The sequence below is a fragment of the Gymnoscopelus microlampas genome (genome assembly GCF_963454915.1).
Source record: "Gymnoscopelus microlampas genome assembly, chromosome: 17".
Lineage (NCBI taxonomy): Eukaryota > Metazoa > Chordata > Actinopteri > Myctophiformes > Myctophidae > Gymnoscopelus > Gymnoscopelus microlampas.
The window spans coordinates 23,335,119-23,407,207 of record NC_139954.1 but is presented as its reverse complement, the minus strand read 5'-3'; the positions used below and the strand labels follow the sequence as shown (position 1 = coordinate 23,407,207).

General features: G+C 42.6%; 4 protein-coding genes across 15 annotated transcripts in view; 3 read left to right on the top strand and 1 right to left on the bottom strand.

Moving 5' to 3' along the window:
- Positions 1 to 15,622: 15,622 nt before the first annotated feature.
- On the top strand, positions 15,623 to 17,620 carry LOC311064364 (G-protein coupled receptor 183; the record flags this gene model as incomplete). The annotated part of the gene is made up of 3 exons (XM_084084195.1): positions 15,623 to 15,980; positions 16,711 to 17,225; positions 17,456 to 17,620. 3 exons carry the CDS (start codon positions 15,623 to 15,625, stop codon positions 17,618 to 17,620), a joined length of 1,038 nt encoding a protein of 345 aa, XP_083940321.1.
- A 20,012-nt stretch (positions 17,621 to 37,632) lies between these two features.
- gpr183a (G protein-coupled receptor 183a) lies at positions 37,633 to 43,448 on the top strand. 2 transcript variants are annotated; one of them, XM_084083839.1, is made up of 2 exons: positions 37,633 to 37,788; positions 41,718 to 43,448. In XM_084083839.1, the coding sequence occupies exon 2, from the start codon at positions 41,742 to 41,744 to the stop codon at positions 42,852 to 42,854; it is 1,113 nt and encodes a 370-aa protein (XP_083939965.1). In that variant the 5' UTR covers positions 37,633 to 37,788; positions 41,718 to 41,741; the 3' UTR covers positions 42,855 to 43,448. The 2 variants fall into 2 exon arrangements, with proteins under 2 accessions (XP_083939965.1, XP_083939966.1); XM_084083840.1 differs by lacking the exon at positions 37,633 to 37,788 and adding an exon at positions 38,583 to 38,682.
- A 3,236-nt stretch (positions 43,449 to 46,684) lies between these two features.
- gpr18 (G protein-coupled receptor 18) lies at positions 46,685 to 51,535 on the top strand. Its single transcript, XM_084084407.1, has 3 exons — positions 46,685 to 46,896; positions 48,517 to 48,558; positions 48,866 to 51,535. Exon 3 carries the CDS (start codon positions 48,873 to 48,875, stop codon positions 49,890 to 49,892), a length of 1,020 nt encoding a protein of 339 aa, XP_083940533.1. The 5' UTR covers positions 46,685 to 46,896; positions 48,517 to 48,558; positions 48,866 to 48,872; the 3' UTR covers positions 49,893 to 51,535.
- Positions 51,536 to 67,921: 16,386 nt separating this feature from the next.
- dachd (dachshund d) overlaps positions 67,922 to 72,089 on the bottom strand; it is a 116,374-nt gene continuing 112,206 nt past the window's right edge. For 2 of the 11 annotated variants that reach the window (XM_084083993.1, XM_084083992.1), the window contains exon 11: positions 67,922 to 69,145. In XM_084083993.1, coding sequence (XP_083940119.1) covers positions 69,108 to 69,145 — 38 coding nt within the window. In that variant the 3' untranslated portion in view covers positions 67,922 to 69,107. Of the gene's footprint in view, positions 69,146 to 69,865; positions 70,869 to 72,089 lie in introns of those variants that run through there. The other 9 variants (XM_084083983.1, XM_084083986.1, XM_084083984.1 and 6 more) reach the window with 7 other exon arrangements.

Below are 72,089 nucleotides of genomic sequence, written 5' to 3'. Positions count from 1 at the left end.
TGATAAATTAATTGCTCATGTATAGGCATACAATCCAATTCACCCCTTTTGAAAGACAGTTCTATGGTTGGGGGGTGAGAGGGGGGTTGCCCAAAAAATGTCGAGATAGACTTCACAGCCCGGGTGAGGTGGACATCAAGGCAGTGTGCCAGTGTTGGCCACATTAACCCATGGCTAAATCCCATCACACAAATGTCAGTGGATCCGTTATGAAACCGTGACATTTAGATCCAAGGTCTCCATTGTGGTTTTTAGAGGGAGTTGATGTTTGTCCATTCTTTGCATCCATCTAACCTACACAGTTCACACAGGCCCTCACATCCAACTGCACTCTAAATATAGAAACATTAAAGATCAAAAGACAGAAGTCGGAATCTGTCAAGATTTGTGGTGTAAATTAATTCATGTTCTAGTGTATAGCAATTTTTATACCACAGCTATTTTCTGAATGTGATGACTGTATGCAAGATGATATGCAAAGATGCCCTGTAGTCTCTAAATACACTAGGATACTTTGAGTTTCATTATATTTTATAGAATGAAAGGTCATAGCCATATACTGTACTTTTCAATTTTATTTTTTATCTTAGGTAATATAATATGTAAACAATTATTCAACAAATTAAATGTAAATGGACCCGGGTCCATTTTTACACATTCAAATAAGTCAAATTGGCACTTTTGATTTCATTTTGTATGAACATAAACTATAATACTTTTACAAATAACAACATGTGCAACAAATGTAAAAAAAAAAAAAAAAGAAAGAAAGAAAGAAAGAAAAAAGGAAAGGAAAGGAAAGGGGGAAAAAAAGAAAGGAAAAAACCTAGTGACTTGCTCAATCTGACGTGGAGCCTAAGTCGGCTGCTGGGACAACCCCGCCCAGAGACTAACCTAATATTCGACATCACCTCCATTACTATGGTTCAACAGGACAGGCACATCATGACTGCCCGTGAGTCGTATTTAGCAGGAAAAAAACAGGACGGCACGTCACAAAAATATTATATTAAGGCTGCAACACCTACAGTATAAGCCCCATGGCCGAGAAGCATGAGATGTTTAATTATTGCCTCCTTACATTAGTTCGGATTTCCCCCTTCAGGGGTCAGTTATGGGGTTGGGGTGTTAGGGTGGGGGTGGCTGAGACTGGTGGCGATGCGGTGGTGAAGAGGAACTCCTCATTACCCGTTCTCTCTATATATTTATCTTGCGCTCTCACTCCCTCCCAATGGCGCCCTCCTTTTTCCCTTCCCCTACCACCGGCAGTCCAGATCAGGAATTACAAATGATATCATGACAATTTTTCACGCTCTTCAAACCACTGATGTTTTACCGACTCATTTACTATGATACCTTGTTACGGATCCAGCTGTGAATCAGGGACGTGTCATGGGGCTAGAAGCCCGCCTCCCGCTGAGGCTGGCCAATGACCCGGAAGGCAATAGGGGATGCCAGTGCCTACAGCATGTGCTGCACTGACAGAGCAGCAGGGCACCGTCAAAAACCCTCCCATACAAACTTTCCAGATCAGTCCGCTTTTAACAGATGAGTAAGCACTGGTGCTGGCTTTTTTTTGTTAACCCCTTTCATTTAGCCACTTTCAACGTGGTGTCCCTATTTGTGCACGTCATTATACTGTAGGTGAAGATTTTCAAGATTTCAGACATTTTCAAAAAGAATAAACATTTTTCAAAATATTCAAAACTTCACGTTGTGACACATTGTGAGCTTGTAGATCGGCTATTTTCGCTATTTGTCATATATAGTAGGGCTTAATTGGTTAACACAACATTTGTGGGATTCCCTTCATGATTCTGCATGCCGGGTTGATGCCCGGAGAATCATTTGCCCCAAAGGGGAACAGTGCTTTGGTGGATATGGGGTAGAGGATGATAGTGTGTGGCAGGGTCACTGCGCAGGTTAAGCAACAATTCAGATGGGTGCTCATAATGGAAGAGTTGCGTGATTCAGATGGCCAGCACGCCAGTTAAGAGAGGCCAAAGAATACAACTTAACCACATGGAACTCCCTAGGCATGTCATAACAGGCGAACATTCAGTGAAAACAGGTGACTATTCTGCAACAATAGGATATCTTCGAGCTCTACAAACACCTCTAAACGCAACGTGTTGTGAGCTTGTAGATTTGCTGTTTTCGGCAAAGAGATCTGATATAAAGGGAAAACAGGGGCCAATTACAGACCCCTGGGGGACTCTGGTCATCGAAGTATACATACCCTATATACTTTGTTGACCAGAGCACGTGTTTTTATTAATGTATGTTCTTAATCATAACATGTATTCATAGTATTGGTGATGTTGACTGACTCCCTACCAATATCGCCTATAATGCATTATGCGCCACATACAAAAGGATAACAGAGCAACAATTTAATCCAGTAATTCGTTTTTCTTCTGTTTTCCAGATGAAAACCCTCACACGATCCATGGGCCTGATGGCTCATGCATTACTGAAATGATGCAGCCAGGTCTGATGAAGCCGAGGGTGTCAGGAGGCATTAAGCCCCCACCGCCCAAAGAAACCAGACTGACCCAGCCCGCCACCAGCTCACTGACCCAGCAATGGAGAGAGCAAAAGAAAGAGAGAGGGAAAGAAAGATAGAGAAGCCAAAGAGAGAGAGAGAGAGAGATTTTTTTTGAAACCATGCACCTTATGTACATATCTGTTATTAATTGCTCATTCCATTGCTATTTTTTAATCACGCACCTTATGTATATATCATGCACCGTAATGTGTATATGTAGAGATATAGAGAGACAGAGAGAGAGACACACAGAGAGAGAGAGAGGTAAAGCTAAATAGGAGATACAGTTGCACTGACAGAACTGACGTGAAAGTAGGCTTGCAAGATAGATATGCAAGAACGGACAGAAAAAGAGATAAGGAGAGAGTGAAAAACACAATGACTTGGCTTCTGGCTTCTCTGTGCATTAGCCAAATCACAGGAAATGGTTCTAAGGGCTTTTTTCCTGTTCGGTTCACTCAGATTCCCCCCTTCTCACTTCATTTAACTGAATTAATGAGCAGGTCCAGCCAGACCTAAAAGAAAAGAATCACCATCTTGGGCACCAGTCATTTACTGGCGGCTGGGGGTTGTGTTGCATGAAGGGTTATGGGCATAATTTGATTTTTAATAAATACACTCAAATCTGGTTACCTTTTAAAGCAAATGTAATCAACGTGGATTTCAAAGACCTCATTGGACACAGAAAAATGAGTGATCTCTGAAAAAGGTTCACAATCAAAATGCTTTTAAAATCATAGAGTATATCAGTGTATTCAAGATTCAGTTCTACTCTACAGTATCCTAGTCTGAGCAGTGATTGCTCACTGTGAGTTTATGAATGACTATGCATGCATTGCTTCTCAATAGTACTAACTCCAGAGTCATGTGGGCCTGCGGTACTCCACACAGTGTGCCGATGTGGAACAAACGCAGTGGGTCGGTAGCCTCGCAACATGACACTGGCGGACTGACAGGAACCTACAACATCACAGAGGACCTAAAGCTGTGTACACATGGTTCACTTCAGGATAGACCTGCACGCAGCACAATGTCAGTGTGGGACTCCCTCTGTGTGCACTGTAGAATACACCTCTGTGATGGTACAGTACACAGTGCTCAGTGTTCCCATAGCATGCTGCAGGCTAGCATAATACAACCAAAGCAGCAACCGTATAAAAATTGCTCCTTTTATTTGATAGGCAAGTCTAGAGGCAAGAATATGCTTGATTGTTGCCATATGTTGTACATCCCTTCCGATTTATGAAATGATATGAGTTCATTCATTATTCATATTACTGGGGATGTTATTACCATTTTTCCTGTCAGGCATGCCACTGACACCGTAAACATTATGAAATCACACTTCGCCCAAGGCATTGCTGCTGCTGTGCAAAGTGGTCACAATTGACTAGTTAGCCAGGGCAGGCAGCACACTGGAGACAAGAACTAAATGCCATACAATTGACCCGTGAATTTTTAATACAAGCAAAACGGTGGCAATAAGACAAGTGACAAGGAAGAAAAATGACTGGGGAACTGAATATTACCGAGGCATAATCTACTTATAGCTCATGCACCTCCTACATTTCAGTAGAATGAAGCCTCAGCCCTAATATAAGTCATAAACTCTACCTACAGTAACAGTATGACACATGCAGTCCAGGCCCAGAGAGCCCTGTAGACTCACCATGGGCTAATGTGAACGAAGCAGCTGTAACGATTAGGCTTTGTGTGTGTGTGTGTGTGTGTGTGTGTGTGTGTGTGTGTGTGTGTGTGTGTGTGTGTGTGTGTGTGTGTGTGTGTGTGTGTGTGTGTGTGTGTGTGTGTGTGTGTGAACATTGTACGATAAGCTATTTGGACCCAGAAGTCTTGTTAGTTCACAGCAAATAATTACCCCCACACCGCAGCAGAATTAGTTGTGAGCTAATTTGTCCCTGGCTTATCAAGGCCTATTCATCACATTCATATACTGTAGTAATTACCAGAAAGAGCCAAAGGATACCCCCCCAACCCTCATCAAAACCCATCCCGCCCCCACTTCCCCTCCTCCTCTCTACCCCAGCAATGGTCAGCCTGTAAAAGCAAGATGTGTTGGCACCTTTATGATATAAATACTCGCACACCCTGGGCATAAGAAAGCTGTCAGCAGAACATTTGTTTTCCATTTTTCACCACGCAAAGCAGTTCAGACTGGGGGAGGGGGGGGACAAGGCGTTAAAAATGTTCTCCAACACTTACTATTTTGCCCTTTGGTGAATTTTGTCAGCTTAACAGATGGGGTTTGAATTGGTTCTCTTTTATTTAGTGTAAGTCGATTGGTCCAGCATTCCGTGCAACAGGCTCTCACCTGCACACATGCTTGGTTGCGGTTGGGTACATGCATCTTTAAAGCGTAAACACATGGGCATACAGAGTACATTCACATATGCCTGTACTCATGTAGGAATGCATTCATTACAACTGCATTTGCTTGTTCATAAAGCATGTAAGCATGTAGGTAGGCTTATTCGTCACACGGTGGGGAACTTTTCTCAGACTCAACTGGTAATGTGGCATCGCGGTTGTATGCCTCCACCAACCAGTTGCAGTCTGTCTGAGGCGTGCACATTATACCAAAATATGGGCATTATTACTTTTTTGTAGATATTTGTGGGGCTTTTCTGTCTTTATTCAGATTCACATTAGGGTGTGAAAGGAAACAGGGAGAGAGCGAGACATGGAGTGACACGCAGCTAAGGCCGCCGGGCTCGGGAATCTAACCCTGCATTTGAGCCTGTGTGGTATGTGCCTTAACCACTAGGCCATCGGTGCCCCCATTTCGGCATTGTTAGGCAACGTATGCAGATCCCTGACGTCAGCGCAACTCAATTATGCCCAAATATGGACATGTTTTTAGGCAGCAGTCAACATCAATGCAAATCACTATGGTTAGGTAACTACGCTCAATCAGAGAGGGGGAGAGGGAGAGGGAGAGGGAGGCATAGGTAAGGAGAAGGAGAAAGGGAGTGAGGTTGTGTGTGATGCCAGACCATGAGCTCGCTCAGCGGGAGAGACAGAGAGCTGAAAAAGCGTCACAGACGCTGTAACGCGCAATAACCCCGGGAAGCTTATAGCGCGGCTAGTCAGTCTATATTATTATATCTTTAAATTCCCCAAATCTCTGTGTATTTTTGCACCAAACATGGAGATGACTGCCATAATATTGAGGATGTTATAGTACTGCAGGAAAACCTGCTGATGTTGCAGCATCAAATACTATGATATCAAATACTATGATGTCTTGCCCAAATACTGTATGGAGTTCCACATGGCTCTAAACTGAGTACAGATAGCAGGTACTGCACTATTATAGTATATATAGTATGTAGTGATGGTCATAGTGACCTTGACCTTTGACCACCAAAATGTAATCAGTTCATCCTTGAGTCTACGTGGACGTTTATGCCAAATTTGAAGAAATCCACTTGTTTATGAGGTTGGGATGGATGGACGACGGATGTACATAATGGAAGGACAACCCAAAAACATAATGCCCCCGGCCACAGCCTTCGCCGGCATAAAAAACACTCACAAGTGCATGTCAAGTGAAGTGAATGACAAGGGATGTCAGAGGTGCGTGATCTGACCCACTCATGGCAGTAAGCTGTTACGACCCCCTTGTCCATCCTACCGCAAATAGATCAAAGCACATCTGTTTCTGCGACTGGCAGCCACACATCTATAATTGCGAGCTGGTCTTAATGGCTCAGAGCGACCTATCGGACACTAAGCAGTTTGGACGTGGGAGATGCTAAAGCATATGAGCGGAGCACTTCCATTAGTAATCACCGGACAGGGAATTCTCTGGAGCCACAGTGGCGGCTGTCTAGTCTGCAGGCCGACTGAAATAGATATCACAACTCAAGCCCAGGGTCTTAGTACCCGAAGGGTCAGAGCTGACCACACAGCTGGGGTTGAGGAGCAGGGATAGACCAGGAGTGGTGGACAGGGATAGTGTTGGGTCTAAGGGAGAAGAGTGGGAATAGAGCGTGGTCTATGAGAGATTTGGGGATGCTGGGGGATTTGTTAGGATTTGCTGTCGATGTTATGGCAGGAGATAATAATGGAGGATATATGAAATTGGTTTAGGATGGGTTTAGGCTAGAGGCTGGTACACTATGTTGTGAATGAGAAACAGGGGCGCGAACAAGAATAATATGCGCAAGAGATGCAGCGGTGGTTAGATCTCAAGCATGTGTTCCATGCTTGTGTTCCATGCTCGTCAGGGAGGGCTGGTCTTGGCTGATTGGAGTGGCTACTGGACGGACTAGAGAAGCCTAAAGTTGGCCAGTTGTCACAGTATGATGCTGATTCGGCCTAATGAGCGTAGGGCTGTCACCACACATCTGCACCACGTACACTTGTAGAATCTGGCAGCCTCATAACCTGCTGGAGTCACTGCTAGACACTGGAACTTAATACACTGCCACCTCCCTGCATAAACGCTGCTTACCAGTCAACGGAGGAACCCAACAAACAAACTTTGACTGTGAACATGGCCAAATCAGTGTAAAGTCAACTCAAATGGAATACCCTTCTTAGTCATGTTTCCTCCTCCCATCTCGAACTGCCATTCTGCCATATAATATCAAACATCTTGACTAGACTACATACTAATGTTGTTACGCCTACTGTGTTGTTGTTATGCCTACTGTGCAGCACTTTGGTCAACTCTGTCGTTTTGAAATGTGCTCTATAAAAGAAGTTGGATTGGATTGGACTAATAACATGATTTTATTCATTTATTATAACTTTCAAAGGAACCACATAATCACCACCAATATCAAACTCATTCATATCAGTCGAGTTATAACTGTACAGTAATGACACAAAAAGTATCACAAAAATCCTAGGGCACTATATGACCTCCTCATAAATGTTTACCACAGTACATAAAGTACTAGTACTACTCCACATAATTCGCGTCTTGTACAGGTAGGAGGAAGGAGTGCGTGTGTTAGATACAGTATGCACGTTTGTGCAGACAACTATAGGGTTCATGTGAAGAGACAAGGAGAGAGACGGCATGTACTTAAAGATGATGATGATGATGATTACATTGTGGTGTCTCTGACCTGCGGAAGGACAGACAGGACAGCCGTCCTCCCATCTGTCCCGACTCCAAAGGCGTCTCTGCACACAGACCAGCTTGAGCTTCGAAAAATTCCTCGTGGGCATCCTCCTGGAAAATGGCACAAAGGTTTACTAAACATCATTGTGGCTGTGGCACCAATTATTGTTAATATACATCAAATAGCCTCAGCCTAGTCCCAAGAAGCGGACTGATCACTCCAATGATGGCAACTGTCACTCCCCGATGGAGAGGGCTGTTGCAATAATTAGTCCATGCCCTGTGAATGAAACAATAATACAACAGAGGAGAGGACATGCGAAATATGCCCATCACCTCACATGACCTGAAAACCACATTTGCAAATGCCACCTGACATTGGGCACAGATGAATATAGGCTTTGTTTTGGCATTATATGTCCATATTGGGTTAACATCATGGCTGAGGAACAGCGACCCCACAATATAGCAATTGTTGGGAAAGCTTTTGTTGGCGTGTTTTTTTGTTTGTTCCCATGAGGACAAGTTTTGATCTTTTACAGTTGTTCTTGTTATGTCGTTTGTGAAGTGGTCATGGTCCGGTGTACATCTCTATTAATCATGACAATGCTATTGTATATTTAACCATTTAAACCCTATATAGGCCTACATCAGTTGACCGGTGTCCCCCACTGTACTTGGTCCCCTCCTTTCTTTCCATCTGCATAAAATTAATTCCTACAAGCATACAAGTAGTGAAATAATGTTTAGAAACAGCAGATATGGATGACTAAATTTCACCTTTCAAGTTTAAGCTAAGAAACAAGAGAAACTTTTGAATCTATTTTCTGCACATAACACAATCTGAGCACACAGCAAACACATGATTGTTGTACATTTTACAATATAGATTTTTCATTTAAAGGCATATTTTTTGTGCCTTTGTTCTGTGAATCAACAGCAGCAATAAAAACATTTAAAAACATTAAAAACTCATATTAAATGCTATTTACCATGAGTGCTGGTAATCATGAAGGAATTCTTTATTTTCAACCTGCCCCCCATAGAAACCGTGTATGTCACACCATTGAATCTAATGGTTGTCTGCATTCGAAATGATGGTCCAGAACTGTCTGTGGATACGACTCATTTCTTATACTAACATGATGGTTTGCTTAGCAATGCAGCGTCTAAATGTACCATGGAACATTACTCCATTCTCAACAGTAGAGGGGAAAGGTGAGAACCACAGTCTACTCATGGGTGTGAAGTCATGAGCAGTTCAAAGGAAAGCTCCGCAATAGTGAAACACTGTGTGTTTCACAACCAGTTAAAGCAGTGTCAACACTCTGACATGTTGAATCACCATTTGAATCACCATAGTACAGTGTGATACATTAAGATGTTGTACATACATACAGGCACATGTCCAAACCATCTCAACCTCGACTCTTGTCTTATCACCAAACCTTCTTACCAGAGGATCAGCCCAGGTTAGAAGGTTTGGGGATAAGACAAGAGAGGAGAGGTTGAGATGGTTTGGACATGTGTATAGGAGGGATGAGGGGTACATTGGGAGAAGGATGCTGAAGATGGAGCTGCCAGGCAAGAGGAGAAGAGGAAGGCCAAAGAGGAGGTTTATGGATTCAGTTTGAGAGGATAGTGCAGGTGGCTGGAGTGACCAAGGAAGATGCACACAACAGAAACAGATGGAAACAGATTATCCGCTGTGGCGACCCCGATGGGAATCAGACGAAAGAAGAAGACATACAGTACATACAGACACCTGTTAAAAAATGCACTCACGCACACTCACACAAGCCTCCAATCTTGAGCTTAGCGCTCTCTTATTGCTTGCCGTTTACACAACCATCACCCCCTCGAGCCTTGTGGTACGGTGTACATTGTGTGTGTGTGTGTGTGTGTGTGTGTGTGTGTGTGTGTGTGTGTGTCAGAAAGCGAAAGCTCGGAGGCATGATATCCTTTTCACACTTTTGCAGCCTCTTTTCCAACGTTAAGGCCTATCGGCTATAGCAATATGTATTTCTTGGAGCTGAAAGGGCTGCCTGTTGTAAAGCGGTTTCAGTAAGGACCAAAAAAAGCTTACAGCGGCGCTAAATGTGACAAGTGTGTCGCAAAGTGTGAACGGAGAGCCTTCACGCCAACATAGTGGACCAGGGGACAGGGGGCTCGAGCCGGGCAGACACCGGCTGATCCTTGCGGGGGGATGGTGATGATGAGAACAGACACAAGCCACATGAGGCCCCCTGACAGGGCAGGAGACCCCCGCGGTCCATGCATGAGACTTAACATGCAGCCACATGTGCACATACACACACATAATGCTGACACATTCATACACACTTATACTTCATCACACAACAGTCTCACTTGAGTGTTAGTGACACCGTCTTGCAGCAAAGTATAAGTTGAAGGTTCACAGAAACTTTATTTGTCTTCGACATACTGGCTGCCACATAAAATACATACAATAGTGCAGGGACAGACAAAGTGTATGACGAAAAAACGAATATCATCAGGCATAGGTAAGTGCATTCAAGTAGCCTAATTTCAAATACATGTAACACAGGCCCTCATTTTACCCCATTCTTGTTTAACCAAGGAAATGACAGAGAATTATGTCTTTACATCTCCCAAGATGTTTACCTTTTTCAATGCATTGTTCTCTTCTAAAATGGTAGAGCCAACTTGAGTGTGAGTGACACCGTCTTGCAGCAAAGTATAAGTTGAAGGTTCACAGAAACTTTATTTGTCTTCGACATACTGGCTGCATAAAATACATACAATAGTGCAGGGACAGACAAAGTGTATGACGAAAAAACGAATATCATCAGGCATAGGTAAGTGCATTCAAGTAGCCTAATTTCAAATACATGTAACACAGGCCCTCATTTTACTCCATTCTTGTTTAGGAAGTCCATTTATAGGCTTCACCATAGACTTGCACTCCCTGAGTTACAGTAGGCATAGATATTGTCCATATTTCCGCACGCACGCACGCACGCACACACACACACACACACACACACACACACACACACACACACACACACACACACACACACACACACACACACACACACACACACACACACACACACACACACACACACACACACACACACACACACACACACACACATGCATGCATATTCATGCATGCACGCACACACACACACACACACACACACACACACACACACACACACACACACACACACACACACACACACACACACACACACACACACACACACACACACACACACACACACACACACACACACACACGCGTGCGTGCACACGCTCGCGAAAGTGTTTACTCACACTTAGTTTAGCACTAGTTAACACATGCCAACACATATATAAGAACAGTATATAACATTATAAATTCTGAATAAATTCAATATCTCATCTTCCATTTTAGGTCATTTTAAAGAGCTAACCAAGGAAATGACAGAGAATTATGTCTTTACATCTCCCAAGATGTTTACCTTTTTCAATGCATTGTTCTCTTCTAAAATGGTAGAGCCAACATATTTTTGTTGCTCAAAAACATTTTTGGTCTTGTACCATTAATGGAACTGCATCAGGCATTTTCTTTATCTGAAACTTAATGATTGTACACCCTCTAGTGGCCTTATGTTTTATAACAGTTGTTCACTGTACACCTGCATGACAAGTGTAAATAGCAAATATTTCTGAAAAGAAAACAAAAAGAATACAAAAATAAACAAGAACTAATTCCAAAATGTTATTATTAATGTAGTAGTAATATAGTACTGTATTAATCCAGTGATGCTATAATACCACAAAAAACAGTGTTCCTAATCTATACAAGAATTTCCTCAACACATTTGTTAACTAAAAAATAGCACAGCAAAAATGATTTGATACATCATGCCTAACATGAAACTGTGTGGGATGTTTTATGTATAAAATTAATCTTGGCAATAAAAAACATCCCAAATTTGTTTTGGCACATTTTGTGGTACCATGCTGGTGATTCCAGGCATGTTGTGGACACCAGAAGTCATCCCCACTTAGCCTCACAAACACACCACTGGTCCCCTTGTACCACAAGGGTGCCTTTAAAACGATATGCCTTCTGGGGTGTTCTTCTATGGACTGCAGTTGCGCCCATTGACTATTGTGTAATTCCCTTCGAATCAGTTTGACCTCCCCCTCCCTGCCTTCTCCCCTTCCCTCCCTCCCTGAATCACCAACCAGAAAAAGGTCACATTTCTGAGAAGTGACTTCCATGCAAGTACCACGCTGGGTCGTCACTTTCAATTTCCTAAGACCTTTCATGTCACACACCCATCAACTCACAGAACTGTGAGCGCTATGCCTCGCGCACCCTTATGCATTTTCACGGTTGACGTGTCAAATTCAACCAATATAATCTAATACAGGCTATTCTCGGCTCTCACCTGTTTACATTAGTTACTGTACTTGCACTAATACAGGCTACATACATAAGTGTACTTAATATGTAGCCAATACCTTACCCCTCTGTACATTCTATAAATGCAGAATTAGCCCCCCCCCCCTAATTCTGCACATTCCCCATGGCTGCTAAAAGGTTTTTAAAGGGGGTTAGAGAGTGTGACTTAGCTACCTGTCTATTTTAACCTTATTTGCATTGCTGTTGTATGCGCAGTCTTGCCGGACATGACGCTTGTACCGGTATGAGTGAGTGACAAATCTTGATTGATTCTTGACATTTTCATTATCGCTATTAAGTTGTCAACAAATACAACATTCATAATTAAAACCAATGTAATCCTTGCTGTTGGGATCAATTTACAATGGGTGGGGGACATTCCAGAAGTAATGAACCCCCGCACAGCATTTCATCCTGTGCTGCATGCAGTATTCTGAGAGAGCCTCAAGACTATCCCAGTGAGAGTTCAAAAAGTATTTTTGTTTTGTTTTTCGGCATGCTGTCCGGATGGTGAGAGATGTTTAACTCTGTGCTCTAAATTAATGGAGCATGAAATGCAGCCCTGAACTGCAGCAGGCTCCTAACCTGCAGGTGACATTGTCTACATGGAAGTCGCATTGTGACCTAAGTGAGCTGTATCATAACCACATTTGACTGGTGACGATTAGTGACCTTTCGCTAGTCCATAGCCATCCATTTCGATTACACCAAGCAGGAAGTGGAAAGCTTTATGGGAGAGCCAGCTGAAATTGTCTAGAGACAGTGTGCTTCTATTTACTTCTACTGTATATCCTTTTGACGTCTATGCTGTGTACACAGTAAAATCGTCTGTGTTAATTTAACTCAGAGGGTGTACAAATGGGACCATTTTGTACTCTCTCAGAGTTAGCGACTATACTGCATTCTTAGTATGCATTCTTGTATAAGTCATCCGCAGTATCACGGGTCAGAACACGGTTTCTGAACAGTTTCCACTAGACTGTTGAACAAGGCCTGAACACCGTCAGGCTGGCCTGCTGGAACACTTTCCTTTGAGGGACTGTGTTTCCTTATGTTGGATACTTTTTTTGTTTTACCTTATCCTTAACCTACTGTACATAACTGTACATACCTCATGTACATACTTGCTACTTTTAATGTATACATTTACACATCTTTTTCTTTTGACCTGTTCCTTTCCAATGTTTTCTCCTTGCTCTCCCTCTCTCTGTCCCCTCCTCCTTTTTCCTGAGAACTACGAATGATGGTGCCCAAAAAAATATTTCACCCACTTCGTCACCCCTGTAAACCTGTGATCACCCAGTGCCAGAAGTGAAAACCACCATTGCGTTTATGTCTTATAGTCCTAGTAAAAACCTAACAAATAATAATTTTATATGAATAATGAGGGTAAATAAGTGGTTGATCAAAAAGATGTGATTGCCCACCCCTGGTGTAGCTACAGTATTTCACAAAACATTACGATGCTCTGTAATTATTTATTTGTATATTCATTATTTTGTGTATTATAACACCACCACTTTTCTGTGCTGCAGTAAGATATGCACTCATAACTCTGTTTGCATCAGCAAAAATTCTCAGAAACTAAGGCTGAAGTGTTTTTGTGTTTAATTTGGTGGTTGGTGGTTGAGAAATAGACGTGTCTTCGCACTGTCAATGATTCATCCACACATCACAGGATTGTGACATTTTCCACAGCGCTCTATAGCAACACTTCCTCCTATCTCCCATCAGATCCATCTTGGGCCTGCATGTACCTTCTCATCCACCGTGTGCATACCTTGTGAACCCACAGGCACCAAATAAAACCACAGTCTTTATCGCTCACTCATTTACTGTAACCTTTCTTTTCTGAAACAAGCTGCTAAAAATTTCTGTGTAACAGTCCAACTGCATATTTTGCAAGTACTATGAATTGGAAGTTGCGATATGGGTTTGGTTGATTGAAAATAAAGATACTACGTGCATTCCCTTGGGGTGTGTGTGTGTGTGTGTGTGTGTGTGTGTGTGTGTGTGTGTGTGTGTGTGTGTGTGTGTGTGTGTGTGTGTGTGTGTGTGTGTGTGTGTGTGCGCACACACAGGTCAAAACATTGTACTACTGTACTTAATAAATCGCACTTTGAGGGCATAGAAATCAGTGTGCAGATACTCCTTTCTTTTCTTGTACTATACATGCATTCCCTGGGTGTGTTCAAGCCAGACGCCACATGTGTGTGTGTGCATGACATGTAGGTGCGCGTGTGTGTGCGTGCGTGTCTGTGCGTGCGTGCGTGTTTCTGTACTCTGGAAAGCTGTGAGTCATACAAGTAATATGAATTGACCAACAATGCAATCCTTATACTGTAACTATGCACTCTGAGTCACTAGTGGAGCTAAGAATTAAAAATAAAAAAGAAATGGCCTTTTGGCCCGAGGATGCTGCTACATGAAAGGCCATCGGGTCTCTAAATCACGGTTCATTCGCCAGGGAGAAGTTAGGCAAGTTTCATGGCAATCCACCCTTTTCATATTGAGATATACAGTATTGTATGCAACTACAGTGGATATTTTTTGTCAAAAGGAGGTGCTAGAGGAAAGGCCATGGAGTAACCAAAAGCAGTAGGGGCTCTCATGGGAACCATGAAGTCTCCACAAATTTCATGGCAATCCAGTAGTTTTCAAGATGTTTCGGACCAAAGTAAATGGTGCATTTATATGCTTTTATCCAAAGCGCTTTACATAGATTACATAGAGTGCAATACATTCACCGATTCACACACACATTCATACACCAATGGTGGAGGAAACCATGCAAGGCACCAACCTGCTCATAGGGAGCAATTAGGAGTTCAGCGTCTTGCCCAAGGACACTTCGACACTAAGGGGGAGCCCGGGATCGAACTGATGGGAACCTCGCGGTTCCCATCCGGCCGCTCTACTGGCCACTCTACCCCTGAGCCACTGCCGCCCCCACTGACTATAGAGATACCGTGGACCGATTTGCGAAAGTATTGGATGGACAGACTGACCAACACAGCCATCCTCAGAGCCCCTCGCTAGGGTGGCTCAAAAGCAACTACTATCTATAATGTAAATATAGATCTTTAGAAATTAAATCATAAAATGAAGCATGTAAAAAAATAACCTCTGCAGAAACCTGCCGGTACCTTATCTGTATCTACAATATCTTACGTAGGCACTCCAGTGTCACACATCATGTGCGGGGGTGGCACTTGACACACTTTAGAATCATTTCAGGTGTCTCAAGCCTTCCAGCTCAATTCAGCATCAACACTGACACGTGTTGACAACCAAAGAACACAAACAGTACAGCCTGCACGTAGCACCTCTAGTGAAGTGTAGCACCTACAGTATATCTCTTGTGAGTATTGTTACATTACACTATGATCTTACACAATCTTAATTTACAGATTGCCACTGTTCTCTTTCTCAGCTTCTTATATACTGTACAGCTGTGCTGTTTTCTCTTCTCTTCCTCTCTTCAGTATGTATGCATTTGCATTTACAGAGCTTATTTTCTTAAATGACAGGAGAAATGGCTGGAGACAACATCACACGGGAGGCCATTTATTCACATGGCTCTTCTACCAACGAGAGCAACTGTGATGTGTTTGTCTACCAGAGTGCTGCAGTGGTCATCTTCCCCATTTTCTACTCTCTGGTGTTCCTCATCAGTGTCTGCGGCAACGGCCTGGTCCTCTATGTGATCTGCCAGAAGAGGCAAAAGTTCAACTCCACATCCATTTACCTGCTCAACCTGGCACTCTCGGACTCCCTGTTCACTCTGGCGCTGCCGGGCAGAATCATATACTACATTCGTCAGTTTGACTGGCCCTTCGGTGATATGCTCTGCAGGCTGACCAGTCTTCTATTCTTTGCAAACACCTATGCAGGTAAAGTTAAGGTTATGCTTTGTCTCTGTCTGTTTCTCCACCTATGCATGTTTTCTTTTTTCCCCTCATTTTTCTCTGAAACTCTCTCTTTGTGTGCTTGCTTGTCATTGTAATGTTACATGCATGCATTGCAGTGGTGTAAAGTAACCAAGTACAGTACATGTTCTCAAGTACTGTACTTAAGTATAATTTTGAGGTATTGTTTTACTTTAATTCAGTATTTCCAATTTTAAATAATTTTACTTCTACTCCACTACATCTCAGAGGCAAATATTGCACTTTTACTCCATTACAATTATTTGAACACTTTAGTTACTAGTTACTTACTACTTTTGATTTTGATTTCAAAACATGCATTAACCACTTCAACCCATACATTTCGGCCATTTGAAAATATCTGATCTACAAGCTCACAATGCGTCGCATGGCGACCCATTTCACTTGTAGATCTGCTATTTTCAAAAGATGTATACATTTGAAAACTTGACATTCTGCACAATGAGTACATTTACCTTTGTAGGCTACTTTTACTCAAGTACATTTTGAATTCCGGACTTTTACTCGTAATAGAGTATTTCTATATTGCAGTATTGATACTTTTACTTGTGTAAAACATGTGAGTAAATGGTGCATTTTTATATAGTGTGAGTGTGAGTACTTCTTCCACCACTGATGCATTGTAGCCTACAGTATATATTCGTCAAGTCTACCGTGTCTGTCAACTCATCAGGCATCGCCTTCATGACCTGCATCAGCCTGGACCGGTACCTGGCCATGGTGCATCCAAACCGGCTGCAGTGTCTCCGGAGCGTGGGGGTGGTCCGGGGGGTCTGCTGCCTCGCGTGGGCCCTAGTGTCACTGGAGACGGCCCCGCTGCTGTTCCGCAGCATGCTCCACGAGCGCCAGGGCAGACGCACTTGCATGGAGTACCTCAACTTCGATGGGTCCCCTGCCACCCCCTACCTCCTGCTCCTGGCCTGCACCGTCTCCTTCTTCTGTCCGCTGACGGTCATCCTGAGCTGCTACGCCAGGATCAACCTGACGCTTCGAGGCACGGCCAAGAAGAGCTCTCTCAGCGGCCGCTCGCGGAGGAATCACAGGGCCAACACCATCATTCTCCTCATCCTCCTCACCTTCGTCGTGTGCTTCAGCCCGTACCATCTGAACGTGATACAGTTCATGCTGAGGAAGATGCACCATCAGCCGACCTGCCGGGAGCTGAGGGCTTTTAAAGTGTCCCTACAGGTAGGTTCTGCAGTGGCTCACTAACTAGAACAGTGGTTCTCAAAAGTGGGGACCTCCAGGGGTCCTTGAAGGGGTTCCAGCAGGGGGTCCCCAGCAACATTGGTTAATCAAAATCAGCTGAACCACAAGCTTACAACACGTCGCTTGTAGAGCTCGTGAGCTAGTAGATCTGCTATTTCTTAACATTTTTGAAAGATTTTGAATGATTCTGAACAGTTTTCCTCCTGCAGGTGACAGTTTCATTAATGAACATCAACTCCTGCTTGGATCCAGTCATCTACTTCTTTGCCATTAAGACGTACAAGCAGAGAGTGTTGAGACTGTTTAAGGGCTATCTGTCTCCCTCCAGTGCCTCCCCCAAGAACACCACAGACAACAGTAGCAGCAACACCTGAGAGAGACACCACGGCTGAAGTCAAAAGGAGAAATGTACTAACGAAGCCAGGCAATTGAGCCGTGGCCTTGAAGACAGCTTATTCCAAGGCACGCCCCAAATGTGCTGTTTTGTTCATGACTGGGGTTTGAAGACAATTGTGCCGCAATCGTACAGTCAGTCAGATATTTGTTTTCGGGTTGAACACAGTAATGACTCATATACAGTAGATGTTGATCATGTCTATAGCATTTTAATTTAAATAGACTTGTAGACGTAGACGTGTAGATGTGTACGAGTAGACAATCTTTAGATTAAACTTAAAAAAATATGTGTCCCATTATGTAAATTCTGACAGGGAGTGGTGGTGATTAGAGATGGGTATTTTCAAATACATGTATTTGAAATACAAATTTCAAATATGCTTTTGTATTTTGTAATTTGTAGGCTATTTGGCTGGGATGGATTTTTTTTATGTAATTTGTAGCAAGATACTTTCAGATATTGTATTTTCTGTATTTTAAATACATAAAACATATGTTATGTAATTTTATTCACAAATTGATACATTTTAAACATTTACGCAGGTTTATACTGTGGAATAAATAAATAAATAAAACACAAGGTGAGATCACTTCTACTGTTCTACTGCTCTAAGCCTTGACAAATCCAACAAATTCAACCACAAATGAGAGGCAGAGTCCATATCACCTTGCCTCAACTGGCAAATGAAGCCTCAAGGAATTTTCCTTATGCATTAAAGATTATTTTCAGTATCCCGGTATCAGTATCCTGGTGTCAGTATCCTGGTGTCTATGAAGTACAGGTGTAAAGGCAGCTCTAGGATTGTGTATTCAGTCTCATGCCATATATTTCTTGTCTAGCTTTTGACGATAACAAGGTCACTCTAGCCTGCGCTCTCATACACAGTGGTACATTTAGGCTTGCAGAGATCACATTCAGCATTTTATTTGACACTGACCTATTGAGTATGTCTACTTGGCAGCGAAACTTGCTGTCAACAGTGTATTTGTGAAACCATGGCCATTAAATAAGGTCGCCTACAATAATGGTTGTTTTTCATTTGGTGTAGAAATGAATGTGTGGGCAAACTAAGGCAAGCGAAAACAATTAGAACCCAGCAAAGCATGTAATTGGATGTCATTAGTTTCTATTTGGACACTATAAATACCCCTCATTTTCAAAGAGAGATAGACCGCAAAGTCAGACATAATATTTTACGATCAAACACGGCTTCCTGAATATCAGCGTAAAGGTGATTGTCATTGGTGTGCAATGTGATGTGATGATTACTCAGTTTGGGGTAATTAAACAGCATTGCACACACACTATCAAACATTCGCGTCCCCACAGATGTCTGTCTGGGAAAAGATGCGGAGACCGTGGCTCTGTCTGCATCTATGTTAGAGAGTGGTCTGTGTCTGTCTGTGTGTCCAGAGCTAATCTTACAAACAACCGCTGGACGGTCCGATCAGCAGTCAGCATCCAATGTCTTGTGCACACTGCCAGCAGGCCCATAGAAGTACCTTCACTAATGTTTCTTTCACACATGTTTAATACCAGTGGTTCCCAAACTTTTTCAAGTCAAGGACCTCCAAATTGATATGTATTTGGTCGCGGACCCCCATCAGAAAAGGTTTTGTGCCAGGGATTTTCAATTTTTTCAAAAATGTTCAAAAATAGCAGATGTACAAGCTCACAGTGCGGCACGAAGCTTGTACATCTGCTGTTTCTAAATAACCAACATAAATGGATAAAGTGATTAAAATGATTGTGACGCTATACTAACTCCTTTAGCTGGGGACCCCCTGGAACCCCCCCCCCCCCAAGGACCCCTGGGGGAGCCCACTTTCAGAACCACTGTTTGGAATATTTAACTTTACTTATATCATAGAAGTTAAAAGGTGTTGTAACGGGCTGAAACTTTGCCCAAGTTTGAAGTCATACGTCACTCATAAATAGACAGTTGACATCACAGGCTGGTCACATGAAGTCTGAGATCCATCACTGGAGCCACTCCTTTCCCCTGTGGATCCCGAGATCCACATGATTCGATTTTTAATACATTTACTGTACATATCACCAACGAGTGTGGGTGTGTATATGCATTGTACATGAAACCGCCACCACTTCCTCACCCATTTGTCCTACTCCTCCTCACACAGGCCCCATTCCTGCTCACTTCCACGTCTTGCGGTGCGGCTGCTGCATGGTCTAAGCAGGTGCACAGTGTCAGTTACAGTGCACTGTGTATCTCTGAGCCCCATCTCTAAATTTAACCCTGAACACATCCTGAGTGGGCGGAAACACTTTTTCCAGTACTCACTAAAGTAAAGTGTATGAAAACAATACTGCAGAAATGTGCTGAAATAAATCCTATGTTTTTTATAATGCATGTCATTATTACATTATTTACTGAACATTTTAAAGATTTGTAGGCCTACTGTAAATGGTGTATCCTTCTTCAAAATGTCATTTTAAAAAAATCAAATCCACAAGTTGGTCAAACCTAACAGGCCTGTTCCAAAATGTCACTCACTCCATCCTCAACTCAAGCTCAATGCAGTTTCACACGGAAATAATTAGAGAAAGAAAAAACAAACCAATCAGGTCAGATATCAATACAAGCAGTGTGAAATATATAAATAAGGTGCATGAAATATACATAAGGTGTGTGCTTAAAAATAGCAGTGGAAAGAGGCTGTTAAATAGCAGATTTAACTAGAAAATGTGCTCCTCGGAGCACAGGTCTCCGCCAGTACTGTTCCTGATTAATCCTGTCTTAAGTGTTACTTGATTAATCCTGTCTTAAGTGTTACTCCGCCATTTCTTAGCCATTTCGTGATTATTCCTGTCTTACCTCACTTTGAAAGAGACCAAGACTCTTTCAAAGTGACACATCTATTTATAGGCCGCTATACGTCATGCGTCTCACTAGCCAATCAGAGCACACTCTTTCAACGTATTGTCACGTGTCACGTGAGGCTTGACCAATGTTAGCTTGGCCGATGGGGGGGGGACGGAAAGTGAAAACATAGTCTCCTGGCGGAGACAATAACAGATATGCATCGTGCATATATAAATATTTTATAGGTCACCAAGGTTTTTGTTAAGAAAGAAATCAAAAGAGTTCTTCGGGTGACAGAATTTGAATTGAAAAGTGTCTTGGTGACAGATTGAATCTGTTTTCTGCTGAGTAGCTTAGTAGCATATGGTATTTGTGGCCTGTAAGCACCAAGCTTAAACTCGGACCATTAAATCACAGTTAAAGGTAGGGCAACAGATAAGACACTCAGATATTTACATACTAGTCCATATAGACAACAATATAATCTGATTTAAAAAATAACAAGTATATGGAAATGACTTAAAATGAGAAAAGTTACCCATAACTGCTGGAAAAAGCAGCTGTATGGAGAATCATGACATCATGTGTGGGGGAGTTAATGTATTGGTTGACTGTACTATATTATACACACCCATGACTCATTCTGAAGCTTAATACAACCCTTGCCATGCCCCGGGCTTTGCGACCAGCATAACACGCAGTTTAACTAGCAACTTTGGCGTGGATACACCCAATTTGCGTTTTAGACCGCGCACCTACAGTAGATTATCTAAATAGAGCCCTCTGACTCTGAAACCAACACAGGTCAATAGAGACTCCACTTAATGACATGAACAGAGCATTGGAGCAAACCCTGCTGGCAAGTGACTTCATTAGCATCATCCATAGCTTAAAGGTTAGAGAGTCTGGTAAGAGGAAAGTCACATATTCGCCTCCCTATTCGCCTCCCAATCACCGGTTCACCTTCTTCAACCGTGTGTTGAAGTGTCTCTGAGCAAGACGCTTAACGCTTAACAGCACTCATCATGACCACCTGGGCAGCCTTCCCCCGCGGGATTAACAAAAGTTTCTGTTTTCTTTCCCTATCATTGAAACAGTAAGCATAACAGTAACAAAAAAGCTGCTTACGTACATAATAGTCTGAAAAGTGTTTCTTAGCTTTGTTTTTAACCACTTTCAACCTAAAATCCCTATTTTGGGCAAGTCATTGAAAGGTTTCAAAACATTTTTTTTTTTAAATTATTTATGGCCTTAACATTTTACATTTCATCGGTTAATTAGAATCTTATCAGCCACGTTGGCCAGCTTAAAAATGGCTACAGGAAACTTCATGAAGCTTTCACTTACTGTTCCATTGTAAAGTTGCTGTTTTAAAAAATATCTTTGGTCTCATCATCGAGGATTCTGACAGCCCTGCTATGTTTTACCTGTTTCAGACCATTATTCCTGACCATCTCTGCCTGCACCTCCAAAATGTAATTTTAGATTGTTTTAATGGTGACTTTGCAGTTTGCACTGCTGAGCTCCATTTTCTTTTTTAACCAAAGGGTTGTGTTTGCCAGTCAGTTCCATAATGGCCAAAAACTAGAGGTTACGTAAGTAACCCCGGTTCTTTTAGTTTAGGAGTGAGGCACTCACTATGGGAAACAGCGCCATCTGGCGATGCAACAGAGCTACACAATACGCTCCCGGGGCCCATTTCATTGGGCTAGAGGGTATGTCACGTGTCCGGCTGTCCCTTCCCCTTTCCGGAAGGACATATATGGCCCGGTCGTGACGTAGTACTTCCTCTTACCACAGGTCCTCTGTTCGCAGTGGCGAAACAAAGGGGTGTTTGGTGAGTGCCTCACTCCTAAACTAAAAGAACCGGGGTTACCTACGTAACCTCTAGTTCTTTGTCGTTTTGAGTCGTGAGGCACTCACTATGGGATCTATAAACCCCCCGGAAGCGTTAAAAACATTCAATCCCTGAAAAACCGCACATGCCCCCTCCGGCCCAGGGGCCCGCACACAGCGGGGCCCCAGCCTCCGGGGCGTCCAGACCCACAGGGCCTGGACGCGGCACAAGGAAAGATATACGAGAGACCCTGACAGACCGAAGTCTGCCTTATTCAGCTAATAGAAGACAAGGTCCGTCACCTACTAACCTTAAAACAAGGGAACAGGGCCCCCTGCTCCCGAGGGCCAACAGCTCGTTAGCCCCCCGGGAGCACATCAGGAGGAGAAAGGCACCTCAAGTAGATGAGGCTGCCACGCCCAGGACTGCGTGCGCCACCGAGGAAGCCGCCACGTCCAGGCTGTAGAAAGCCGCAAAGGTCGAAGGAGACGACCAATTAGCGGCCGTGCAAATCTCCTGGACCGAAGCCCCCCTAGAGAGGGCCCAGGAAGCAGCCAAACCCCTAGTCGAGTGCGCCCTCAGTCCAACAGGTACCGGGGCGCCACTGCTAGCATAGGCGAGCTGTATGGCTTCGACTATCCACCTGGAAAGCGTCGGCTTAGCGATCGCCTTCCGCTGGTCACCTCGGCCGTAGGAGACAAACAATTGTGTTGACGACCTACTGACCCTAGTCATCTGACAGTAGAGCCTCAGGGCCCGCACTGGACGGAGACAATGCAACCGTTCATCCTCCGCCGAAGCGAAAGGGGGTGGATGAAACGCCACCAACTCGACCGGAGCCGGTGCCACCACTCCGGTCTTGGTAACGAATGCCAGGTTCGGTTTCAACAGAACCCTCCTGCCATCACCCGAGAACCTCAAGCACTCCGAACTCACCGAGAGTGCATGCAGGTCACTGACCCTTTTAGCCGTAGACAGGGCCACCAAAAGGACCGTCTTAAGGCTCACTAGCCTGAGGTTCACCGTCTCAAGGGGTTCAAAAGGAGGGAGACAGAGTGCATTCAACACCACTGCCAGATCCCAGGCCGGAAACAGAGGCCTGTTAGTCGGCCTGGCCCGTCTGGCGCCACCCATGAAGCGCCGCACCAGAGGGTGCTTGCCAACCGTTCCGTAACCTTCGAAACCTTCGTGGCAGGCGGCGATGGCCGCCAAGTACACCTTGACCGTCGAGAAGGTCAAGCCCTGATTTAACCTGCTCTGCAGGAAAATAAGGACGCTGCGTACCGGCGCTTGGAAAGCCACCACCACCGGTGACTGTACCTGGCACCATGACACAAAAACATTCCATTTGATGTCATAGGCAGCCCTCGTGGATCCGGCCCTGGCTCCCTGAATCGTAGCTACCACGTCAGGGGGCAGGCCGCACGAGTCTAGGTTGGCCCTCTCACGGGCCAGACCCACAGGTCTAGGTCCCTGGGGCTGGGGTGGTTGATCTCGGTCCCTGCCTGCATCACCAGATCCGTGATTGGAGGAAGGGACCAGGGTTCGGCGTAGAGTAGAGGAGTTATCTCCGATCTCCACACGCCCCATGCCGGAGCCACCAGCAGTACAGTCAGGCCTTGGAGCCTGACCCTCTCCAAAGTTGGGCGGATCAACTCCAGCGGCGGGAATGCATATAGCAGTTCCCTCGGCCAGCTGTGAGCCAACGCGTCCAGTCCCAACGAGAGGTCCGCTGTCCTCACCGAGAAAAAGCGAGAGCACTTCGCGTTCTCTGCTGAGGCAAATAAATCGATCTGTGGTCGGCCGTACCTGGTCCAAATCTGGCGCGCTATCTTCGGATTGAGTGACCAATCCGAGTACCGAAGCCTGCCTCTGGACAGCAGGTCCGCCCCGCCGTCAGCGTGGAGACACTAGAACCTTCCGAGACCCCATGGTAGGTGGAATGTTGAGATCCCGCACCCACCGCTGAAAAGGTCTCATAAATAGTCTGCCTAGGCGGACCAGGTGTATGGCCGAAGCCATGAGCCCCGCCGCCTGCATGCACAGCCTGTACGTGATTTTCTTCCCTACTCAAAAAGACCTCACACAGGCTAGAAAACTGTCTATCCTCTCCTTGGATAGACGTGCCATCAGCGTGTTCGAATCCAATGCAATCCCTATGAAAGAGGTTTGTTGACATGGAGTCAGCACGCTCTTCTGAAAGTTGATGGTGAAACCCAGTGACGTCAGATGGGAGATAGCTATCTCCGTGTGTCTCGTCACCTCCTGGCTGGAGCTCCCTGCCAGGAGCCAATCGTCGATATACGTCGCCAAGCGTATTCCCTGCCTCCTCAAAGGAGCTATGGCCGCCTGCGTGCATTTCACGAAAACACGGGGGCTCAGGGACATTCCGAACGGGAGGACCATGTACTCGTACACCCGCCCCTCGAACCCGAAGCGCAGAAATTTTCTGTGCGGTGGGGAATGTGAAAATACGCGTCCTTCAGGTCTATGCTGGTCCACCAGTCGCCCTGACGCACCGTGCGTAAAAGCGTCGCGGTCGTCAGCATGCGAAACTGGAATTTCGTTAGAAATTTGTTGAGACCTCTCAGATCCAGTATGGGTCGTACACCCCCCCCCTTTTTCTTGACCAGGAAATATTTCGAGCAAAAACCCAGGCGTTTCTGGTCGGGAGATAGTTCCCTTATGGCGCCTTTGTTTAAGAGGGAGAGAACCTCCTCTCGTAACGTTATCGCCGCTGCGCCTTTTGCGCTTGAGAAAACCACTCTGTCGTTCATAGGGGGTTTCGCGGAAAACTGCAATTTGTACCCTTTCTGTATGGTGCGTAGCACCCAAGGAGACGGGTGGCAATCTTTCCATTGCGTTAAACAACGAGCTAGGGGGTTGTGGGGGGTTGATTGTGTCACTCGTCCCAACAACCGTCTGGTCGTTGTCATGGAAACTAGTGACATGGCCGATCGTACTGGTGGGACGATACGCGAGGCGCCCGCCAGAGACAGTGTAGGCATTATCTGACTGACTGGGAGATTCGAGGAAGTCACGTGACTCCGCACGTGGTGCAACCCTGACGTCAATCTCTGGACTACAGTTGTAGTTCTTTTGTTTACCTCCCGCGCAGCCATCTTGTGAGACCCCTTCACTAAAATGGCGTTCTGGCGCCCTCTCCTGGATGGGAGATATGGATGGTGAAACCGGCGTGACCCCTGTGCCAAGGTGCAACTTGGGCGCCCTCTGGCGGACAAAGGTGGCACTGGTTTCACCACTGAATTTAATACCTGCATTGGTGTGGATATATTCAGTAGGTTTGTCCCACAAGTGTTCGGGAAACCGAGAACCGGGTTTCCCGAGCACTGTGGGCTCATAGGGGGACCACCGAGAACGGGGGGCCGCCATAAAGGTGGCACCCGTTCTCCCTGGTCCATATGCGGGGTCGAGAAAAGACAAGGTTTTGTAACTTGCAACAAATTTATTGGAACAATTACAGGGTATTGCACAACAGACCTTACAGAAATGTTCGACATTTTTCGCTGCTTGGTTGATGAGGGGTGGTCCACGACTCTGTCCTCTAAGTGCAAAAAGGGTCCCTGTCTCTTCCCCGCGGGGGTCCGCGTAAATCCAGGCTGACCGAGCAGCTCTGAGTGGAGCGGTTGGCAGTGCTGTGTGTCCTCCCGTGCTTGCCTGACACTGGGAGGAACAGAGGGGCAAATGTCACTTTCCCTGCCCGCGACGGGAGCGGTTGGTGCTGCGACGTGGTGCCCGGGCAGTATTGCTGGTGGTGCGAGAGGTTCGAGGCCGAGCACCGGCCTCCTCATGTGTCCTCTCCCTGGATGTGCCCGATAAGGGTGTGTCTGGGGGGCGAGTTGACCTGGACTGGCGAGAGGAGGAGCGCCCACCTCTTGTAGCAGGTCTCTCCCCACGAGGTCTGGAGCTGGAGGAGGAGGCGATTGGTTCGAAGACTCCTGAAGCAGCCTCCTGAGTTGATTTTCTCTCATCAGTGAAAGATTTTATGAACTTGGCCCCGTCCTTGAAGAGGTTGTCTGGGTCCAGGACGAGGGTCAAGAGCTGCTTTCTGGCCTCCTGGCCTGCCTCGCCTGGGAAGTGGACGAGGTCCAGCCACCTGGTGCGCTCTTGCCAGGTGCAAAGGTCCAAGGACCGCCCCGACCACTCAGTGGAGTGCTTGTTGAGCTGAATGATCAGCTGCATCACCAGCTCAATCTCCTCGGCGTGCTCGCCCAGTGCTGGCTTCAGGTCCTGGAGCATCGAGCTCAAAGAGCCCTGGAGAAGCGTGCTGGCGTTGAGGTTCCTGGCGACCGTGCCGATCGCCTTGTAGGACCTCGTTGTGGCTCCTGAGGCAGCCTTCTCCTTCGGCTGCGTGAAGGTGGGCTTGGAGGAGAGGGAGACACGTCCCGTGCTCATTCCCCCCAGACTGGTGGCTAGAACTGAGTCCATGGGAGGAAGGCTGAGCCCCAGTCCTTCCTTACCGTCCACGCTGATGTCAAAGTGCAGCTTCTCGGGGTCAGAGTGGTCCTTCCAGGAGGACTGGAGAGCCTCCTTGAAGCCCCTGGCCACTGGCAGGTGTCTGATCCTCGGACGGCGAGGTTCAGGGGCGGCCATGCCCGGGAAGGAGGGTGCAGCTGCAGAGGTGGAGGCTTTTTTTTGTGGTTCCTCTATCTGGAGCTGCTGACCGCATCTGAGCACCGCCCGCTCGAGAGCTGTGGCGACAGAGAGCTTGGGCTTTGGGGCCTCGCCAGCCAGGTCCAAGGGGGCCTGGAGAGAGAGAGAGAGAGGGAGAGAAGAGGGGTGGGGGGTGGAGGAGTTGGGGGAAGCAGCCTTGCTTCCTCTTGCTGGGCTCAGCATGGTGACGTCAGACGAGTCCTGGGCGCAGGGAAGAGCCTCGACATCGTCGTCGTCACCTTCCTCCTCCTCCTCCTCCTCCTGGCCGAAATCGTCTTCCTCGAATCCGTCCTGGATGTACTCCCCCTCCATAGACAGTAGATCGTCTTCCAGCTGCAGCGCACCACTGGAGAGAAACACATGGGGTGGGGGGGTTGGGAGAGGTGGGCTAGCCAGATGCTGTTGGGGTTGAGATCCAGCTCCCAAGGCAGCGGGGGTCGCCGGTTGTCCCATGTGGCCCTGTGAGACGTTAGCTCCACTGTTCACAGGGCCCGGTGCAGCAGGAGGAGGCATGAGTATTCCAGCGGGGCGGTGTGAGCGGTGAGAACCACCATTCGCATCAGCTGGGGTCGGGATGGGGGGGCGGGAGGGTCGTTGGTGTGCTAGGCGGGCGCCGCTAGCATCACCGGCATAGGCCCTAGCCTGACCGTATCTGGCGCGTAAGAACTTCTCCGAGTACCGGGAGCAGCCGTCGCAGAAGGACACGGGGTCGGAGAGCGCGTTGAAAGCATGCGCAACCCCGAGACATGCAACACAAATAGTGTGCGGGTCGTCTCCATCAATAGTGGCCGAGCAGTCGGGGAGTCCGCACTGTCTCGCTGGCAAAGGGCCCTGGTAAAACGGGACGCCTCTGAGGCCTTTTTTAGGAGCTGTCATCGTGAGGTGAGGGGAAAGCTAAGCTAACGGCTCTGTACGGGGGTTAGCTTAGTTGGGGTGCTAGTGCTGCGGCAGTAGCCGAGCAGCTAAGCTAGTTAGCAACTAGCGGCTAGGAAGCTAATAGCAGCTAACAGTGGCTAAAAAGCCGGCTCACCACGATGTAGAGAGTTGTTTATAGTTTGTAGAAAAACGAATCCTGGTGCGAGAGAAAACCCGTGGGTGACTAATCCGAGTCTCCGCTTTGAGGGTTAGAGCTGGTTTCTCTCAATTCCGATAAATCCGTTGATAGAAGTATTGTTCAGTTTTTAAAAGCGTGTAGCCTTGTGCATCTGCGAACAGAGGAACTGAAGAGGGGGTACTACGTCACGACCGGGCCTTATATGTCCTTCCGGAAAGGGGAAGGGACAGCCGGACACGTGACATACCCTCTAGCCCAATGAAATGGGCCCCGGGAGCGTATTGTGTAGCTCTGTTGCATCGCCAGATGGCGCTGTTTCCCATAGTGAGTGCCTCACGACTCAAAACGAACACGAATCAAGAACTTGCCTTTTTTGTCAGACTCCTCTGATTCATGGTGGTCATGTCGAGCCGATTCACGTTTTTAGCTATAACTGCACCGATCTGCGTGCAACTTTGCATGCACACTCCTTAGAGGCCAAGGAAAAACCTTTGCCGTGCATTTTTCACATATGCCTTTTAGAGCGCCACCAGGAGGCTGAGTTTTGAAAAAGCAGTAAGAGCATTTTTTGCTCTTACTCCTTCAGATTCTGTTCAAAAATCACGCAAATCGGTACACAGTCTCTCTATAGTCATGTGATCAAGATGGATGTGTCCGATACTTCATATTCTATCCTACTTGGCTAACATTGGCTTCTAAAGTTTGCAGGATAGGTCCGTTTGGAACAAAATTCCTCAAATCATGAACGCAGTGTGCGAATTCTGTGAAATTGTGCACACACATTCCCACTAGGCCGAGGAAGAAATGCCACCCTTTTCACATTGGCCTGTTATAGCGCCACCAGCTGGTCTAATTTAGCAAACCATATTTTTGGAACAAAATTCCGCAACTCATGACTGCAATGTCCGATTGCCGTGCAAGGCCTAAGAAGAAATGGCACCCTTTTCACATTGGCCTATTATAGCGCCACCAGGAGGCCATAATAACCTAGCTGACCTGGCGGAGACTTGTGCTCTTTTTCTAGTTTAAAATGAGATCCCCACGCACACAAATCATGATGACATATAAGAGACAGACAGATATACACACTACTATATAGAACGTCATACGATCAGCTTACAGGTTACTGGTATGAAAGGTAAAAAATATGTACAAGAGAAGAAAAGTTCAGGGAGGGGGGGGGGGGGGTTGGGGGGGTTAGGTTAAGACTTTGACAGGGGGCATTTTTGAATTGCAGCCTCCTGAAGGTGTATCTTTAGGGCATTTTTGAAAGTGAGTAGGGTTTTACACTCCTTTTGGTAGGGAATTCCACATTTTTGTTGAATAGCATGAGAACGAGTTCATTCCCTTTGTTGAGACAAATCTGGGTTGAACATGATCCGTGGAGCTGCCTCTGGTGTTATGATCGTGGATGGATAAATGCTGTTCAAAGGAGTGCATAGCCTATACAAATTGGACACTGGACAGGAGACGGCTCCGCGAGGCAACACTTTGGACATACGCACGCGTTCAGGGAGACCTCCTCTACAACACCACACTCTCCGCTAAGCCGGACGGGGCTCAAATAAAAAGTGGCGGGCCGTCCAGTGAGGTCAGAGGTCATAAAAGTGCCGCTTTCAGACAATAGTGGGCGCTGCACAGGAGACGGCTCCGCGAGGCAATACTTTGAACATACGCACACGTTCAGGGAGACCTCCTCTACAACACCACACTCTCCGCTAAGCCGGACGGGGTTAGTTTTCTCAACCTGCAGCCTGTCCCTGTCTGAGAACAGCAGAGCCGAGTCATCTGCGAACAGGAACAGCTTGCAGTTACAAGCTGAAGACATATCGTTCACATATATCATGAACAGTAAAAGTCCTAGTATGCTTCCTTGCGGAACTCCACAAGTCACTGGGAGGGGGAGTGGGATGTTCTGAAACCAGATTGGAATTCGTAAATTAGATTTTTATACTAATCTAAGATACTTTTCTTGAATAACAAAGTGCGGTGGGACCACGCCCTTAGGCATTTTTATTCAGTGGTGAAAAGTCATACTATGATATGTTGTAAAAAAAACAAAAACAATGATGCCAATACCTTTGCAAGACTATTATTTGTAACAGAGTATTTTAATATGTATTGCTAGTGCTACACACACACACACACACACACACACACACACACACACACACACACACACACACACACACACACACACACACACACACACTCGCACACGCACTCACACAGACACGCACACGCACACGCACACGCACACGCACACGCACACGCACACGCAGCACACGGCACACTAAATACATGTCATCTAAAAATGTCATATAATATTATATTAGGATAATACTGTAATAATGACACCTTCATACACTTTATAACTTGACATATATTTGTGTTGTTAAACATTCAATAATGCAGTAGCCTATCAATACATTATTAATGTGTAATTAATCATGAACTGCTGTCCTTTATAAAGAGTTACCTCCCCATCCATATTTGGGTCTATTAGAAACAAGAATCACTTTATTTGTCTCTTTCCCCATGTACTTACATACGTAAAGAATATGAAATACCGTTCCCCCTCAGCCACTTGCAGTGCAACATAAAACATCAAGCCTATCTAAGAAGGCTCATGTTGTAAGTGGATAGCTATTATTCTATGTCTTTGAAAAAGGCACCTGCCACTGAACCGAGGTAGTAAAGGCACTACTGCCATCCGGTGTCTTACTGAAGTTACAACACAATTACCAATACACTGCAAGTCATGGGGAAAAAAAGAAAGAACGAAATTGCAGTACTTGTCTCCTGCCAGCAGATGGAACTATATATTCAATTCAAGATGGTTTATTATGCAGTATTATACAGAAGTGAAATTAATATGGTACATGATGAACACGAGGAAAGAAGACTAATGTGATTTCTACCAAGATTGTATTTTAAATCAACCTACTGTTCAAAGTAGTTACAAAACTAAATGTTAAGTACAATTTTAAGATTAAGTTAAAGAGTTTGATTTATCGTTTGAAGAGGCAGAGACGTGAGCCGTGAATATGTGGAATGTGTTTTTGTATTTGTACAGTAAAAATACACATATACCGTATACAACACTATAATAATAGAACCTCTCAAGAAGGTCTAATGATAAGTTAAAAGATGCAGAGATTGTAGAATGATGTTTGCATTCAAACAGATAACCCATAAAGTGTAAACAGTATGAAGATTTTGATAATTCATTCTGTTACTCAACCTGTTGAGTTTTGAAGAAGTCAGTGAGAACAACCACAGAACAGAGGGAAGTTTCCTGCACTTCTGTTGAAATGTTATCTTACCACAACCACCACAGCCATGGCCTCTCCTCCACAAGTGTCAGCGTATTATTTTGCTGCCATGTTGCATACATTATCCAGTGATTTGTCAACAACTATTACCGTAAAATACAATTCAGTATCCAGAAATCATGATAGATTTAGATGAGTTAGCTGTTAACATCACATCAAACGTGTGTGCCATTATTACCTTGGCTGCAAAACCGTATTGTTTCCTTGTGGAATCTGGAATCTGTTCCTTGAGGTTTTCATCTTGTTATGTTATTCCGAATGTATACCCATCGTTATTGTTCAAATAACCAATCACTTTATAGGCTAGTTGTCATCAATCCTTAAACATAATAAATAATAAACATACAGTATATTAGTAGATGTAAGTGTATTATTGTAACACAACTATTACAATAACAGCCCAATAAAAGTGACCTCTGCTATCTGCCTCTGGTGTACTCACTATAAACAGTTGCTGCTTAACACATGCAATCGCACATCAACAAGCTGTCAGAACCTTCGCTAAGACATCCGGGACAACGCCCCACACGTCCCAGACTCTTCTCCCTTTGGCTCCCAAACTATGGAATGAACTCCGCATTGCAATTAGAACTGCAGACTCACTCCCAATCTTCTGCTGTAATCTGAAGATTCACCTCTTCAGACTCCACCTCAGCCCGTAGCACTTACCCTAGCCTTGACGACCGTGCAGGATTATGCAAAGGCTAAAATGTAATTTAGATAGCATGTTATGTAGACAGATGCCAGGTCAACAATGACCTGGCATCTGTCTACATAACATGCTATCTGGCATCCTATAGTGTGTATAGTTTCAATGTAGGCTGAGGATAGGTTCATGGTTTACGTATGTATTAGTTATTAGTAGATTATTGGTTTACTTATGAATTACTTTATTATTAGATTACTATTTAGATGGATTAAGAGAGTCTGCTAAATGCCTAAACTGTAAACAACGTTTCTCATCTTTCACACATCAGTACATTTCAACATACAACTGCTCAAGAGGATATCCTTTTTGAAATGTCTCCTTCATAACTTCCTATCCTATGTACAATAGCAACTGTGAATAGCTCCAAATGGTGTCTGTGCACCACACAATAAAAGTGTTAACATTCTACAGTATGAGCACAAAACGTTGCTGATTCAGTTTATCCTTTAGAGACGCTCAAAAACTCTAAACAGCTTACAAAAATGTACTTTCCAATCTACTTTTAAGCGGAAACTGGTATAACATACTGCACAACAATTAGAGAACACACAAGGGTTGTGAGTGACTGATTCTATAGTTTTAGCCCCTCTGTGTCCTATGAATAGCCTTGGCAGAACCCCATGCCGGTTGTCATTCGGCCCTGGGTGTGACCTGAGTTCCAGTGAGTCAGACCCACAAGGTCGGCCCATGAGGAAGTTAGAGCTCTTCCCCTACCACAAAACTATTTGTTGTTAAAGACACTCCACCTCCATAAGAGGAGTAGTTGTAAGTGTGAACTGGGTGCCATGAATAATAATAATAATAATAATAATAATACATACGATTTATATAGCGCTTTTCTAGGTACTCAAAGTCGCTTTACAGAAACAAGATATAAAAACAACTTTATTAGGAAGAACTAGTTAAAAAAAGGTTAAAAAAATATAAAAGAAAGAAAAAAGAAAAGAAGAAAAGAAAGATTTTATGTAGGGAATGCGAGTCTGAAAATGTGGGTTTTGAGTGTGGTTTTAAACGTGGTGAGGGTGGGGGCAGTTCTGATGTATACAATAGAAAATGCATTGTAGAACTCACTTTTTGTCATCGTTCATTGAGATCGTCCTCAACGCTTTCGGATATGTTCACATGCATCCTTTAATGGCATGCATAGTACGTAAAATTTGAATTAGATGAACCAGATTTTAATTTAAGAACAACGGAAATACACAAAATTATGCATATTCTACACAAGCCAACGATTGCAATTACAATATAAAAAATAAACAGATGCTCTCATAGTCAGCACCTAGCAGAAAGAGCACGGTCAGACAACAACAGGGTGCACTGTACAAGCCATGTTGCCAGTTATCACATTAACTATGACTGCGTTTACATGGACAATATTTATTAGTTCAGAATTTAATCATTCCGATCATAGCTTGTACTAAAACCTAATGTAATAATAATGTATGTATAGTAAAGTACAAATAAACAAAATAAATAAAAGCAATCTTCATTTACATGCCTTAAAGCATTTAATCGGAATATAACTTTTGACATGCACAAAGTGGTTCTGCCTGTTATTTCTGTCAACTTTCTTGATGGACTCACACCGTGTCCTCGGCTATTTGCGTTTCTGCTGTTCTTTCTCACTAAGCAAATGTCCGAATAACACACGCAATGGTCATTCATGAAATATAAGGATAACAGTCCAAGAGGAGATAGATGACCAAGAAGAACTCAAGTCATCATGTAAATAGGGCATAGCAGTGGTGGCCATTTTGTGGTCCCACAGATAGAAAGCCCATTAATTTTCCCCACAGAGATTTCCGAACCAAGCCATCCAGGCCCCTGGTGAATCATGACCATAAAACATTTGATTCTGTATCAAAAAAGATTTGAATATTTTATAATATTATATATTATATTTAATAAATACCCTTTTTTTTAGGTGTTCTTTTTCTTTTTTGACACAGAATCAAATGTTTTATGGTCATGATTCACCAGGAGCCTGGATGGCTTGGTTCTACGCTTAAAATAATCAATATAAATATTTTAGAAATCTCTATGGGAAAATTAATGGGTTTTCTATCTGTGGAACCACACAATGGCCGCCACTGCTATGCCCTATTGTGAATGTACTCTATGGGACTAAGGAAGCTGTGTTATGCTGACTATGATATATTATTCTAGTAGGCTACTTTAATTTTACATTAACAGACATGCAGCAATGCACAAAATAATGAAGTAATACCAATCAGAGAGAAAAGATCGGAGTAAGTATAAATATTTTCCCGTTGATCTGAATATCAAAAGGTTTACATGAGGCATATTTATTCTGATTGAGCTATCATTCTATTTATAAGTGTAGGGCAAGAATATTAGGGTCCATGTAAGCATGAAACTCACTTTTAATGCTCCAAACATTATTCAGCAGCAGAAACAGAAACAACGTTTTCGACCTAGCAGTCTTCTTTAGGTCACTGTTAGGAATTAAATATGGGCACATACTGATGACATCAGGGATCACCAGGTATGGACATAAAAGGGACAAAGACAGATATAGATATCTCCATATCTGGGCATAAACGAGACACAGACATACAGACAGGCATATGCGCCGGAGGGGTGTTGTGTCAGAAGGCCTGAATCACTGATCAGAAATTCGCCAAAGCGACTCGCCTGGTTTAAGGAGTACCAAGACAAAGACCCCACACGCTGGACTGTGAAAACGGCCTTGTTAAAATCCATTGAGTCTAACTACAATGCAATAATGGACTTTCTAGAGGACCTGATTGCACAAGACAAAAGTGACGCAGGATGTAGCCGAAGCCAGTGGTCTGCTTTCGCACCTACAAAAGTTTAGCACCTTTTTCACTTTGCAACTGAAATTTCTCTCGCGCATGGAAGCGGTCAATGCTGCACTCCAAGGCCACCAGTTGCACCTTCACCAAGCTAGAGAGATGTTGGACAGCCTCAGAGGAGACATAGCGTCTCTTCGTGAAGGATTCCAAATATTTCCCCGGAAGGAAAAATCTGGTCAATAGAAAATTTTCATTGACCAGATCTGTAAGAGGGCGCAGTGGAGTAACCCAAAAATGTTTTTCCTTCCGGTGAAATATTTTATTTTCTGGCCAAAAAGTGTATTTTAGACGTGAGGTGGGGGGCTCAGAGTGTTCCCACTAAGTAGAGTAGGCTTTCAACTCCATAAAACCATCTTCGTTTTGGTGAATAGCGAAAGTATATGTTTTATTTTTCTACAGATGAGCGGCTGCCGCGTTAAGGAGAACTCCTTCTAACGCCATGGACCAGAGCTAATCTTGGCCTATCTGTGAAGCTGATCAAACAAAGAATCCACTTCAAAATACTACTAAACACCTACAAGGCACTGAACAATGTGGCTCCCCCTACCTCTTCAATCTCCTCAAACGTCATGAACCTCCTTGAGGTCCCCAAGACCAAGTACCGTACCTGGGGCGATAGAGCTTTTTCTTTAGCTGCCCCAACCCTGTGGAATGCATTCGCCAAAACTCTCAGAGATGCCCCCACCTTCCAAACCTTCAAAACCCACCTCTTCAATATCACTTTCCCATCTAACTCCACCCCCCTTCTTTCTTCATTCCACTGTTTTTATTGATTTTATTCCTTAGTCTTAGCCTTTTCTTAGTGTTTTTTTCCTCCCCCTAATAAAGTTGTTTTTATTTGTTGTTTTCATGTAAAGCGTCTTTGGGTAGAAAAGCGCTATATAAATTTGAGATATTATTATTAATAATAATAGTAGTAGTATTCTATTAACCAAATTATTCTATTCAACCCATGTTGAAGGAATAATCATGATGTGACAAAGATAGAAAACAACTGAGACGTGTATCTTACCCTCCCATCTTGAGATGTGTGCACATGTACTAGGGCAGGGCACATGCAAAGGTGTGAAAACCACAGAGGCATGTTCTCGCTCTGCAATGAAAAACAAGGGTTAATACTAGTTTATTCAGCTCACAGTCATTAGAATGCTGCTGCTTCATCAGGAACAACTGCTGCACAACAGTTGTACAACAGTTGCTCATACAGCCTACATTGGGTTGATGCTAATTTGGACAGACAAAAGAAAGCCACATTATGAAATGTTTGGTGATACTCTAGCTTAACAAGAAGCGAGCACACAAAGCAGCAACTGTTGCTGTTGCCTTTTCACACTTTCTCTATAGTGTTGTTCCTCTTTGACCTTACATAATATGTACAGTACGCTGAGTACAATTTGCATTTGTTTTTCCTTGGAAGCATGAACATTCAAATTGAGATATGCCTTTAAGTGATACATCTTTGTATTATTGTACATACTTGCATATTGCACATACAGTACTTCTATCCCCCACTGGGGATAGATTATTCACATACTGTACACTTTGACTACATCTATATTTACTCTACTGTATGTTCCGACTTGTTTACTCCTTTATTTATTTTTTTACTCTTAAAGCTTAGATGTATATCTCTACCCCTATCTGTGTCTGTCCTGTGTTTCATACTGCGATATATCATTTAATGTAACATTTTATTAATCCTTCCTGATAACATAACATAAAACAGGCAATCAGAGTCCCATGATACAAATCAAAACAGTACATGATTTTGAACGATTAAACTCTTTACGTGTATTTCCTTTCTGTGAGCAATTTCAAAACCACCGAAACAAGTGTTACTGTAGGTCTTGCAGGTACTGGGGCATAGGGGAACTTCCTCATTTGCAGTGTCTCATAGGTTAAGGCAAAGGAAACATCCATGCTTTACTGAAATAAAACTATTATTTTAATCAGAAGGGCCGAGATAGAGATCCCTATAACCCACCTGGTGTAGGCCTACGTCACAGAAACCACAATATGACATTTTATGATGTTAAGGGAAAGACTGGATGGCACGCATGTGCAACTGAGCCACTTCCTCCCACATGGCACATGGTACAGCATTTTAATAAACTCTGAATGACAATACAAATTAAAAACTTCATTTTCTTTTTTAACATCAATGCATTGCTGTATTAAAATGTGGCCATTAAAAAAAGATCTACAATCTCACAGTGCGTTGCATGCGATGTGCTGTGAGCTTGTAGATCTGCTATTTTCACTATGTTTGAAATATGGCTTAAGAGGTTAATTCATAATATACTTTTTCCCTTCCTAGTTCCTAGACATGTAGTGTAGTAAAACTAAAAAAATAAGTATTCAAAGTCATTAAATATCCAAAAAGTTAAAGTACGGATACTGAAATTATTTTTACTTAAGTACAGTACTCAATTGAATTTACTTTGTTACTGTCCACCATTGCCTACGGTACAATAATAATAATTCAATTCATTTTCTGAGGCATGAGAGAGAGAGAGAGAGAATTACTTTGTTACTGTCCACCATTGCCTACGGTACAATAATAATAATTCAATTCATTTTCTGAGGCATGAGAGAGAGAGAGAGAGAGAGAGAGAGAGAGAGAGAGAGAGAGAGAGAGAGAGAGAGAGAGAGAGAGAGAGAACACTACAACAGGAAATGTTGTCTCTATGGTTACAGGCAGCCGTAGCACAAGAGACTTGCGTGTCTGTCACACTACCCTCAGCAATGCCAACGTGGTCATTGCTATCAGCCCAGATACCGAATCAAAAGTAACCCTCATAGGAAAAACGTCATGCCAAGCGGACCGATACAACTCAGATTACATTGAAGATCATTGCACTGCTTGCATCTGGTAAGTTCTCTCTCATAAGCATGCCTTTAATTGATCTTTGGCACAGATGAAAATAGGGCCGGAAAAATTAGGTGTAAAGATGAAATGTCAAATATATGGTCTAGAAGAAATCCTGCAGAACCTTAAATTATGACAGTTATGACAGGTGAAGATACAAAATAAGTAAGTTGTTGTTGCATAACACATCTTTGGCCGGTTGCACAAACCTGCTTAGTTTTTCTGCTCACCATTTCACATTTATTCTAAGGGCATCTAAAGTGATTTATTTTATTTTATGGAAATGTTTGCTTAAGATACCTTCATGTGACTGTCTGTGACTATCCTCTTATTTGAAGTGCTTTGAAGAACTCAGTTCCAAAATGAACCAATAATTCAAACAAATGCAGTCAATCCTTTTTGAATCATGGTTTATCAACATGTTTTATTTGTCAGCATGATGACACTTTTACAGGTTGGTTAATCTCATGTAGAGATATTGACAAAGATGTAATTTTCATAATTGATTTAATATTTTAGAAATGTATAAAAGTCAACACATTACCACAGTTGGATATATCAGTTCCAGGGTTCTCAGTCCGTAAAGTATACTTAACATGGCATACTATTCTAATTATATGAAAAGAAAATAGTTTTTCTTTGAAAGAAAGATGTAAAAATATTGTTTTGTGATATGACCCAATGAGAGTCCTTCAATAGTGTTAATGAGTCAGGAAACATCTTTTTTCCCCCTTTGCCTGTGCTCCAGCAGATTGCTGTGTCTGAGGTGGGTCATGACTTAGGCCAAGACAATATAACTTTCCTACTGACGACGGTTCTATCATAGAGTACCCCAGGGAAGCTGACTTCCTCATATACAAGGCTGTCTCTCAACACTCTGTTTTCTGGGGTGTGAGAGTGAGTGTTGCAGCTGTATTCACAATCACAGCAAAGCCCTGGAATTGTTCACAGACTTCCGTCATGGCACTTTTAGCTACAAACAAGGCCATGGATGAACAGTTATGTCCTGTAGGCAGACATAAGTCAAATAGGTTAGTGACTGTACAAGGGCTTGGAAATTATGTATGGTCATCTCTCCTAACGAGACAGTGTTCACATCATAATTGATTTCCTGTTATGTCTGACAAATACAAGGTATAAAACAAGCTTAAGTCTGTTTTGGATCATATTTCCCAATCTGTATGTTGTCACAACTGTTGATGAACTGATGAGAACATACTAAGGAAGTCAACATCAGCTGTTTATGCAGTCTCACATCAGATATTAGTCTATAGCAGGTGCACCTTACTGACTTGTGGAAAATATACTGTTGTTGCGAGGCTTGACTTGTAATTTAATGGGCTTGTCTAAAACAAGGGTATACGTAATAATACAACAACAACAATACATTTATTTACATAGCAGTTTGCAAAAACAAAGTTTACAAAGTGCTGAACAGTAATATACTATAATAAAACAATGCATGTTTTATTTATTGTACACTTGCAATAAAAAAAAACAGGTTAAGTAAGCATTTTTTTTTTTAGAAAAGATAACCGTGATCTACAAGCATACAAAGATTCAGCCCCTTTGATCCACACTTATTTGGTGGGACAACTAACAGACATTGGTCTGACATATTTAAGTAGGGTATGGGAACCCTGCCATGCAAGGCCTTCTTAAGCAATTAAAACAATTCTAAAACATAATTCTAAAACATACTGGGAGCGAGTTTAATGAGGCTAAAATAGCAGACCTTCTACAGTAGAGGAGTCTAGCAGCAGCATTGTGGATGAACTTGTCGTAAAAAGGCTATTATAACGTGTGGAGCTTACTATTTCGCCACAAGATGGCACTATACACCATGCAGCAGTATTCATTTGCAGACATCCATTTAGAAAGCCATATGACCGCTATAGTTACAACAAAATAATAACAATTTAAAAGAAAATAATAATAATAATACACTCCGTTTATCCTTTGAAATGTACTTTATTTTATCTGTACTTCAAATTAGGGCATGGAAAGTGTTTCTGTTTCTGTTACAGTAGCCTTTATATTCCTTATATTTCAGATGTCTTTCTTTATTGTAGAATACTACTGTACAGTACATCATTTACAATTTAGGCATTTAGTAGACGCTCTTAAAGGGATATTTCACTTTCAAAAAAACTTTGGGTCATTTTATTGTCTACTCAGGCTTTTGAGAGCCCCCCAGACAGTTTTTAAGGTGCTTGATTCAGTATTTAGATATTTGATATTAATTTTATCAGACACGCCCCCTTCCTATACAAACCCATTATAACTTCAAACTCCATTTTTAACATGTTAAATTCATCAAAAACACCCGTCCTTGGTTCTGGTGACTCACCCTGCCCTCCTAATACGCGAGAGGGACGCGTTTTTTCGATAACTTTTTTCATTCATTTTTAATAATTATTTCTTTTGGAAAATGAAAAAAATTCAATACAATAACATGCTAACATGCTATCTAAGTTACATTTTAGCCTTTGCATAAGCCTGCACGGTCGTCAAGGCTAGGGCAAGTGCTATCATGCCTTGCTGACAATGTGAGCAATAGGAAAATAACTCGGAACATAAAAGTGGGACTGGAAGTTTTTGAACTTCCCCAAAAGTGCATTTGGCCATGGACAACAGAGGCATTATAAGCATTTGTAGCAACTAATAATGTAATAACGGTTCATAATGTAATAAAAGCTCATAATACAATAATAAACTCATAATGTGATAAAATCATGGTCGGTAGGCTATCATGTCAGTATTATGGTCAGTATAATGTCAGTATTATGGTCAATATCATGGTCAGTATCAAGTCAGTATCATGTCAGTATCATGGTCAGTATCAAGTCAGTATCATTGTCAATATCATATGTATAATGTCAGTAAAATATAATCTCAGCCTTCCAGCCTTTCACCTTGTTTACGATGTAACACTTTTTTATTTTATTTTTAAGTATAACCAGGGGAACATATAGCCTCAAATCTACAGATTACAGATAAATGTTAAATGAATCAACATTCAGATTGGCAGTTCAATTGCTGATGTTTCTTTTTAACAAACTATTTAATATAACATTTAAATGTACTTCTCCCCTGGCCCTGGTAAGAGAGAGGTTGAAAAAGAGAAGACAGAATGAGGCAGCGCAGTAATGATATATTACTCCTACAAATGAACACACCGCATTTAACCTACAGTATATGCAATGTCTCCGCACACCACCAAACCACAGCAAAGCACTGCGAATAGATATGTGCCACACCAAACAATAAATCCAGTGCACCTCCTGGCTGCCATACAAAGAGACAGAATAAACTATCAAACAAGGGCAGCCTAGAGTACTGGTTTTCCTTTCCATGTCAAGGACCCCCAAATGAATATGGCTGTGGTGTGGATTACCATCTGAAAATATTTAGTGCCAGGGACCTCCGTACAGGATTTGTGTTGTTAAAATGTTTCAAACACTTACTTACTTATTTACTTACCTTTGGCTAGTGCAGATTCCCCTGCACTACCTGACTGAGAGGTAGATATTGGGTTTACCACACAGGAGACCAGAGTTTAGCGCTACTGATGTAAAACCACCGAAAGTGTGCAAGTCTCACAAGAGCGTCAACAAAAGCCTTCCTTTTTCATCGAGTAGTAGGGAAATCCTGCAGTAGGTTGCAGTAGCACTTCTCATTTGTGTACATGAATTGTCACCTACCTGTATATTGTCAGCTATCTGGGTCCTAATGGCCCACCATTACTTACAAAAAGCAACACTCCAGTATCAGACACAGATTCGTAAGCTTGATGAGAATCAAATCTGTTCTTGAATAGTAAAAAACCTCATTAAAACTATCTCTATGTGCCAAGAAAGATCTCCAAGAACATCAACTGAAGTAAAATGCATTAACATTAACGCTTTTGTGTTTCTCTCTCTCTTCTGCAGTTACTGCATCCATAAATACCAAAAATGGAGATGAGCTCTTCTATGGTACCTGCAAGCTTTACCCCTACACTCACTACCAATGACTCTGCCATGAACAAGACGTTGTGTCTCACTCTGTACGCCCATAGGAAATACGCTCAGGTCCTCATCCCTCTTTTCTATTCTATTGTGTTCGTTGTGGGGCTGCTGGGTAATGGCCTCGCTCTGCATGTCATCCGTCCCAATCTGAGGAAGATAAACTCGACCACCATGTACTCCCTCAACCTGGTAATTTCTGACATCCTCTTCACCCTCTCCCTCCCCTTGAGGCTGATGTACTATGCTCAGGGCTTCCACTGGCCCTTGGGTGACACACTCTGTAAGATATCAGGGATGATCTTTTACATCAACACCTACGCTGGGGTCAATTTCATGACTTGCCTCAGTATAGACCGCTTCATCGCCGTGGTCCTGCCGCGCTTTAACCGCTTCCGCGACGTCAGTCGCGTGCGCTACATTTGTGCTGGCGTGTGGCTGCTGGTCCTCGCACAGACCTTACCCCTCCTTGGAATGCCCATGACCAATAAGGAGCACGACGGCTACATCAGTTGCATGGAGTACCCCAACTTTGAGAACGTGCCCAACATTGCCACCATCCTGATCGGTGCAGTCTTCCTGGGTTATGTGATCCCTTTGATCACCATCCTGGTGTGTTACTCCATCCTGTGCTTCAAGCTCCAACGCAGTGCCAAGAAAAATGCTATTACCGAAAAGTCCGGACGTAGCCGCAAGGTCATCGGAGTGATCTGCTGTGTGTCCCTGGTGTTTGTCATCTGCTACAGCCCGTACCACATAAACCTCCTGCAGTATATGATTCGCAAGCTGGTGTCCGAGCCCAGCTGCATGGAACTCACCGCATTCCAGGTGTCTCTGCACATCACGGTGTGTCTGATGAACCTCAACGCCTGCCTGGATCCCTTCATCTATTTCTTTGCCTGTAAGGGCTACAAGAGGAAGGTGCTGAAGCTGCTAAAGCGGCAGGTGAGTGTGTCCTTCTCCAGCGCTGTGAGGACCTCGGCAGACGGCAACTCCAGGGACGTCGTCGACGGCAACAGAATGCGCCTCAACAGCTCCACAAAGTCCACATACAATCAATGAACAGGGGAAGAGCAGACTTTTCTGAGCCTGCACGGGTCCCACAGGATCAGAGAGGATTTCATCTCTGAGAGGCCACCATAATTAACACAACTTTGGTGTTCTTGATATCTCAGAAATAGAAGACCTTATCTAATGGAGGACATACTCTAACCACTTTGGATAAGGTGACAATTATTAGATCTCCCTAACAGATATTCAACACATGGGTACAATGACAGACAGACTGGCCCCCAAGTCAGCTTTTACATAGGAATGTATTTTTCTTTTCTTGGAAAAGGATAAGCCAAACACTGAAAAACACACCACTCTCCCCTTTCGAGGCGTAGCTGAGGTGCTGGTAATAGTTCCTGAAAAAAGAGCATCCACGCACACTGTGCAAAAGTTGTTTAAAAGCTGATCTTGAAGAGGTTTGAATGCTGTAAATATGAAAAAAGATGTTACAGTACTTCCTGTTTTTATATATTGTTTTCATATAAGGATAAAGACTGTTTACAATTTATATGTTTTGCATTATAGGCCTCTGTCAAGCTAACAATGCAACATGTCACATTGTTATTGCAGGTTATATGATAATAAAGTATAAATTAGGCTTTATTGTACGCAATATGCTCTGGAATACAACTATAGAAATGGAGAAGGAAGTATAAAGTTTTATAAAACAGTATTGCTATTATCTGTAGATAGTTTGAGAGAACACACATGGGAAAACTTTCATCTTAAAATGTCCCATCAAGTAAAAAAAAAAAACATATTCTCTTTATTTGGAAATTAAAAACTCAAGTGTGACTTAAGTTAGGCCTACTTTTTGTTGATCGTGTGGAATTTTGTTTAATTGAAACAATCAGACCTGTCTCACTGCCTAAAGGTCTAAATATGATATCCTGCAGTGATATGTTTCAGCCTCCAGAGGACAGTGATGCACTAAAAGACTAAATTAGTACAAAAAAGTCACCTGGATGCCTCACAGGAATTGAATTCATATAATCCGGTATATACTGTACATACAAAAAAGAAAAAAATAACTAAATCATTAAATTATGCCTTCGCCAATAACTATGAAGTTGTACCGAATAACTTTCTCTGGCAGATGAACTGTGAAATTGCACAGATTAGATAGAAGGCAAGGGAAATGTAGTAAGAGGCAAAATAGGAAGTCACTCATTACGACATTGTCCCATACCCATAAGGAAAAAAAACATTCATTTATACTGTGGAAGCCACACTCATTATGACAGGCATCGTCCCAGACCCATAAGGAAAAAAGTCCATTGCTATACTATGTATGAGACATGATTTGATTAATAAAGACCAGAGGTTCATTATGGAGGGGAAGCCTTACAGAGGCAACTGCATGATGGGTATCAAAGAGACGAAAACATCACACAGACTGTTGTCATAACAACATATTGCGATAAACACAAAGTGCCATCTGGCACTGAGATTTTTAAGACACATTGAGAGGACGAGCAGATAGATAATTATTTCTCAGGAATAAGAATTAGATTAAATACACGGCTTCCATGCAAGAGCTGTGCCAATAATACCCCATGTTTTACAGAGAGAGTGAGACAGATGCCATCTACTTATTGACACTACAATGAAGCTCTTCGAACACAATGCATCAACTAGAAAAGTGCACTCCTCGGACTGCAGATCCCCGCCAGGCCAGGTTGCCTACACAGGAGCCGCAAAGTTTGGAAGGCAGTCATAGCCAATTGGAATGGAACCTGCTAAATCTGACTGATACATCCTGATCACATGACTGCAGAGATAATATGTAGGCCTACCGATTTGTTTGATGTTTGAACAGAATTTGTAGGAGTAGTAGCAAAAAGTGTGTTTTGAAGAAAACGTGAAATGGCAGAAATCTAGTCCGGCACAAATGGCTGGAGCCTATACTGTATGTGGAGTTGCGTCATGATCCAAGGAATCCAGGGAATTTTTTTTTGATTGTACGACCTATGATTAAAGAGTTGTAGGCCAAAACTTGAAGTGGCTGTTATAGCGCCACCATCTGGCGGATTTTAACGTTGGCCTACTGGCAGTTTGTGAGCAAAGTAGCCTTGAATCACCAGGCTTTCCACCACGGAGGAAAGCCTGGTATTCATTCTAAAACTGAACCGTGTGATCCGGTTTAGAAAAAAGAAAAAATAATTGGGTTGGTAGGTTCAGATTGGCGTCAGAGTGTTTTTGTTCCCCATATAATAATTGGTTCCGGTCGTGGGTTCCGGCCACCTGATGACGTAAAATTATTTCCGCTCCAGACCGGATCAGAAAACCAAAATTGGTATTGATGGCAGGCTATGTGCAAAGTGTTATGGCAATCAGACGCTGCATTCATGATTTGTGACATTATGTGCAAAACGGGCCCCTCCTGCAAACTTTGAAAGCCAATCGTAACCAATCAGAAGGGAATCTGAGGAAGCTGACAGACACATCGTGATCAAAGAGATTATGTGTACCGGTTTGCATGCGTTTTGGACAAAATCTGTAAGAGTAGTAAAGCAACAAGTGTGTCTGCAAAGTTTGGAAGGCAGTCATAGCCAATTGGAATAGAACCTGTTAAATCTGACTGATACATCTTCATCACATGACTGTAGAGATAATATGTACCGATTTGTGTGATGTTTGGATAGAATAGCAAAAAGTGTGTTTTGAAGAAAACGTGAAATGGCGTAAAATCTTGTCAGGCAGAAATCGACGTGGCCATTGTGGGAAGTTGCGCCATGATCCAAGGAATCCAGAGAAAAAAACAATTATCTACCACTAGATCTGATATCATCAGGAATGTACCCCAGCTAACCAACTGAGAAATCTGGCTCATCAAAACAAAATAGGTGACAAATAGATGTAACCTTTGTGGAGATGAAATGGACTGTGGAGAGCAGTCACATGGCACAGTGGGGAAATGTCAAAAGGTCGGGGAAAATGTGGCAGAGTTTGTGTGCAGAAGACAATGATTAGTTAACAGAGCAACCATGAATTTATGCTGAATTCAGTTTGGCCTTTGCACCTTATGTTATGACTGTAATTCATAGCCGTTAACAATCACACACACACACACACACACACACACACACACACACACACACACACACACACACACACACACACACACACACACACACACACACACACACACACACACACACACACACACACACACACACACACACACACACACACACACACACACACACACACACACACACACACGTGATTGCACTACTGTATATGTACCCACGACACGTACGTGCTTTCCATGCACCCACACACATCATGCATGCACACAATCATGTGGAAGTTTGTGCGTGGACACACATACAGTACACACCAACAAAAACAGACGCACAAGCACTTTAATCTGTATTCAATCCAGGTCCGGTGTGACCTTGAGTGTTTCACCTGAGGTATGCGCTTTGCATCCATTAAGTCGACGCGGTGTAAAAACCATCTCACAGCATCAGCGTGAAGTGTCTATTACCACCGTCTTATTTCCTGTTTATATGGCAACTGCCTCAACATCCTGTTTTTAATTACTTCTCTCCGGCAGCAGATGCTTCTCACAGCAACCTGCTGTGGATTACTCCCCTGAGAACTAATGTGCTGTGACAGACCCCACTTTTCCAATCAATAACTCGCCCTAAATCTGCCATCTCTCTGCCTGCCAAACACACTCCCACTTCTAATGGCACATCATTTTCTTTAAGGGGGTGTAATTGCAGAATGCGGAAAGCTGTAGCACTTTTTTGTGTTCTACTTTGCAGATACTGTGGTGCACCTATAGTATACGCCACTGAAACCAAAGAATTGTCACGAGTGTCACACAGGAAGTACTGTGAGAGGCTTCAGTCTCATTCTCCATCTCACCAACTCTTCCATCAATAGAAATCCTCTAAACAAAGCTTTCAGTTCCTCCTATCTGAACAAAAGCAGAGAGACGGCTGCCGGCCCATGCCACTTCTTAAAACTATTGGTGAGGGCTCCATGTCAGGATTCTGATCACTAGGAGATGATATAAAATAAAAACAAAATCTTTGTGGTAAGTGTGGTTATTTATTTGTGTAAGCAATGCTATCTGATCTCTTTGATTGCTGAGATGAAGATGAAAAGCAATATTTAAGCATGTTACATATTGCATAGCCAGTACTTTGTATATTGTCACACTGAGATTGGGATCAAATGTATGTAGAGAACATCAGGTTCTTTCCTTAATTTTGAAATGATTGTAAAAAATGATTTATAATTGTTTTGGCATGGTTTCAGTAATTGTTTTTAGACATTCCTCTATATGTAATTACCTAAAACATACATATAGAATGAAATCTGTAGACATATTTGTATGAAAATGTGCTATATAAATCAAATTGACTTCCACACATAATATTTAACGTCCTTTCTCAAAGCAAAAGTGGAGGCATCAAACTACTTGAAAAGAAGTCATGTGATTTCCGATAAAAGATGATCAATGCTGCTAATTCTCACTTCACTTTTATTTTTTACACTTCCCATCTTACTCATTCTGTTCTGATTCACAGTAGACTGATTCAAATAATGTTTAACATGCCATGACAGATATCATGGACATTCTTGTTTCATACTGAGCTTCAGCTGAGGTAAAACATTCAGACAGAAATAGACGCACAGGTTTCCGCTTTTCAAACTGCAGCTGCACATGCTGAACAAAAATAAGTATTCAAATGACTTACCAACCAGGGGGTTACGCAAACAGTAATTTATAGACACATCCAGAAATACCCCCAGCCATTTTAATATCATCTCTCCACGAGAGTGTGTGTTTGTACATAATATGTACAAACATGCCAACCAGTCGTTTAACTTGTTTATAGCTGGCACAGTATACACAGTGGTCAATCAGACCCCTTTATTGATACGTACAGTATTGGGGCACGGACCCCCATTTGAAAATATTGTGTGCCAGGAACGTCCATAAGAGAAGCTAAGGTTGTGGTTGTTAGATTATATGTACCGGTACTGTAGTATAGAATTCTACAATTGACCAATACTGTCCTGTAGAGAGTTGAAAGCTATAATCTGAATAGTCATTCTAATACATGTTCTCATTAGTCTAACATTTAGCAGATGAAAAAATAGTTCAAGTAAACTGAGGATCACCTGGTCTATACAGATAATACTGGCCTTTTGCCTACAGTAGCCACTGTAGGGAAAACCGGCATATACTGTATGTGGACATGCCTGATGCCAGTGCACATTTGTGTTAAGCATCAGTTACTGTTGTGTGACCAGAGCTTGATCAGCGAGAGATAGAGAGAGGGCGGGGGAGAGCGAGAGAGATAGAGAGAGAGGGAGATGGGGAGGAAGCGAGAGAGGGAGGGAAAAAACAACATATTGTCAGCAAGCTTCAGTGTGTGTGTGTGTGTGTGTGTGTGTGTGTGTGTGTGTGTGTGTGTGTGTGTGTGTGTGTGTGTGTGTGTGTGTGTGTGTGTGTGTGTGTGTGTGTGTGTGTGTGTGTGTGTGTGTGTGTGTGTGTGTGTGTGTGTGTGTGTGTGTGTGTGTGTGTGTTGACATGAGGTAACGCTTTCCAATATAAATAGTCACAATAACCCTTTAGCCTCTATAGGGGAAATGTTAGTGTTAATGATTTGGGATTCTAACAACTACACTTTCTCTAATATTTCAGACACAACTACAACACATGTCAGTATACATTGGATCATGAAAGGTATTGTATACAATGTAATTATTGTAAGTTAACTGCATCATATTTATTAGGTGTGTGACTTACATAATTTAAAAACCTGAACGTAACTTCAGTGTAATTTTTGTTTTGTTACAGTATGTCTCATACACTGTTTATATAAAGGAGAAAATTATGCAAAAACATATTTTTTCCCCCCAACACAACCTCTAAATCAAGGATTCCAACTAAGATCACAACAAAAAAAATCACATTCAACATTCAAATATTCTGATCTGGTCTATAGTGATTAATTTAATAAATACTCTTTTCTCTTTGCTACATGTGGAAGTTGCAGTATGAACGTGGATTTGAAGATCTCCAATATGTCCGTGGAGCCCAGTGCAGCCCGGTTGGAGCAGGTGCCCAGCGAGTACCGCATGGCAGGCCTGGTGTTCTATGGCGTCATCTTCACCATAGGAGTAGTAGTCAATCTTACAGCATTGTGGGTGTTTGCTCTCACCACCAAGAAGAGGAACTCAGTCACTGTTTACATGATCAACGTAGCTGCGCTGGACCTAGTCTACATCACACTTCTACCTTTCAGGATGGTCTACTACCACCAGGACCACTGGCCTTTTGGGGACCTTTTCTGTCGGGTCAGCGCGGCTCTCACCGTCTTCTACCCCTGTATGGCTCTGTGGCTGTTTGCCCTGATCAGCGCGGACCGCTACGTGGCCATCGTGCAGCCAAAGCACAGCAAAGAGTTGAAGAACATCCCCAAGGCCCTGGTGGGATGTGTAGGAGTGTGGATCATGACACTTGGCAGCACCGTGCCCCTGCTCTTCCCTGGGGATGACCCCGACCGCGCCTCCAACTTCACAACCTGCGTCAAGATGCGCGACATCATCCACTTGCGCCCCGACAACGCTGTCAACTTTGTGCGGCTCATATTCTTCTTCCTGGTCCCCATGGCCATTATGATCATCTGCTACATCATCATAGTGGACAACCTGTTCCATGGACGCACCTCTAGGCTCAAGCCCAAAGTGAAGCAAAAGTCCATCCGGATCATCATCACACTCATCGTTCAGGTCTTGGTGTGCTTCGTTCCCTTCCACGTGTGCCTGGTGGTCCTCCTCCTGATGCGAGGTGACGGAGGGGTCTACAGCACGTGGGCAGCATTCACCACATTCCTAATGAACCTTAGCACGGTTCTTGATATTATTTTGTACTACATTGTCTCCAAGCAGTTCCAGGACAGGGTGATCAGTGTGATTTTGTACAGAAATTATCTGCGCAGTGTCAGGAGGAAGAGCAGACGCACGCACACGGGCAGCATACGATCACTAAGTAACTTGCCCAGCACAGTGATATGAGTCATCTGATATGTCTCAGTACCTGCACTGTACAGAGCAAATTCTGGCATAGTGTAACTCTACTGTACACATGTGCTCATTATCAACTGGATCAAAAACTGTAATTAATTTCTGAGATGGAAATTCACACTCACAGTATGGGAGCATTGTTGTTGTAGCACCAACATCTGCGTTCTTAGCTGATTGACTCACCCATGAGAGTTGCAGCAGCTATAATTTCAGCCCATCTCTGCACTGGCAGACAAGGCATCGGCATCTCTAGTTCAGGTGTAAGTATATGAAGGCTAACAGAAGGTTTGATCATTTTTTAATGTACTGTACTGTAGACTTCAGCGTGGAAGTGGTTTCTAGCGATTGTATAAATATAGAACCCAACCATCTATCAAGGTGAATGAACTAGAAAGCTGTGGTGATGTTTTTAAGGTCACTGGCTCTTGTTGTGTCTGTGCGTGTGTTCCGGCTTACTTCCTGATAGCTTCACTATACTGTACGTCATTTGTATGGTGTAATTATAACCACCCATAGTGTGCACTGCATATAAATGGCAAGTTAAGCCATGTTTGCTCTGTTGTATGTTTATGCATAATGGTATCAATTCACAGAGAGCAGTGGTTATCAACCCCAGTCTACTGGGAACCCAGATCTGCTGGTTTTCATTCTACTTCTTTAATCAGTGACTCATTTAGATTTCAGACACCAGCTAAATGCAATTAGCTGAATTCTAGAGTACACAAATAGAAGCTGCCTTGGTGTCAAGGGCAGGAGTTGTGGAACTCTGAAGCTTGATTTAAATACTCCATCATATGATGGTGTCAATTGTCGAAAATAACTGATTTTCAAGCTACTAATAACGTGTCTTGTCAGCAAGCGACAGTTGTGCTACAGAGTATGAATTAAGCTTGAGTCAGACCATCCTGGTAACAAGTCCCACCAAAATGAGGTGCCTTCACACAGGAAATAATAGCTACTGTACAACCTTCTTGAAAGCTGTTGTTCCTGTCATGACCAGTTGATGGCAGCATGTCACAGAAAACACAAATCTCAAGTCTGTCTTCCTGGACAAATGGAAGTTTCTCATCTGACATGTCCTTGTGATCATTCTAGAGTGAAAAATGTAAAGTTTTGTTGGTTGCATGATGTCATGGTGTACTTGTTTCAATAACTGTCATTATACTTTTGAGCTGTGAAGCCTACAATGACTCCTCATGAAAAACTATCAGATGTTCCATAAAATAATCATGATCCCTATCTTCTTATGTAAATAGCATTTTATCACATAACAAGATGTTTTTTACGAAGCAAATGCCAACAGTACTGATATGCTGTGAAATGATGTGCACTAATATCCTGAGAAGATATCAGCAGAAGCACAGATAGATGTAAAGGTCCTATCAATCAATAAAATATATATTAATTTTAGAGGAAATATTATATATCTTGACATAAATTTCATAATTTTATGTCTCTAAAATTAAGAAGATATGGGTGCTAAAAGTGTTATTTGTCAACCAAGGACTTTAATTACCCACTGCCCTTTAAAAGGTAGCATAATTGTTTTCACATTGCCCTATCAATCATTGTGTAAGAGTAGGTGTCACTTTTTTCCTTATGGTGCCTATCTCGTTTAGTAATGAAGCTGTTTACGTAAAAATGAATCCCCTTTTATTATTATAACTCCATATCAGGTGAGATACAATGATATTTTAAAAGTTGAGCACATAAAATACAATTGCCAAGATTATATTGTTACAGTAAGACCTCGTTTGGCTTGTTCTCAGGTTGAAGAAGGTGAATGTAGAAGCATTTGCAACAGTCCTGTCCCTTCTAAGCACCAGACAGACAGCGGTTATTCCAATGCAAATGAAGAGTAAAAAATCATGTTTGACTGTAATAGTCTGCATAAGTGTCCTGCATAAACATCACACGGGCTATAGAGCACAATACACCAATGCATGGCAATCCTGTGTACTGTAGCTGCCTATTGCTATAATGAAGGGGGTTGAGTGAGTGTGTGAGTGTGTGTCACATCTACTCAGTTTTAACTGGCTTAGACAGTGAGTCAGTGTCCCAGAGTGACTAGGCAGTGTCTCATGCGATTACAGGGTCATGGTTCTCTGTGGTGGAACCATACGCAGCATAGCTGCTCTCTGAACTGTTATGGTATGGCCTCAGAGGATGCACACTTTACAAATAGGACAAAATACAGTATAGCGTTGTTGTTGGGCAGAAACCTTTTGTATATCCCAAATGGTACCTTTCAGGAAATGGGAGAAAAGCTGTTTCAATGGATCCAATGTAGTTATTTAATCATAAGCTCTTGTTAATAGTTTTCATTGGTTCAATATTTATAAAACCCACAGATAGACTTAAACACTTTCAACCACTTTTGATTTTTCAAAACGAGGGGAAATAGCAGAACTACAAGTTTATGATGCATCACACCGCAACTCTTTGTGACACTGTCATTAGACAAAGTAAAAATAGGACATTGATTTATGAAAGAAAAAAAAACATAAAAAGATTTTCTGTCCAAAGCAATGATATGCAGCATGGCTGCTGAACTGTTATGGTATGGAAATGGTATGGACTCAGAGGACGCACACTTTACAAATAGGTCCAAATACAGAATATACCATGCTAAATACACAGTAAGATCCTCAGTGTTAATGTAACTTCAAACACTGTATTTGACTGTTTATTAGCTCTTTCCAGTGCTTACAGAACTCAATCATACTTAAAATACCACCTCATGTCCCATGTCTTTACCTGAGCTAGAATCATAGTAAGATTCAAATCCTTCACTTACAACAAGGAAGCTTTAATGCAATGGCAGAAAGGACCGCTATGCATAGCAAGCAGAGGTGGAAAGTAACAAAGTACATTTACTTTCTGTACTGTACATTCTTTTATATTTGTACTTACTACTTGATGTAATGGCTATTTTGTTGGCTCCAAACAGCTCACCAAAACCCACTGATGCACCTTGTTTTCAAAAACATTGTCCACAGGTTTGAATTATAGTTTGCGTTTCTTTACTTCTCCAAATGTGCATAGTAGTACAAACATCTCAGTCTCATGGCATTGTTCCTGTTGCACAGGTAAAAAAACGTTTGTCCACCCAGGTGCATGCCCTTTCCCAATCACCCAGGCCTACATATGCTTTCCTGTCAGTCAATCAGTTAGTTAGTTAGGCCTGGAGAGGCGTGCCCTTGGTGCCCACAAAGGATCTAAAATGAACAATAATCTATGAAAACTAATAATTCCAAATAATAACTACAATCATGATAATAACAATAATAATAATAAATAAAAACAGTGAAATGGCTTCAACACTTGAGTATTTATCTATTTATTTATACCTTTTTCTTTGGACATTTTTGTGGGATTTTTTTGGGGAAAATGTCTTCATTTCAATACATTAAAAAGAAAAATAATGTACTTTGTAATTTGTACATCTGAATTCTTAAGTATTTATAAAATAGAGTACTTTTAAATACTTGAATATTTTTTTTAAACTAGTAGTCCAGTACTTTAACTCCAGTACAAATTTGACTGAGCAAATTTCACTTGTAGTTGAGTAATATTTTACCAGGAGTGTATACTTTCAGTATTAGGGTTGAGTCCACTGATAGCAAGTTCAATATCAGGTGGTTAGTGAACTGGGCAGAGTGCAGGATGATGTACTGTAATGCAGTGATTCTCAAAGTGGGGTCCAGTGACCCCCCAGGGGTCCTTGAGGGGGTTCCGGGGGGGTCCCCAGCTGGGGGTCCCTGGTGTGACTATTCTCATAGCAGACCGCTTATAGCAGACCCCTGAACAGTGCAAAGTTTGGTGGGGATCAGAACAATGGTGCACCGATCAAGCATAACGTTACATTTGTGACGTCCACCGTCCATCATTAGGCAATTTTACTATACGATCTTGAAAAATCTTGTATGGGTGCCCCTGGCAAAAAATATTTTCAGATGGGGGTCCAGGGCCAAATAATTTTAATTTGGGGGACCATGGTACGAAAGTGTGAGAACCACTGATGTACAGTAGGGCGCAAGTTGGTTATAATCTGACGAATAAGAGGAAGAATGGATGGCGGGATCACCACGACATGTGGAATTCTGGGTACTGCAGTTCATCACACAATGATGGGTTTATTGGCCGCTGGACTACAAGAGGATTTATAAGGGAGAGGTTAGAGGTCAAATGAAACATCAGAGGGTCGTCTATCTGTCCCACCTGTTAGACATCAAAGAGAAACCAACCACGCTCCATGCAGCAACTGGCATTTAAAACAATTAAGTCTCCTGTCAAGTCCCTGTGATGAATTATCCTGAAGCTTTACCCGCTGTAATTCTAAATCTTCACAACAAGTGCCTTTGTTGTAGAGAAATTAATGAAAACAAGATTGTCTTTCATAGGAGCTGATCTAACAGCGCGACAGCCAGCTGCTCTTCTTTGGGAATAAAAAACAGTCAGCATTAAACAAAGCAAGGAGAAAATACTTTTTTTTTCTCCCCCTATCGCTCGTGTGGAAAACAAATCAGGCAGCAAGCGCAGTGGCCATCTGTTTTGTTATTTGATATGTGTGAATACATGTTGTAATGACTTTGTTTGTGAATCACTCGCCGCGGCGGAACACACGAGAGCTCTCGAAGTGCTGGAGTGTTCAAAGCTAATCATATAATTGGACACAATAGTCGATGACAAATGGAGACGCTCGGAGCCAGCCAGCTGGGAAAGTGAATATGTAATCATTGTAAAATCATATCATTTTTGCATATTTGAAGACAGCTTAATAGAGTTTGCATGTCAGCATACCATCAAACGATGATCAGACACAGTGTTGGTGTATTTGTTTTCCAAACAGTGCGTTATTGAGCACATTTGTCTTTCATTCCATGTCCTCAAAGTGTGTCTCAACATTTCCCATCGCACCTGTTCTCGCAGGTCCTGTGCTCTCCAAAGGGTTAAGGAGGATCTGGCAGTACATCCCTCTAGGTATAGCTAGTAAATGGGAACATGGTGGTGTTACGGTTCCCAGCCGTGTTTATGCTACACCAATGAGACCACATCATCTGCCATCTGCCGAGAGTGAAGTATCATAGCCTAGCCAGCCACGTCAACGTTATGTCATGAAAGCATATCAGGCGCATGCAATGGATATGCAGTTGCATGACATCAAACACACATAACCAAAATTGACAAGAGTTTGTGGTGACTGAAACATGTTGTTGTGTTCCGAACAACAGTTTGGTTTAAAAGGCCGTGCCCTACACCATAGCATTAGTCTTCATATTGTTCCCATTAAAGCACATGAAAGAGATCCTATAGTAATTATATCCTACAGCCAGCCTGTTGGTCCGTATAGTCCAGCCTCGCCTGGGCCTCTCCATCTACAGTATGGCATTAGCAGCAAGCAGCTGCCTGCATTTAGATCATTTAGCTTTTCTCTCAGGGCACTTTAATACACAGACCTCTCCCGTGGTAAACTTTACAATAGGATGTTGAAGGATACTCCTGGACTACCATAGGAAATTAGAGGCACATGTGTGTATCTAGTGGTGCAACAGTAGCCCCGCCCCGTCCACCCCCTGTGAAGATCTGTTTAAGAGCTGTGCAGTGAGAACACAAATGGATTCCTTTTGTGCACTAAACTAGGTTAAGTACATGAGCTATTGTTCTTATCTGTGGTAGTTGTACTGTACAATACATTCTGCCTGGCACTGGCTGCTCTGCAGTAGTGACTTTAGGGACAGGAAATGCATGTGCGGTACTGCACAGTACAAGACATATTTACCTACAGTAGCTCAGTAGAGTTAATCTTTTCCTTCGGCAATGGGAATCTATGCAGCATTGTCTTTTGTCTCCATTAGAAGAAGATAATCTACTGCAAGGGTTCCAAACGCTACAAAACTGACTCCAATTGACCCCGCTGTTAGCGGAGGACGGCAGAGGGAGAGGAAATGTATGGCCTTGATTACAGCTGTGTGTCTGTCTTAGCAGATTGTTCTGTTGCTGATACACACGCGCACACGCATATGCACACACACACACACACACACACACACACACACACACACACACACACACACGCACGCACACGCGCACACACGCACGCACACACACGCATGCACACGCATGCACACGCACACACACAGCCAGTCACAGCACCATTAGCACGTATAAATAATGTAAGGCCCCTCTGCTTTTTTCAACTCTCTACTCAGCTAAGTGCCAGGAACCCTTAGACTCCTCTCGACAGGTTCTCCATAGATTCGTATAAGATTTATTTTAAGTCCGCGGAGAAGTGTGTTCTAGACAGTCTTCGACGGGGATCGAGTGTTCCGTCCGGCACATATGGGCATGTTTTTAATTGTAGGCCTATCATGTAGAGTGGGATGGGGTGGGTGGGGGTTACGGTGTGTGTTTGTGTGGGGGGGTCGTCTATGGCAGGGACTGTGTCAGGTTTTGTTAATATTTAATCCAGTCTCTCTTTAGTTTCCTCTTGATCCATGGTATCATAACGGCAGAGCGAGAGGGCTACATTACAACGTAGCAAAAGAGACACGAGCTGAGACACAGTAGCTCCCAAACAAAAAAAGTGCTCCTCGGAGCACAGGTCTGCGCCAGGTCAGGTAGGTTATTGTGGCCTCCTGGTGGTGCTATAATAGGCCAATGTGAAAAGGGTGCCATTTCTTCTTTAAGCCTTGCACGGCAATCGGACACTGCATTCATGATTTGAGGCATTTTGTTCCAAAAATGTGTTTTGCTAAATTAGACCTGCTGGTGGCACTATAACAGGCCAATGTTAAAAGTAAAAATGTTAAAATGTTCCTCAACATAGTGTGAATGTGTGTGCAAAGTTTGACCGCAATCGGACGCTGCGTTCATGATTTGCTGCATTTTGTTCAAAACAAGCCACTACTGCAAACTTTAGATGTGAACCTTAGCCAATCAGGATGGGATATGAAAAATCAAACAGATCCGTCTTGATCACATGACTATAGAGATCATGTGTACTGATTTGTGTGAAATTTGGAAAAAATGGGAAGGAGTAATATAAAATAATGTGTTTTACATAAGTCGGCCTCCTGGTAGGCGCTATAAAAGGCAGATGTGAAAAATGCAGGGCAAAGGTTTTTCCTTGACCTGTAGGGAGAGCGCATACAAAGTTTTACACAGATCGGTGCAGTTATAGGTAAAAACACGAATCGGCCTGTTAAAGCGCCACCATGAGGCTGATTTGAAATCCTCGGCACAGTGGGAATGTGCGTGCAGAATTTCACGGCAATACGGAGCACTCCTGCCATTTTTAGCCAATCAGGATGGAATATGAACAATCTGAAGACTTGTTTTGTTTAATGACTATAGAGATACTGTGTAGCCTACCGATTTGCATGATGTTTGGACAAAATCTGTAGGAGTACTGTCAATATATAACAGGCCCATGTGAAACATTTGGGGGCAGAGGTTCTGAATTGGCATCCAGGGAGGGTGTGTGCTCAGTTTCGTTGGGATCAAGCCAATGGTGCCGGAGATTAGCTGTCCACAGACAGAATGACACACACACGGATGGACGGACAGACAGGCTGCAAAACATACTCTTGCCAGGCCGAAACAAAAAGTGTAAAAGAGTGTTAACCACTCAAGCCGCATTTTCAAAGATAGCAAAAATTGCTGATCTAAAAGCTCACAATGTGTCGTGATGCCTTGAGAACTTGTAGATCTGCTATTTTGGAATTTCTTTGAAAGATTTCCGCCTATATTGACATGCCCAAAATATGCCAGGTTGAAAGTGGTTAATTTAACTCTGATAGCTTGCTGTGTAGTGTGTGAAGATACAGTTATGGGATTTATCATGGAACAATTTTCTGTCTACATGTCCCTACAGGACAGGGACATATAAACATTTACATTATTTTCTTTCAAGGATCAGGGTCTTCATTCGGCACCATGAAGAAGACCAGCCATTACTGGTTTTATTTCACCTGCTGTGCATCTAAAGCAAACAAGACTGACACTCAATTCCACATAAGACAGGGAAGAGAGACTGCAGCAGTTGCCTGCACTTGAAAAAAATGGAAGACACTATATTATGTGAATCTGTGGTGTATTTTAAGAGGAGAGACACACAGAGAGAGAGAGAGAGAGAGAGAGAGAGAGAGAGAGAGAGAGAGAGAGAGAGAGAGAGAGAGAGAGAGTGAGAAATGGGGGTGGGGGGTTACTTCCTCTGCGTGCACATCACGTCCCCTCTCCCTGAGCTCAATTACAGGATTGATACTCGGAGAGGAAACTTCATCATGTCGTACAGATGTCTTCACTGGGAGACAGAGGGAGACAACGCATGTTGTCATTTAGCTTGACATGGTCTGCATTCCCCCCAAACAAACAAAATTAGAAACAGTTGGACTATAGTCTTCATTATGCTAATATTGAATATAGCCTAGTACTGGACAAGAAATTACAAATAATGGAGGGAGGGGGGTGAGGAGGCATTCACAAGCATCCGTGCACATGCACATCACATTCACATGCACATATGGGGTGGAGATTTAAGTGGTGGGGTCATGGTCATGATTGGACCTCTATAGAGAATTGAAAACATTCGTCTAGGTGAATTAATTTAAAACAATAATATGAACAGTAAACAATGATTTCTCTTCCAGCCAGCCACTCGACTCCATCATTGTAAACATTGCTTTACAACCTAAACAGCCCTATAAAGTGCTTTAGGCATCATCAGGCAGAGCCGTCATTAGTCAACGCCTGCGTGTAAATCTGAATAAACCTTCTCCGTTTGTGGCGTTCCGCAAGCACACGTTGAGGCCCGTATATACTGTACTTTACACTGTTTCTGTTTCGAACGTGACACAGCCAGTGAACACACTCCACAACAATAACCATGTTTTGCTTTAATTTGATTAGGATTTGTCTCAACAAACGCCAAGTCCTGTTTTGCCTCAAGAACACAACACATCTCTTAATCACGTTCCATCCAGGCAGCGTCTTTCATCTAATCTCACTGCCGTGGCTCACGCCCAGCTTTATTTCGCCGAAAGGTAGAAGAAAAGGTACACACGCAGGCACACACACACACACACACACACACACACACACACACACACACACACACACACACACACACACACACACACACACACACACACACACACACACACCACAAGGGGAATACAATGACAAAAGCCTAGCTCCTCATCTCTGTCACGTGAAGTGATGTTTTGTGTTTAGCTGTGTGTAATAGTGTGCGTGTTTTTGCTGTGAGTGCTTATGTGTGCGTGTAAATGTGTGTGTGTGTGTGTGTGTGTGTGTGTGTGTGTGTGTGTGTGTGTGTGTGTGTGTGTGTGTGTGTGTGTGTGCGTGCATGAGTGTGTGTGTGTGTGTGTGTGTGTGTGTGTGTGTGTGTGTGTGTGTGTGTGTGTGTGTGTGTGTGTGTGTGTGTGTGTGTGTGTGTGTGTGTGTGTGTGTGTGAGTGTGTCTGCGGGACTCACATTCATGTTGTTTGGTTTGCTTCTCCATTAAGAGAGCTGTAAAGGAGAGGGAACAGATGGCGGCTGGCCCGCTCTGTCCTGCATCCTCTCACAACTGCCACACTTCCTGTGCGTCCATTAATCTTCTCCCACTATTCCTGCAGCACAACTTTATTAAAACAACTCAGGAGAGAGCGCACAACAAGCCCGCGCAGCTGTCAGGAGGCAAAGACAGAACCATCCGTCCACAGAAGAACAGCACAGGGCTTCTTCCTCCACCGCATCTGTAAAACAGCTCGAGCAGAATTCTCGGTCGTCTTTGAACTGGCCGCTATAAAGAGCAAGCCGTGGCGGGGACACAATAAGTGCTCATTAGAAAACAGCTGGAACTGATGTTGTTGCGGAGTTCATGGGCTCAGTTTGTCAAACTCACACATGTGAGGGAGCTGTGCTCCCCCTTGCGTAGGCCCGACTACCGTTTACTCCCCCCCCCCCCTGGCTCAAAGAGCATGGGAAATGTTCTGTTATGGTGATGTTTGGACAGAGAGACTGCACTGATTACTGCACGGCTGCCCCCCCCATCAAGGCAGAATGTGTGTTTTTATCAAACAGACCACTGGAAGCACGCCTCCATACGTCTGGGCACATAGCTAATTAGACACTTGGTATTTCAGAATGAAAACACGCACACACGCGCACACAGGCATGTACTATGTATGTGTACTGTATGTACTGTATGTGTGTGTGTGTGTGTGTGTGTGTGTGTGTGTGTGTGTGTGTGTGTGTGTGTGTATAACACTAGAGGTTTGGGCCCTTCCACCTACGTCGCACCACGATCCGACCAATACTGTATGTCTGAGTCATAGTGTCGGGGCATTGTCAGAGTACCCATATATATATATATATATATATATATATATATATATATATATATATATCCTATATTAAAATTGGCTTAAGGGAGGACCAGTGGGAGGGCAGACCAAATTGTCACGCTCATGTCACTATGACACAGCCATAACCATATAAGGAGTTAAAACTCTTGTTTTATTTTTGTATTGTTTTATTGGATCTTGTTTAGTCGATACACTTATTTGTTTTAGCTCGTGCTCATTTGATTTTGCCATTTTTGTCTCATCTGTTTAAGAAAGTAGGTAGCTGATATATTGCACTTTTACCTTAGCGCTAGGTATACTCTTGGTTGCTTGTTTTTGCAGGAAATGTACTTAAAACTTCTGGTGATTAGTAGTTTTCGTTCCCTACCTATGTTGAATACACTTATTGTAAGTCGCTTTGGATAAAAGCGTCTGCTAAATGACTGTAATGTAATGTAATGTAATGTAATGAGTTCCCAATGCAGCTACGCCCAAATATGGAGTGTGTTGTCTAACCTCAATGTGTCATGGAATCAGGTGCAAATAAATCAGTCGCTCCATATATGGGAATAAAAGGGGGCATGCACATATATGGGCATACTGTATGATACTGATGACATCAGGGATCTCCATATATGGGCATAAAAGGGACAAGGACTGACTGATCTCCATAAATACAGTATATGGGCATATCGGTCGGATCGGTGGTGTGACGTAGGTGTGAGGGCTGCGTAGCGGCCCCAACTTTATATACAGTATATACGCACACGCACACGCACACGCACACACACACACACACACTGTATATATTATTATATTAATGCACTGCATTTACTGTTAAGTGGAGGAAGTAGCAAAGTACTACATAACAGAGGGACAGACAAAGATACTGGGTCTGCCTTCCTTTTCTCACCCAGTAAAATCCTCTGTATTCATTTATAGACCAAAATGGACTCTTTGTACACTCTTTGGAGTTAAATGAACACTGAGGATGTCATTGTGTACACATCCCCAGTGTGTGGACTGTGTGGAGCAACAGACTGACACCATGATCACAAGGGGCCCAAATCTGTTGTCCTGCTTGATTGCTTGAGCAAGAGGAAATGCATTACTTGAGGCCCCCCGCAAATTTACACGTACATGCGCTGCCATGACAAATATTCCAGGAACGCAGCTCTATTTGGCTCTGTGCTGTGTGTCCGTAGCAGTCAGCGGCTAAATTGAAAAATCAATTCCAATTTAAATTATTGGAATAAAGAACTCCAGGAGCCGGAGATAAAAAGACCTTCTTCTCCTAGATCCCCTTTAATTGGAAAGTCATTTCTTCAGGGTATTCTAATGGTTCTGAGGGAAGATTGCAAAATAAAGTTGATGAGCTGGAGGGGAGGTTAATAGTGTGTGTGTGTGTGTGTGTGTGTGTGTGTGTGTGTGTGTGTGTGTGTGTGTGTGTGTGTGTGTGTGTGTGTGTGTGTGTGTGTGTGTGTGTGTGTGTGTGTGTGTGTGTGTGTGCGTGCGTGCGTGCATTTGACTGACCCTGTGTTTTCTTTTCTCTGCCACGCAGTACTCAGCCCTCCCTCCCTTATGACAGAGGCACCAAATGAAGACTAATCCTGTGAGCTCAGACACACTCCCTCATGCCGGTGGTCACCAGTCTCATCCATCTGCTATCTGGGGGAGCGTTAGGGCTCTTTGGTCAAACTAAATTAACTATCCCTACACTTGCACTTGTAAAAACGTTACTGGCTAATATATGCGACACCAGCACTCTAGAATGATACTCTGGCTGTGAACAAATTCTTACAAGATTCCACACAAATCCTCAGATGTCATAGTAGAATATTGTATATAGAGGATGTGAAAATCACTTGTACCTTGACTAAATTAAGAAATCTCAATCGGCGTAATCATCATTGTGTTCCTGTCAATACTTAATGGTAAAGATGTCATTCAGAAGATTTGAGTCTGCTAGTCTACAGTGCATGTCTTCACAATGCATTGGGACTCATCAAACATCTCACCAGACTGCCTCTGCAGATGGCAGCGTAGGTTATGCTATGATGCTATGATTCCAAAGCTTTCACAAAGAATCTAAATTGGGCTTCCACTGCAGTGAAGTGAAACAAGACGGCAACAGCTGCAAAACTGTTATTTAAAGTACTCTATTGCAGATTTTTGAAAAGTTTTCCACATTTTAAATAAAAGTAAATAATTGTATATTAATTATTAGGGCACTAATTAATATACACAGTTTATCACACTTGGCATCCTGTAACACACCACATACAGTATCACACTTGCTGACAGTAGAATGTGTATGTGAATGCAAACACCCTTTTCACCCCAGCACTCCTATTGTGTCACCATTATCACCTCAGCTTAGCACATAGCGAATACAAGTACGACTAAACATGTCACCCACATCAGGGATCACCACATCTGCCCCTGTACAGAAAGGAAAAAGAAAAAAGAACAAACAGTACCACCAAACAGTTGATTCTGTCTAAAACAGTATAAACAACACAGTACAATCCTGCAAGCGTCAGTCTTGTTTCTTCTGTTTTGCCCTCCCCAGTCCTGTTCCAATACTTCACGGAGACCTTTCTGTGTTCTCTTGCTGACATTAAAGAAGCACTGTGCGGAGACATTTCCATCCCAGAAACTTGTTGACACAGTTATCAGACATCAAAGAGCGTTGTGTCATTTTCAAAAGGCCTTATGAGAGTAATGGGGATGTTAAAGGGCGTGTTAGCTCAAATATCACAAAAGGATAAGGGGATATGAACAAGCCTTGACTGAAAGAGTGGAAGCAGCGAGAGAGCGATAAAATACTCTGAAATACAGTCTCCAGAGAGAGAGGGAGAGAAAAGAGGGAGAAGAACGCTCGGCTCCATTTCCGCCTAAGAAGCGCAGAGTTAAAAGGTGGCCCCTGTACAAATGAAACTCAATTTCACGCCACATTATCCCTCCCTGTTCTCTTTCCTGGCTTTCATTTTCATTAAGACCAGAGACAATCATAAATTAATAATTACTGCCGAATGTCTAAGCGCAGGCCACATTTCTGTAGCCTTCCCCTTCCCTCTGTGCTTCTCCATGTTCACGCTTGCAAAATGTTAATTTAGGTAATGTGGTCTGGCCCTTGTCCGATAAAACTGTTTTGTAGTTTCACTAATACATAATGGTCTATCTGATTAGGTGACATTAAGGCCCATCTTTCAGCTGATCAAGCTGCACCTTCCTAATGTCTCTCCATAGACTCAAGGCACCAAGTTATCAAGAGACATGCGGCATGACTCCTCTTCCTAAATGGCCAACCCCTGATCACGATGATGATCGAGGAATTAACTCAACTGAGGTTAACAACGCGTCTGACACTATAGCGGGCCTATTGTATAAATACAGGCTTGTTTCGAACTTGGGAAACTTTTTATGGTTTGAATTTTCATCATGGTTTAAAGGGTGAAGAAAGTCTGCCCGGTTGTCAAGAGACACTTCCACACTTTTGGCGTTAAGGCAAGCGAGCACAAAACAACATCAAATTGAGCAATGTGAAGCTGGGCAAGAGAACAGCGAGACGCAGATAGGATCATGCAGAATAATCATCTCTGGGTGATGTCTTTATGAGTGTGTCTTCATTCATGTCAAGCCAAGCAAATACAGCACACACAGACACAGCTCATGTACACAGACGCTGCTTTGAATATGCAATCACCATTCTGCTTCACACACTACAGTGCAGTAAAGTACAACATAACACAATGCATGCACATTTGGTATTTAAAGTCTTTGTGCCTCATGGTCATATTTGTACTGAATTGAATTTATTACAAAATGTGCACTGATATGAAACATGTACTGTAGCTGGGGGGCCTCTTTCCTCAGTCGTCAGAGCAGAACAAGGCATCAAATAGAGAAATAAACAGGATATCTGACTAGTAGCTGTGACTGGCCCACATTTCGCAAACTCATTGAAAGTGAATGGAGTGAATCTTTCACTGCAACTAGGGAAACAACCAAGTCACTGAAAGGATAAAGTGGATGTGATCTCATCCATTCTTTCACTCCAGATTAGCCCATAGTGCGAGTGGCAGAAGTTCTTTAGTCTCGATTCTGAACTCAGGAGTTTTGTCGCATGATTGATTGCTCATTGTGTGTCATATTTGTTCTTTCAAGGTTGATTGAAACTTTAACCTCATTTTTAATAAAGAGAACAAAAGCTTGAAATATTTCAGACCTTGAATTTTCACAATGTAGTATTGAATTATGCAGCAATCAGTCAATTATTCATCTCTGTGGCTGTGTTACGGCCATGCTTTAAAAAGCATGCAAAATGGGAACAGGCCCAGCAATGCTGTGTCAACACATTTCTCTTAGAATTGCTTACTAGAGAGATTTGTCTCTCAATGTCGATTCCATATATTTTCTTACAACTTAAAATGACTGTACCTGTTACCGATTGCTATGATCTGATCCCTGCAGAGCTTTATAGCACCTTTATGGCAAAATACATGGTCATTCAGCATTAAGTCAGCACCAATAATCATTACAAACACACAAGAGGAAAAGAGCAAAGTCTGTATGAAAAATCTCCAGTTTTTTCAATAAAAAGAAGTGCCACAACAATGGAGAATGTCACTGAACAAAACAAACATCTTAATGAGTTTAGAACATCAACAAAGCATGTCAATATTAACAAAGCCCTCAAAATGTGGGTGCTGAAGGTAAAGTGAATAATCATCACACTGTGTACAGATACACTGAAGGTGTTCCAAAAGAAGAATACAAAGCTGTTCATTTATCAGTGAAATATGTTGAATTAGTGTCGTACACTTGCACATCAAATTACACATGAAATAATCTATTTACATTGAAATGAGTTTGAGCTGATCCTCATTTACACATTTTATTCTGGGATAAGACTATGAATATAAAGCGCACACACATGCACGCACGCACACACGCGCACACAGACACACACACACACACACACACACACACACACACACACACACACACGCAAAAAAGAAAGCAGTACTTACACAAGATATTCTCGTCATTTGATTATTCATACAATTCCTTTTCTACCATACATTGTACAGAATGCTGGGCTCATTAACCTTGCTACAGTACAATATACAGTACCTGCATGGTTTTACGTCATACATAATAAATAATTCAGAAAGGGTAAAAAGACTCAACTTCACTGGACTGAGTTCAAAATGCTTATCTTATAAAGTAACAGGTTTTTTTATATACCAGAAACATGACAGTGACTTACAAGGATAAAAGAAATAGCTGCCCCCTATCTCATCTACACCTGTATTGGCATATCTTAACAATCAGATGTATTTCATGGCAAATGACTATTTTATCAGTGGTTGTGATATACATTATACAGCCTAAAGTTTATCTTGGCACACTACAAGTCTATTTACATTTTATGCCAAGCTACTGGCCTTTTGTACTCTCTACACAGCTAAAGCTGGAGTGTTAATTTAACACTCCAGATTCAGTATGAGAATGAATCCAGTGACTGACGACTCTTTAGAGCAGGCTGTTCAGTACACAGTAAAAGCCTGAGTGTTCATTTAACTAAGAGTGATAAGATGGACCCTTTGTTCACTCTCAGTTAAATGAACACATAAGACTTTACTGTATATATATATACATTATTAAAGAGTGTTCATTGAGGCGCTGTACAGTTTGTTTCAAGATCGTTGAGCAACATAGTTAACTCACATTGCGTATCATCAACATGTTAACTTTATTTGAATTTGAAGTACAAGAGATGATTTGAGAAGCTATATAAGTTATCAGTGACAAGTTGACAACAAACCTAGACACTCCATCAAAAATAAAAATAAAATATAAGCAAACACATAGTGAGCATGGGACACTGGTTCTCACCTGATTGTATCACATAAGTTCTAAAACTGTTCTCGTTATACTGTATGAATATGACATCAGCTCGTCTAGAGAATAAAACTTATACACAGATGCTTAAGCACCAAAATTAGAAAAGTATTGTCCGCAGGGACAGTAACAAGCAAATAATTACTTATTATGGGATTTATTTTTTTCCTCATTAGGACATCATGAATGGTGTTCTAAAAGAAAAAGAGTTCATCTGTGCTTGTGTGTGTCACACAGGAATTATGTCATTAAATGGCATTTAGTTGTGTCAAAGTTGCGTCATGAGTGACTGATTGTATATAATACACAAGCTGACACGTGGTCATTAAGAGACAGGATTTAAAAAAGGAAAAGCCTTCCGAGGCATTTGTTTAGAGGGTGTTTCATGATAAACAAAATGTACATTAAAATCAAAAGTACATTACTCTTCTTACAAAGATTACAGTACTATTGAAAGCGCAGTCTTCATTTTGAAAGTGAACTTGTTTGATAAGTATGTTTCAAAATCATATGGGCTTGAGAGAGTCAACCCTAGTATTTGTTCAGCACAATATAGGATTTATTAAATATCATAATTCCAGGACAAACATTTACATGCCTGCATGCTTTCTCACCAAAATGGCAGCTATTTGAAAGAATGATGGCTCAGAAATAGAACAAAACAAAACTATAAGTTTATATAAATGGCGGTATTGTTTGCCTAATAGCTCTACTGCATACACAATACCTCTTAACGTTATATACACATACCTTGTCAATCCACCCCGTTTCTGATAGAGTGAGTTTCTCCTTTCGTTATCATCGGATCTTGTATATACAACAATGGTAAAAAGGAAACTTGATTGTATTTTCATCTAATTTAGAAAAAAAAACATTAAAATCAAATATCAGTCATCTCTTTTTGATCAACACATGGATAGATTCACATTAGTTTTTCCCCCCTCAAGGTTCATGTCCAGGTGTAAATTTTTCAACATCTTGAAATCAATTTGAAATACAAAACAAACTTCAGTCGAATTGTTTTTTTCGAAGCTTTCTCGCTGGTTGAAATACAGTATAAAAAAATCTTCAGTGCTGTGAATTTATACGAGTTATTACCAACTGTGTACCATTGGTACATTTAACTGTGCTCAATATATTTACTTTTTTTTTTCATCCTTCAGTTTAGCCAACTGACTGTGTCCAGACCTGCTTTCATCAAACTATTTTCTGTTGACATCTGTGAGAAAAAAAAGACTTAATTCTACATTCAGACACAACGTGACTCCAGCGTTTGGCTGAACACAGCACTTCCATTGAACTTCTACAAGCAGCTTGACTTCTTTCCCCTACTAAATCAGCCTGGTTAAGGGCTCTTGAGAATCTTCATGGGTTTTCTTATTCTTTTCATTTTTTTTCCACCCCTCCAGCTCTCCTCTCGGCCTTATCAGTACATCACTGTGGTTTTCAGGAACAGTCTTCCATCTGCAACAGATGACACATGGCCAGGGTTAGCCCACATCACCAGCCAACACCAACATCCTACTGATACGAATGCAATTTAATCATGATTTACACTTCGTGGTACGATCGTGTCCCGTGCCGAAAATAGCTGATCTACAACCTAACGAGTCGCATAATGATGCGGTGTGAGCTTGTACATCTGCTATTTTCAGCGCAGGACACCGACAACTAAGTATTTAACAGGTACTTGTTGAAACACAACTATGGGCCTCAAAGTTGGCCCTTAGTCGCGCAATGTTAGCTTCTTTACAAGGACAGATAAACTAATGATGGTGGTTATGATCAAGCATGACATACTGCACTGTATGTCAGTCTGTTCAATGCAAGTATAAGCAACAATACTAGAACTTATTTTAGGGCCAAACTCATTTCTTTACAATCATATGTCCTATGGTGAAGTAAAACCATTTCTACCTGTTTATCTATGATGACATTTAATATGTCATCTCCATTCAATAATGATCGTAAAACTGCATTAATATTTGATTACCCAACAAAACACAAATATCTGAAGAGCAACGGCGAGAGCCGCACTCCCGGCCGCCAGAACTGCATGTCACATGTGTTTAAGACATCTATCCAGATACGCCTGTTTGAACATAATATTGCACTCATGATGTAAACGCTTTATAAGTGACATTTCCTGCAAGGAAATAGTGTTTATTGAAAGCGGCAGACATTCCTCTCCGATGCCATCTCCAGACACCTGCAACCTAACGAGCTTTGTCCATTTCCAAAGAACACTCTTGTCTGAGTGTACGCCTGAGTGAGCAGCGGTGCTCTGACGCTGAGCTGGTAAAAGCATCTGTTAGGCACAGCTCAGGAGCATGTTTGACGTTTATTACCCTTGCATTTCCTCTTGCCAGAGAATGCAACATTACTGCGATTTAAGCAGCAGCCTCCCCTCTCCGTGGCAGTGTACCTAAATAATTCAACGTTAAAGGGAAACGCACGAGGATAGACAAAGTGGCGATAGATTTAAGAAACAGCAAACGTGTCGTTCGCAGCCAGACATGACAAGCAGAGCGCCGGTGACAGAGGGAACACAACTCCTTAAAATTCCATGGAGATGTGTAAGGTACACCTCGTGTATTTCCATGTACTTCATGTAGGCAAACTAATTTTACCTTCAGCAGTATTTAACTGTGCTCAATATATTTACTTTTTTTTTTCATCCTTCAGTTTAGCCAACTGACTGTGTCCAGACCTGCTTTCATCAAACTATTTTCTGTTGACATCTGTGAGAAAAAAAAGACTTAATTCTACATTCAGACACAACGTGACTCCAGCGTTTGGCTGAACACAGCACTTCCATTGAACTTCTACAAGCAGCTTGACTTCTTTCCCCTACTAAATCAGCCTGGTTAAGGGCTCTTGAGAATCTTCATGGGTTTTCTTATTCTTTTCATTTTTTTTCCACCCCTCCAGCTCTCCTCTCGGCCTTATCAGTACATCACTGTGGTTTTCAGGAACAGTCTTCCATCTGCAACAGATGACACATGGCCAGGGTTAGCCCACATCACCGCCGACACCTGCAACCTAACGAGCTTTGTCCATTTCCAAAGAACACTATTTTCCTCCATTAACCACTTGGCCCTATTATATAGCTCGGTCGTCATACGGCGGTGCCGTGAGAAAATGTTCGTAATTTTTGGAAGATTTCAGAATTTCTTTTAAATACATTTTGCCTAATGATATGCCCACAATAGGGATGGCAGGTTAAACGTTGTTTAATAAAAAAATAAAAATGAAAGTACCCATTTAACATTGCAATCTATTGTTCTTGATGATTTTTTAAATCCGATACCCAATGTACTCATTGCGTTATCAGTTCTTCATCAATTAGTCCATTGCATTAGACTGAGCTCATTCCCAGCCTGTGGTTTATGTATTGTGATGCAGGGGGAGAGGCGAGAACAAAGGCTTGTTGTGGGGGGGAAGACAAACACACAGGCTAATTACCCAGCAATGCCGTAGGTCTCAAAGGCATTGCACTCTGGCCGCCTCTATTCAAGCAACACCACCGAGTTATGTGTAAAAGTCATTACAGCATGAATGCAACGCTAAAAATAAAATCAACCCAAGGAGGGGGTGCTGGGGGGTGTTGAGAGTGTGCGACGGGATCCACAACTTGACACAGATGAAACACACAGCTAGCTCAGCTCACTGATATGTCTGTCTGTCTGTCTGACCAGCCTCACAGTTGGAGCTGTTTATACAGTGTAGGTATGTTAATCAAACGACAGCCAGCTGATTCCTTGATAGATGAGGACAAGTAATAAGTTGCGAGGAGAATGTCAGATATTGTGACGTTTTTGTCTGGCATTTTATGCTTTATTTCAGATGTCAGTGTAGTAGAAAGACAGGAAACCAAAAGGCAGAGAGAGAGTAGAGTCATGCGGGACAAGACAGGGGTCGGATTCAAACCCAATTCCTCGCTCTCACAAGGAGCATATGGTCTGTGCACTAACTGGCTGAGCCACCAGGCACCCCCATGTCAGATATTGTGGCATTGTACACAGAGGAGATATAAAATTATCACAAACGGCTGGAAATCAGCTGAGACCCTTGATAAGCAAATCTCACTAATTCAAATCCGCTGCACAGGGCGCCAGGGTGCAATATTACTGCAAATGTTGAAACATCTGCTTTGCATACGCAAATAAGAAAAATCTGCGACGTTTTGACACGTTATTTTATGAAAGAATGTCTCATCAAAATATGTTAAAACTTTAGTATTTTTATATTCAAATCAAGATGAAAAGTTCATTAAAGAGGATAAATATTTCATTAGATGCTAAATAAAACAAAGGGAATTTTTGGCTTCTCTCAGCATAAAATTCCTTTGAAAGATTAATTAATACATGTAAATTATGCAAATTATGCCCATGCAAATATTTTATGAAGACAATTAAGGGATCCATTAATTACAGTCTTTTTGCTTCACTGACATTCATTCATTTAATTTTAATTTCACTTTAACTGTTTTGATGTTTAATCTTGCAACAAAGAACTTTATCTCTGTGCACAGGGTCGTGTAAACTTGCCGAACACATGGAGTGGCAAGCAGGCGGGAACCAGAGAAGATACAGGGGGAAGATATTCATGTGTGCACCGTTGCCAGGCAGTTACTGGCGAGGTACAGTCCCAGTAGCTCGCCTGCCTGTGAAAACAGCCACGCTCCCACTTGGACCCGATTCAAAACACTGCGAAAGCAATTAATAAACACAGACTGTGTTAATATCGCAGAATTAGAGAAGTGTGACAAAAGACAAATAGAAATAATTAGTTCTCTAAAATTATGCTCTCATTAATTTTTTTTTCTCTCTCTCTCCATTCCCCTCCCTGAGTTTGGAGTCGGGAATACAACACGCATTTCTCTCTGCTTTCATGCGAGTGATAGGCTTGTTTTTTCCCCCCTTTGCTTGTGTAATTTATCAACATCATTTTTTGCCATTTGAGGTTAATTATACAGCGAGGCTTGCAGAGTAGAGCAGAGGAGACATGGGTGGCAGACAAATGCTTCTCTAATTGAACAGAAACACAGAATGTCGCCGGTTATTCAGTACCCCCCTCCTTCATGCCACTCCTCAGGGCAATGATCAGTGCTATTGAGAGACCACAAGAATGATATGGTCCATGGCCACATTATATCTCTCTATCACAGATGAGGGGCAACAAAGGCTTCATCTATTTGCTTTCTTTTGTATAGTGATCTGTAGGTCCAATTCTGTCGAAAAATGTAAAAAAGGAGGAAAAAAAGAAAGAAAAGAATGCCTGCATCAAATATGCGTGCGAGGCGAGGACGGTCTCTGGCAGACGAATAAGGAGATCTCGTGCTAACGAGGCAGTGTAACAACTTGAAGACGTTCAATTTGAAACGATTATACTACAAAGGGTGGAATTGCTCCACATTACTGCGAAATGTTAGAAATTAGAGTTGCTAAATATACTAACTTGGTATGAAATAGGGGGTAGAATTATAATTGGGCTGTATCCGGAAGTTATCTTTTTGGATAAATGATGACATATGGACTTCCTTTTTTTGGACGGCCAACCCCTTCAGATCCCTGCAGTAACGGAATGACATTTAATTAAGGAGGAGTCATCATTTCTTTATAGCACAATTTGCCTGATTCTTCCTTTTTACGCTACTTTAACAACATATCAGTTCAAACATTAAAGAGTTAAAAGGGGGCCCTGGATTATTACAATTACAAAGATGAACATTTTCCACTTTTCAAAGTACATTACATGGAGTATTTTCCAAGATAAATTAGGACCTTTCTTAGTGATAAGGAGAGTTCTGAGCAGACGCCACAGAGGCATATTAGAGGAAGAAGTTCTAATAATAATGAGGATGTTCAACCTCTGCAAGGTGTCTTGTATCTGGGTAAACACAGATAGCGGAGAGCCTACAGAGGTTA

Bases quoted from the DNA above. Each gene is read 5' to 3' on its own strand.
- gpr183a (XM_084083839.1), top strand. From the start codon at position 41,742: ATGGAGATGAGCTCTTCTATGGTACCTGCAAGCTTTACCCCTACACTC.
- gpr18 (XM_084084407.1), top strand. From the start codon at position 48,873: ATGAACGTGGATTTGAAGATCTCCAATATGTCCGTGGAGCCCAGTGCA.